Raw genomic sequence first — 72,089 nt, 5'->3', positions numbered from 1 at the left:
AGCTCCAGCTTAACTAGTGTTCAAAGTGTTGATAAAATAACTAAAATTACACCAGACTGCACGTTTTTTAAGCTCTTGAGCCCACAATAGATACTGATGCATGAGCAGTGGCACTGCACAAAAGTCTGAAAATCATTTTGCATTGATCCTTAATAATTGTAGTAATGCTCTTCTGTAAAACATTCCTTCTTTGCAAGTAAAAGTCCTCCTTAAGTAAGGTGACAAAAGTATTAGAATCAAAATATTCTAAAACTACATAAAGTAAAATGATTTATTTTGCAGAATGGCCCTTTTCAGATCAAAGACCATAACAACATTACTTGGTTTTAGGTCTTCAGATGTTTCATTTTGTCCTCTCATTTGACGAAAAAGAACCAGAGAAGTTGATCAGTTTAAACAATTTCATAATTTTGGCTCTATTTCTTTGTTTTTCATTTCATATCTAAGGAAACGGCTTTTCTTTATATCCTCTCATGTGCAGGTGAGGTTTGAGTACGCCTTTCAGACAGTGGCAGGATTCATTATTCCTTATGCAATCATTATAACCAGCTACGTTCTCATCCTGAAACGCCTGAGGGAGACCAAGTTTCAACGAAATATCCGCAGTGAGAAACTCATCCTGGCTATCGTCATCATGTTTGGCCTGTTCTGGTTGCCGTACCACGTCGTCAACCTGGTACAGGTATGCAAGGGCATCTTCTTTACCAATAACCTAATAACCACATCAAATCTGTTTGTAAATCGATTATCTGAGCATTCGATTGAATACTGAGTGGGGTTTTTATTTTTCACCCAAGGTGGCAGCTGAGTGGTACCCAAAAAACTCAGAAACAAGAAAACGGTGAGTAACTGAAGATTTTCATAAACATGGTGCTAAAGTTAGTGAAGTACAATATTGTCATTTTATGCATTATGTCCAGTAATAACAATACTCTGTAATTCAAAGCTGATATATGTAGTCTGTCTCTGTGCATGCAGTGACATACACCTAGATTTAATTTTTACCATCCAGTAAACTGAATATACTTTAATTGTAAAGAGTTTGAATGTGTCGCCATCTTCAGTAATAATATTATCAAAATATTCCAAAATCTGGAGAAATCTCAATATTCGGGCTTCATGTGACACTGCATTAAAAGCAGGCAGGATTCTGTTGTGGAAAATCACTGCAGGGGTTCAGGACCACTTCCAGAAATCTCTCTGTGAATACCATGTTCACCTTACCATCCAAAAGGTTGACGCTCTAACAAACAAGAGACAGAGATGGGTATCGTCACTGATTTCTAGAATCGATTCGATTCCGATTCAATTTTGACCCAGACAGTCAGAGATATTATAATTCTGATCATTTATCAGTACTGGCACTTGTGAGACTTCATCAGAGGTGTAAGCAACACAGCAGATGCCTTTGTGTCAAAGCAACTGAGGGTAAAACACAGAAAAAGAATAAGGAGAGTTTCCTGGCCTGGCTTTTTATAGCAGATAACCTTAAAAATATTCTGCAGTAAATCAAAAATGGAAGAAAATCACAAATCAGTATATGGACATTACTGATGCTGCTGAAGTGAAGCAGTGTAAAGATACAGAGGGTTTATTAAAGACAACGCGGCCGACAACGCTGTAAACAATGGTAGACTGGTGGGTAATGGGAAACAATTCTTGAAGTACACTGAGAGAGAGCAAGAGAGAGAGAGAGAGAGAGAGAGAGAGAGCTGTGCAGGAATTGTGATTTTATTGTGGTGGAAGCAAAACAGCAAAAGTCAGAGCGAATTAATGGCGATGTTTATGAAACGTGAAGCATAGTTTTGATCTTCTTTTGCTGCCATTCAATTTAGTTTGGAGATGGTTGTTGTTTGGTGGTTGTTGGAATAGTTTTGTGAGGTTTAACCTGAGATTCTGGCGTTTATAATATCAAAATACATTTATATTTAAAAGTCGATTCAGGATTTAATGAATCAGTATCACTTTATTCAAGCTAAAATCGATTTTAATCGGAAATTCAATTATCGAAACCCACCCCTAGTTGAGTAGTAGGTAAACTGGATAACAGATGTGTAATAAGGAGCTGCCAGGAAGGAGGAAAAGACTGCAGAGAAAATTCAGAATCAGAATACTTTAATTATCCCTGGGGATTATGTGGTTGCAGACCCCTGAAGGAGAAGCCAAAGAATAATAATAAAAGACTCAGAAAGCATCTTTTAAGGAAGGTCTCAATATGTCTTGATATTGCAGGTGATGATTAAGGGGTACTTGAGTCAGTCAGACGAGGCTATAATGGCGCTCTGTACAAAAACAATCACCATCAATGTGAAAAATCCAACTTTAACTTTCTTCCCTGCAGATTGCATGATATCGCCGAGTTAACCCGAGCGGTGGCCGCAGCTTTGTCCTTCATCAGCAGCTGTGCTAACCCGGTCCTCTACACCTTTGCTGGGAAATCCTATATCAAGAATAATGGCTTTGCCTTTATGGCTAAGCTGTTTGAGGGAACATCATCGGAAACAGAAACCAAAGCCACGCGGTTCACAGCAAAAGACGATCTGGGAAAGAATAATGTTGATTCCGAAAATCATACACTGGCTTCTACTCTACAAAATCGATGTTGAATGAACTTAATGCACTTAACAGACTGTATATAAATGAGAACACTTAAAATTGTGTAAATCTTTAAATGGAACATGGAGCTTGAGCATTTGAGGCCACAGACGATAAGCACCAGCACAGTATATTTAGAATCTGATAACAGAGTTTAAGTGGAAGTCAGAGGCACAGGAACAGCCAGGCTACCTTTGCCTGCATGCACCTGAATATCTGTAAAGTGTATAGGACTGTACATACTTTTTTTGTGTGTAACATTATGTGTATGTGAGAATGCTACTTAACATAGAAAGCAGACTCAGGTGAGGGATTTCATGCTTAGTGTGTTCATTTATAGTCAGGTGAATGAATGAAGATGGGATGGTTGGGGAAGTTTGGCCTTACACAGAGACACAGATTGAATGGTTTATATGACACTGTGTGTGTGTGTTTTTTAAATGCAACTGTTAAGAATTGTAAATGACTGTACCCAAAAGGCAGATTCACAAAATTGCCATTAAGCTCAGTAGGTTGATTTATAATGATATAACTATATAAAATGAGCTGACAAAGAGTGATGTAGCCTAGGTGGGCCTAGGACGTAGTCTAGGAGGGTCATGAGAGAGAGAAAACAAGTGTAAGTGATGACTTGCAGGGAGGAGAAATAAGTAGTTCAGCTCAGAGGAGACATTGTGAAGTATTCCTCAAGGCAGGCCTAAGCAAAATTAGGTTTTTGGGGCCTTCTATTACTGTCAGTAGTACTGCTTAGTGATCATTCACACACCTACTGTTATCTTATTTCATTTTCTAATGTTCCATTATAAATATGCTTGTGAAACTAGATGTGAGAACTCTTTGTTGCTGTTAGATTGAGCTTTAGCACTGTAGATTACAAAGAATCAGAAAACAATTTGCACACTTGCAGAAAAATAATTCAAATAATATATAGCAAAGTCAGCATCTCCCCCTAATGGCCACACAGAGAAGCAATATACAAAACCTCAAAGAGCCTCCCCCCCCCAGGGACTCTAAGAAGGCTGGGTACTCTGAACTGCCACTCGGCGCATAAGCGCAGATGACAGTCAGGACCCGTTCCCCAACCCTGAGGCGCAGGGAACAAACCCTCTCATCCACTGGGAAAAAACCCAACATACCAGCAGCAAGCCGAGGGGATATTAGAATACCCACCCCAGCCCACCGCCTCTCACCAGGGGCAACTCCAGACTGAGACAGAGTCCAGCCCCCCTCCAGGAGACTGGTTCCAGAGCCCAAGCCATGCATAGAGGTGAGACCGACTATATCTAGCCAGTACCTCTCAACCTCACGCACTAACTCAGGCTCCTTCCCCACCAGAGAGGTGACATTCCATGTTCCTATTGCCAGTCTTGGCAGCCAGGGATCAGTCCGCCAGGGCCTCCGCTCCTGGCCGCCGCCCGGCACTGTGTGCACTGTTGTTGTTTCTTTAAGAGACATGTTTGGTTGTGCTGCAGGAAAAGTCAGTGAGTGTGTGCAGGAAGGGAAAGGGGGTTCTCGTTGTTCGGAGCTGGAGAGGAGTTGTACCGGAGGTCTCGGGGTTAACAGCCCGTGTCCTATACAATAATACCGTGGTAAGATGAAAACGTTAGAGCATATGTGAACATCACAATGTTAACTAGGATACTGAATGTCATAGGCCAACTAAAATTAACAAAATAGAACAACAAAATTGTATTTACTATAAATACATCAGCTGCCTTAGTATTTTTGGTTTTAAAAACACTGTAACAGCTTTCTGCAACAACAATTTGAAGTGCAACAACACAGCACTACAAAAATTAGACCAATGATTAAAAGCAATTCAATGAACCTATGTACTTAAAACATGGAGCTTGCCTTCTCAAGCACTTGCCTTGCTTGTCCAGAGGGAAATGCCTCTGTGGGATCCACAGGCCGACTTTGGGCTTTTTCTAAATGTTACGTACTTTCTGAAAACGTGTTGCTAATGTTTTGTTGACAGTTGGTACATGATTTAATGTAATTCATTTAATTCACGTACTGTGATGTTAAGAGGGCTAGAGCAATTCAGTTCAGTTCAGTTCAGTTCATGTATGTAGCACCAAATCACAACTTCTGGCTTGGAGCATAACCGGTCAGTATCATCCTTCTGTCAGTTTAAGTACACATTTAAAACCTGAGATATTTTGATATTAAAAAAAGAATCACAATTTCATCTGTACATCTCAGTTTTTCTACATGATAAATGACGAATCTATTTTGTAGGGGCAAATTCAGTAAAAGAGAACTTTAAAAAATAACTACTGTCTGTTGTCTGCATTGCAGCGGGCGACTTTGCCTCCACAACTAAACAGTAAAATGAGTACAGTCATGGGTTACAGCGGGATTCAGCAGGTGTGGGAAAGATCTGTGTAGTGTTTCAGCATAGGGAAAAGAATCACAAGTCACAATATAGTTTTATAATATAGCTTCAATAGGTTTTCATGTACTTACTCACTCAGTTGACATGGCATTTAGCTCCACAAAAAGCCAAGACATGGTTTGTGACATATATGCCAAGACCACAAAACTTGTCAAACACAAATAAAAGTAAATCACAAAACAGAGCATGATAATGAGTTTATGAGGTGAACTGAAGGAGTTGGAGAGGGACAGGTGCTGCTAGAGAGAGACAGATGTTGCTCGAGGAGTCCTTGGGTGCTGCAGCCAGCCGCTATCCAGGTACAGAGGCAGAAAATGTGGATCTGTTTGTGACGTGTTGCGCTGTTGGTGAATTTTGAGAATTGACCTTAGGTTTTTGCATTGATATATAAACAACGGGAATTCACTACATTCTTAAACTCTACATTGTACATTTCCAAAATAAATGAATATGGTTGTGAATAATTAGCCTAATGTCCTATAAAATACAGATACCAGAAATTCTACTGAAGTACAGTAACAAGTACAGTAAAACCATGGTAACAGAGTGAGAAGAAGAGTTATCAACCTCAGCAATACTGCTCCAGCAAACTCCCATTTGGCCACAAAACAACACTTTTGAGCTCCAAAAGTTGAATCTGTTCATCTGGACGTAGCGTTTTGTGGGAGAAACGTTTCGTCACTCATCCAAGTGACTTCTTCAGTCTCAGCTGACTGCAGGTTTCCCCAAACCTTATAAACAGGACATTTGCATAATGACTGAAACCAGCCCACTGAAGGAACAATGGGCTGTGAGGTCAGTTCCTTAATCATAATTATGCAAATTCCCATGACCATTGATCAACAATCACTGACCAAAACCCACTGATCAAAGAACACTGATCAATGGTCATGAGTACCATTCACAGAGAGTTGGGGAATAGCTGCAATCACAGCATTGTAAGATGGCGAAAGATGTACCCTTAGGCCCCTCCTCGATTCAGAGATGGTCTTTCCCTTTTCACGTAAATGGCCTCCTTGACTCAGCGCTCAAACCAGCGTTCTTCCCTGTCCAAGATGTGTACATCCTCATCCTTGAAAGAGTGTCCACTGGCCTGTAGGTGTAAATAGACTGCAGAGTCCTGGCCTGACGAGGTAGCTCTTCTGTGTTGTGCCATCCGCTTCGCCAGAGGTTGTTTGGTTTCCCGATGTATAAATCCTGGCAATCCTCCTGGCACTTAACAGCGTACACTATGTTACTCTGTTTGTGTCGGGGGACCCGATACTTGGGGTGGACCAGTTTTTGGCGCAGGGTATTTTGGGGTTTAAAAGCCACAGAGACCTGGTGTTTAGAAAAAATGCGTCTCAACTGCTCCGATACTCCTGACACATATGGGATCACTACAGGTTTTCGCCTGGGCAGCGGTTGTCCTTCTCTCCTGGATCGGCTGGAGCTTTCTTTGGGTGTCTTTCCAGCTTTGACAAAAGTCCAGCAGGGATAGCCACATTTACTCAGGGCCTTCTTGATGTGCTGTTCTTCTGCCTCCCTGGCCGCTGTGTCAGTGGGGATGGTGTTCGCTCTGTGTTGTAGCGTCCTGATGACACCCAGTTTGTGCTCCAGTGGATGATGAGAGTCAAACCTTAGATACTGATCCGTATGTGTAGGTTTACGGTACACGTCAGCTTTTAGATGTCCCCCATTACTGATGGAAATCTCACAGTCTAAGAAGGCTAACCTGACACTTTTCATATCCTCCCTGGTGAATTTGATGTGTTGGTCCACCGAGTTAATGTGATCCATGAAGTGTAGTACGTCCTGAGATTTGATTTTCACCCAGGTGTCATCCACATATCTGAACCAATGGCTTGGTGGTGTTCCAGGATAGGATAGCAAAGCCCTCTTTTCCACTTCTTCCATGTACAAATTGGCCACGATGGGTGAAACTGGGGAGCCCATGGCACACCCATGTTTCTGCCTGTAGAACTGACCCTTGTATGTGAAGTAGGTGGAATGAAGACACAGTTCCAAAAGCAAACACACTTGGTCGATGCTGAGAGTGGTCCTGTTGCTGAGGTTGGTGTCATCCTGTAATCTCTTCTGAACTACCTCCAACGCTTCCATGACTGGGATGCAAGTGAAGAGAGATGTAACGTCAGACGAGACCATGGTTTCATCTGCCTCCATAATGACATCTCTCACCTTCTCAACAAAATCCAGGGTGTTTTGGATGTGGTGTTCAGAGCTGCCCACCAGCGGGTTGAGGATCGAAGCCAGAAACTTGGAGATGTTATAGGTGACCGAGTTGATCATGCAGACAATAGGTCTTAAAGGTGCACCCTGCTTATGTATTTTCGGTAAACCATACAGACTTGGTGTAGACTCCCCTGGGTACAGCCTGTGGTATGAGGTCCGGTCAGTAGCCTTGTCTTGTTCTAACTGCTTCAGACAGTCTATCACCCTCTTCCTGTAACCACTTCCTGGGTCTCGTTTCAGGGGCTCATAAGTATTTTCATCACTGAGTAGTGACAAAATCTTCTCATGATAGTCTTTCTGGTTAAGCAATACTGTGCACCTACCTACCCTTGTCTGCCGGAAGGATGATAATGTTGCTGTCATCACTAAGTGATGTGAGCGCCTTCCTCTCCTCCATGGAGATGTTGGATGCTGGGGCTTTGCATTGCTGAGACAGGCGAAACTTTCGTCCGTGGTTGCTCTGCTTCCACTTCTGAAATATTGTTGTTACGAATTGCTGATTCTGTGGCTGTGATCAGCTCCACTAGCGGGATTTTTCTCGGTGTGACAGCAAAATTCAACCCAGCAAGGATGTTTTTCTCTGTTTGGGTGAGCTGTCTGTCAGACAAATTCTTCACCCACTTGTCCACATCCTCCGTGCCGTATCCTTGTCTCTTCTGGCCACTGAGGACACTCTCCGTATTTTGCAGTGGTTTCCGACGTACAACAAGTAAGTCGAACTTCCTTTGTTGCCTGGTCTTAGACTTCTTGTGCTGTGCTAGATGAGCCTTCTCAGTGAAGTCAAAGACCTTTTGAAGAGTATTCTCATCTAAAAGCGTTGTCAGTCTCCGTCGGATCCGCTCCTCTTGAGATTTTAGCATGTCGATGGTAAAATTTGTCTGCCTCACCCGTTCATTAAGCAACTGATGCTGTGCCTTCTGGAGGATTTTTGTTGCCCGGAAGCCTTTAACTGAAGAGCTCATTTGCAGACTTTGAGGAGTAATCCTGTTTTGTCGGCATCTGAGGCTGAATCTCAGGTGGTTCCTGTAGTCCGCCATCTTACGTGCTGTTTGCTCATACTGACGTACAAGCTTTAGGCAGTCCTTGCCAAAGTGGGTTAAAACGTCTTGATGCATTCTCAATCATCCAGGAAAGTAAATCTCCAAAAGTTGAATCTGTTCATCTGGACGTAGCGTTTTGTGGGAGAAACGTTTCGTCACTCATAGGGATGGGTATCGAAAACCGGTTCTTGTTGAGAACCGGTTCCCACTTTTTCAATTCCTTGGAATCGTTTGCCATTTTGCAAACGATTCCTTTATCATTCCAGTCGCCCGAATGACGCCACCACGTTGCGGGCGCCGGAGCGTACCTGGCAGGAAACACGGCGCCTAAGCGGCTCAAACGCTCAAAAGTTTGTTTATACTTTACCAGAACGGATGACAACAGGGCAACTTGCAATACTTGCAAAGTAGATATTTCATTTAAGGGAGGAAACACTACGAATATGCAAAAGCATTTGCTCACAAAACACGCGATAACCTTAAATGAATGTCGTGTTTTTAATTCCGCTCCGGACTCGTGAATCTCAACCCAGCAGCAGCGGTAACGTTTGCACGTCCTCTCCGTTAATGCGGCAGGTAAATAATCAACTAACAGTGCATATTATGTTAGCGCGATCTGCTTTATTACAAAACCTGCCATTACTGTGCATTTAGGTGACCGTGATGAGAGAGACAGACAGAGTCTGGCTGGCGCCGCTGGCAGTTGTCGCTGCAGTCCACCGGTAGCGTCTCTTTTCAGGCCCCGAATGTCACCGAGCAGTGACTAAGTTTGTGGTAAAAACCTTGCAGCCATTTGCCACAGCAGATGGTAAGTGAATGTGTTTAATTGTAGGCAGGGACATTACTGGATATTCTTGTGTAATTGCTACAGAATAATTTATGTTATACTTTGTTATTGCTACAGAAGAATATTTATTTTATTATTTTACATTTACAATTTTCCCCGGGGACCCTGTGACACCCCATTGAAGAGCCGTAGGGATCTCTTAAGATCTCACTGTTGGGTTTATAAGGCCATGTTACTCCTAAATTTCTATCTTGTTCAAAGAGAAGATATAAAACAAAATTCTAAGCTAATCGACCTTAGTGTTCTCCTTTTTAAAAATAAGAATCGATAAGAGAATCGATAAAGAATCGAATCGTTAAACAGAATCGAAAATGGAATCGGAATCGTTAAAATCTTATCAATACCCATCCCTAGTCACTCATCCAAGTGACTTCCTCAGTCTCAGCTGACTGCAGGTTTCCCCAAACCTTATAAACAGGACATTTGCATAATGACTGAAACCAGCCCACTGAAGGAACAATGGGCTGTGAGGTCAGTTCCTTAATCATAATTATGCAAATTCCCATGACCATTGATCAACAATCACTGACCAAAACCCACTGATCAAAGAACACTGATCAATGGCCATGAGTACCATTCACAGAGAGTTGGGGAATGGCTGCAATCACAGCATTGTAAGATGGCGAAAGATGTACAGGACATTATGCAAATGTCCTGTTTATAAGGTTTGGGGAAACCTGCAGTCAGCTGAGACTGAAGAAGTCACTTGGATGAGTGATGAAACGTTTCTCCCACAAAACGCTACGTCCAGATGAACAGATTCAACTTTTGGAGATTTACTTTCCTGGATGATTGAGAATGCATCAAAACACTTTTGAGCCTTTTTATAATTATTTCCTCCAGCTTTTCAGTACAATAACAATAACACATGTTTTTATTACATAGTAATCTCCTTGCAATGTGCATTTGTATGTATCTGGGTCAATCCAGTGCCGGAGCTGTCAGATGACCCTGAATCCTCCCTTAGTTATGCTGCAATAGACGTAGGCTCCCGGGGATTCCCATGATGCATTGAGTTTTTCCTTTCCAGTCACCTTTCTCACTCACTATGTGTTAATAGACCTCTCTGCATTGAATCATACCTGTTATTAATCTCTGTCTCTCTTCCACAGCATGTCTTTATCCTGTCTTCCTTAACCGGTCGCAGCAGATGGCCGCCCCTCCCTGAGCCTGGTTCTGCGGGAGGTTTCTTCCTGTTAAAAGGGAGTTTTTCTTTCCCACTGTCGCCAAAGTGTTTGCTCATAGGGGGTCATATGATTATTGTGATCTACTGTACAATATAAAGTGCCTTGTGGCAACTGTTGTTGTGATTTGGCGCTATATAAATAAAATTGAATTGAAATGAATTGAATTGAATAGGACTGCTGTCACGGCTGAGGAGCAGTCGTGTGGTGTATTGAGAAAAGGATCCAAAATGCAGGCACTGGCTGGGGTGCGAGTGAGTGTTTATTTACAGAAGTGACAAAGTGACAAAAACAGGAAGAGCAGAGCGGGGAGTTAACAAACCTAAACTGGGGAAAACTAAAGAACTAACCAGAAACCAAACACTCACGGGAGGAGGAGCAAAATGCACGAAGAGAGATGGCAGAGAGACGCAGAATGACTACCGGGTAACATAGAATAATGCAGACTGACATGGAATTAAACAGACGACGCGACAGAGAGCACAGGAAAACACAGGGCTTAAATACACAGGGGAGTAATCAGGGAACGGGCAACAGGAGGGAGACACAGCTGGGAGAAATTAGGCTAACGAGACAGGGAGAGGTAAAACTGAACACACTGACATGAGACATGAACTTTCAGAATAAAACAGGAAACAAACAGACACAGAGAACCAGACAGGACACAGAACTTGACAGGCAGACTCATGAGCAGACACAGTAACACCATGGACAGACAGAGGGAACACAGGCAGGCATGAAACAAAAACACTAACACATAGCAAACCTAAACAAAAGACAAAACAGAATAAACAAGAACATAGAATAATATAAAGAAACACAAAACAGAGTCCCTAGACTCAGGACCATGACAGTACCCCCCAAGGGCTGGCTCCAGACAGCCCAACAGAAACACAAACTGTCCAAAAAAACCCCCAAGAACCAAAAAACAGAAAACGACCCGACCAGGGCAGGCGGTGGGGGTCCAGGACGGAGGGACAGAGTCCAAAAAGGCCCAGATGGCCAAGTTCAGGGGGCTGACCCGGAGGCCGACAGCGCCGGAGGCCAAAACAGTTCAGTTCCAGAGGCCGACCATGCGAAAGGCAGCAGCAGCAGCGGGGCAGGTCCGGAGGCCGACCACGCAGTAGGCAGTGGCGCGGAAACAGTTCTGGGGGCCGACCGTGTGGACGGCAACGGCGGTGGCAATGCAAGTCCAGAGGCCAGCCACGCGGAAGGCAGTGGCGGCATTCAGAAGGTCGCCCACAGTGGCAAAGATGCCCAACCAACGGCCTGGCAGATGACTGACGACGTGGAGGTGGTAGTAGGGGAGCTGCAGGTGGCGTGGCCCCCCGATGCACCAGGCGAGGCTGAAGTTGAAGTGGAGGCTGAGGCTGAAGCTGATGAGGAGGCTGGACCAGGCGAGGCTGAAGCCGAGGCGGAGGCTGGACCAGACGAGGCTGAAGCCGAGGCGGAGGCTGGACCAGACGGAGCTGACGAGGATGAAGAGGCAGAGGCTGGACCAGACGAGGATGAAGACGCGGAGGCTGGACCAGACGAGGATGAAGACGCGGAGGCTGCAGCTGGAGAGGACGATGACGCGGAGGCTGCAGCTGGCGAGGACGATGACGCGGAGGCTGCAGCTGGCGAGGACGATGAGGCTGCTGCAGGCGACCCTGAAGCTGATGAAGGCGACCCTGAAGCTGATGAAGGCGACCCTGCAGCTGAGGCGGAGGCCGGACCAGGCGACGGCGAGGGTGAAGCAGAGGCAGAGGCTGGGCCAGGCGACGGCGAGGGTGAAGCAGAGGCAGAGGCCGGGCCAGCTGATGGGGCAGAAGGCTGGACGGGCTCCTCAGGCCCTGAAGCTGACGAGGCAGGAAGCTGGCTAGGTTCCCCTGAACCTCCAGCTGACGAGTCTTGGGGCTGGACGGGCTCCTCGGGCCCTCCAGCTGACGAGGCAGGAGGCTGGCTAGGTTCTCCTGAACCTCCAGCTGACGATTCTTGGGGCTGGACGGGCTCCTCGGGCCCTCCAGCTGACGAGGCAGGAGGCTGGACGGGCTCCTCAGGCCCCCCCACAAGACGAGGCAGGAGGCTCTGGCAGTGACAGAACAGGACCAGCAGGCACACGGGCCTCTGGCAGTGACACCGGTAACTGAAACTGCGCAGGGCACTGGCTTTGCCCAGGCAGCGCTGGCACGGTGCAGTTCTTAGCTGGCGTCTTGGCCTCCAGGGGTCCAGAGTCGGCTGAAGGCAGAAACTCAGCCTCTGGGGAGGCCCTGGGGCGAGTAACAGTCTCTAAATTAGCCAGTTTCTGAGAAACTAGAGTGGTTTTAACGTGTTTGTCTCTCTGCTTAAAATGGGTGCTAGGAACAGAATTCAAAATGGGTGGCACAGACACCGCCTCCAGTATGGAAAGGGCAGGTGACTGGGCTAATGGAATAGATGCAGGCTGGGCTAATGAGCTGGCTAAAGGCTGATGTACTGGTTGAAATGAAACTGGAGTTGGTGGTGGAGTGGATGAAACGCAGTCAGTTACTGTTATGGATGTTTTGAAAATGCCAACTTGTGAGAGGTCAGTTACCACGAAGGTAAGGTAAGCTCCGTGTACTTTCTCTACTCCCACCACAAACAGCCCCAGAAAACACAGTCTCAGAAGCACCAGTGTCCTTTGAACTCACCACAGCTGGTCGCACAGTAGTTCCCGAAACCGGCTGTGGGGTGAAGCGCCGGCGGCGCGATCGTTGCTTCCTCACCACTGACGGCTCCGACGGGCAGGGCAAAACCTCCGGCGGGTCGGGCCGTGAAACCTCCGGTGGGTGAAGCTGAGACGGCTGCTTCGGGACGGTCGTAGTCCGCTGTTGCTGAGCAGAATCCACTACTTCCCGAGCTTGCACCGCCTCCCGGGCTTTATGCAACTCAGAGATTAAGTCCGTAAATCCCCTGACCTGGTGGAGATAGGGAATTCCGGCCAGGATAGCCTCAATGGCATTTATCCCCACAACCTTCGCTCGTGCGTTGGAGGTGTGGGTTACCCAGTCCACCAGGAGTAGGGCGCATGTGAGGTCGCTCTCCCCTGGCAAGTCCGCTGGATCCATCTTGTGGTCGCGTCGTACTGTCACGGCTGAGGAGCAGTCGTGTGGTGTATTGAGAAAAATATCCAAAATGCAGGCACTGGCTGGGGTGCGAGTGAGTGTTTATTTACAGAAGTGACAAAGTGATAGTGATGGGTCCTGCAACACTGACGCACCGACGCATGTATCAAGCTCACCTAGCGAACCCTGTATCGGTGCGTGCGTCGCTTTAAGAAAAAGTCACGTGATCGATACAGCTGCTGTATCGCTCATTGCCAACGCGCCAAACTGTGTTTAAAAAGTACCGCATCTGTCAACGGAATGAGTCATCACCAAAAAAAAACACGAAATTACTCTCGCAAAGATTAAAAAAAGAAAAATACACATCTCTCCATAACAAAATGGAGCCCGAAAGAAAAAGAAATGTTTCTGCTGTGTGGGATCATTTTGATCTTTTAACTGCAAATACGGTAATAGTTTGTCTGTCTTTGTTTCAGTGTAATCTATCAGAATAGGAAAAACAGCAATGTGAGTTGAAGTGTAAATTATTGATTTCATTTTATGCAGGTTAAATGTCGCATCTGTTCTGCGGCGCTTTCTTACACAAACAAAAGCACCTCCTCAATGTTTAGGCATTACAGAGCCAAACATGAAAATGAGGAGACAAACACACCGAGAATGAACACAGGTCAGCCTATATTGACACTGAACAGCTTTATCATCTTTTTTTTTAATTAATATGTGTTTTATTATTTTGAAATCAAGCATCTAGGAAGACTGTTCTGGACCAGGCAGTCCTAAATTTTATTATGAGGGACTGCCAACCCTTAGTATTGTAGAGAGTGTCGGAGAGAAACATTCCAAGATCAGAGGATCCTTTAACGTACTGGGGGAATAGGAAGACATCTTATCAGAACCTTTTCCACCTGGCTTTACAGTTTTTGTGTACCCCAGCTTCATCTGTCCCTGTGAGTTTTCCAAAGCTGGGGAAATGGTGTCAAAAAAATGCAATAGACTGAATGCAAAAACACTGGATAAACTTATTTTTCTGAATAGAATTTTATAATAAACTCTGAGTCAAATGGGTAATATTACATTCACAATACTTTCATTTTAATTTTCACTTAGTGTCATTCACAATATATTTTATAGATGTCTACAATATTTGAAATGTAAAAGATATAAAATGATTCCATGGAAAGTACAATACCTTACAGTGTACAACAGGGCTGGACTGGGACAAAAAATCGGCCTGGGCATTTTGACTAGAGACCGGCCCACCAGGATAGAGATGGAAAATGTAACGTCATTCAGGGGTAAAACCGCAAAGGATTCTGGGAACTTGAGGCAAGAGGTACTAGCGCACGCAGGCTTTCAATTGAACTCAGTTACACAGTGATAAAAAGAAACCCAAAAAATGGCAAGAAGCTGTTGTATTATTAACTGCAATAGCCGGTCGCATGACAGCCACGGGAAGCCGACAAGTAAAGAGATCGTTTTTTTTTTTTATCGGATTACCTGGTTGAAGAGAAATTGTTTAAGCCATGTTTCTGAAGTAAAAGCCGGATGGTCTGAATATACCAAATATAACATCTCAGAACACTCCAGCTCACATGTTAGTCTGCTCCAAGCATTCCCACAAAGGTCAGTGTTTTGTAGCAGTTAATACGTCACTTTTCTTAACATAATTGGTGATATAGGTTACAAGCAAGTCTGGCGCTGAACAGAAATGGTCGCGCTATGCTCCTTTGTTTATTGTGCATAAATAGTGAATTGTCCTGACACAATATTGCGTTTCGCTTCTGTTATTACCACGGTACATTGACAAAAACATATTCTTTTATTCACAGGATGAAACAGTTGTTTTGTATCACTAATTGTCCAGTGCGATTACAGCATACAATATTATTGTCACTGCTACATTTCTGTAATGCGTACCAGAAATTATTTCCACTACTAATTAATTACCGTTGAGCTCAAAGGTTATATTAATAAACGGTTAACGATTGTGTATTCATGAAGACGATTTGTGAGACTGGTAAACTTACCTTTGTTTGTACGATGGTCTTTCGTTCTACACGGTGCATTTCAAGGTCCTGTACCCATCCGTCGGTAAACTGTACCTGGGCTTGTTGCAGTGACCTCAAGTTACTAAAAACTTCATGAGTGTATGCACTCACTCCAAGAACTGTATAATTATAAATCTGAGCGTGGTGAAAGTTGGGCAGCACGCTAACGTCTTTTGTCCACTCTGTGTGCTCGTAAGGGTCTGACCCTTTCACTCCTTTGATTTTTTTTCCTCGTATCTTTTCTTTGCCTTTTTCGTCGAGTCTGTCTTTGTACGGTCCGGCATTATTCTCCTTAGTTTTGTACATTCCTTTTTGTGAGGCAAAGAAAACCAAGAAGGTATTGGAACCGGAGAATGAACGTTTTATGGTGCTGCAAATGCTTGCATTTGATGCGGTACTTGGATTGTTTTGCCTCGAGTTCCCGGCATGCAGTGCGCGAAAGTCACGTGATCTGTCAATCACTATAGGAAAAACCTTAAATTAAGACCAAGAACACTAGAGGTGAGACATGATCATTAATTAATATTAAAATTAATAAATGGCAGATTTAGTGATATTTTCATAAACACCTCCTTTCCCTTTTTTTGTTCTCCATTTTCTTTAGTTCGTCTATAAGATTGCTAAACAAGGGGGAGGGTGCATCCGCCTCCTCGGCTGTAATTGGTCCAGCCCAGAGTCAATCATGACCAATTGGCCAATCCAGCACCTCTCATTATATATACCCTTCGTAAAAAAAAAAAAAAAAAAAAAAAAACCATCGGCCCATAAAAACAAAAAATCGCCAGCGGCCCACCGGTATGCCCGATGGCCAGTCCAGCTATGGTGTACAAGTATGACTAGGTCATTGAATCAATGTCTGTTGTGAGTCTCAAGTAAGTTGCCTGCAATGATATTTAAGGTCCAGCAGGTGTCAGTATGGATCAAAACAGCAACACTGTGTCGACACAGTATCAATACAGTTTGGGGAATGTGCTGAAACGCTTCACGAGGCCTCATCGTGATCTCATCGAGGGGCGATCGTGGCTCAAGAGTTGGGAGTTCGCCTTGTAATCGGAAGGTTGCCGGTTCGAGCCCCGGCTTGGACAGTCTCGGTCGCTGTGTCCTTGGGCAAGACACTTCACCCGTTGCCTACTGGTGGTGGTCAGAGGGCCTGGTGGCGCCAGTGTTCGGCAGCCTCGCCTCTGTCAGCACGCCCCAGGGTGGCTGTGGCTACAATGTAGCTTGCCATCACCAGTGTGTGAATGTGTGTGTGAATGGGTGGATGACTGGATATGTAAAGCGCTTTGGGGTCCTTAGGGACTGTTAAAGCGCTATATAAATACAGGCCATTTACCATTTACCATCTACCCATCACTAATGAGCACACATTCATCTTGAAGACTGACAGCGTCATGTGAACGCTGTGTGCAGGCAGGAAAAGGACCCAAAATGCAGACTCACGGAAACAAAAGGTGAACTTAAATACAGCTTTAATGCTAGACGGCAAAACAGAAAACTGGCTGAACTAGAATACCAAAAAAACTAACTTGGCAGGCTGGCAGACAGAACACACATTACAAGATGATGGTACATCGTGACACGAACACAGAGAAACACAGGGCTTTAAAAACACAGAGGGGGCAATCAGGGGATGAGAAACAGGAGGGAAACACAGCTGGGACAAATCAGGGCTGACGAGACAAAGGAAGCAAAACCAGACGCATTAACATGAGACACGGACTTTCAAAGTAAAACAAGAAACACAGACTGAACTTAGGCTACGTCCACACGTACACGGGTATTTTTGAAAACGGAGACTTTCCGTTTAAAAAAATAATCCCGTCCACACGTAAACGCAGAAATGAAGGAAAACGCTGCTAGGAACATGCCAAAACAACAGGTGGCGATATATGCCTAACCGTGTAGAAATGTTGGCCAATCAGAAGTCTAGAAGCCTCGGTAGGAAATAGTAAACAAAGATGGGGCATAGAAGCAGAACCGAGTCGTATGTGTGGAGGGACAGTAACTGTGTGTGTATACAGGGAGTGCAGAATTATTAGGCAAATGAGTATTTTGTCCACATCATCCTCTTCATGCATGTTGTCTCACTCCAAGCTGTATAGGCTCGAAAGCCTACTACCAATTAAGCATATTAGGTGATGTGCATCTCTGTAATGAGAAGGGGTGTGGTCTAATGCAGGGGTCTGCAACCTTTTACACCCAAAGAGCCACTTGGACCCGGTTTCCACGCAAAAGAAAACACTGGGAGCCGCAAATACTTTTTGACATCTAAAATGAAGATAACACTGTATATATTGTTTTCTACCTTTGTGTGAACAACTAAGGTGTGCTGCTTATGAAATCCATGAAGTGCTACAGAGAAAATTACATTTTATTTATGTAATCAACACATTTTGAACTCTTAAAGAAAGCAAAGACACCAACCTGAACTAAAATGATCCATGTAGCAAACAAAAACTGTTGTGAGCCGCCTCCCTTATATCTCCTTTGGGCTTTTGGAGCCTTGACCTGACTTTTAAAAAATAATTGGTAAAAAGCTCTATGCTGCTGAAAAATGAAAAATAGATATTTGCAAAATTCTGCCTAAATATGTATTTTACCTGGTTACACGCGCGGCGGCGGGGCATGGTCTGCAGCGCCGCTGCAGGGGAGGCGGACGCACCTGAGCGGCACCCGCAATCACGCCCGCCTTAAAGTCTCGCGCTCTCTGCTGTTGTTGTTGGTGGTGTGTGTCGGGCTGTGAGCTGCGGCTACAGCCGGCTGTGGGCGCGCACAGCAACCGTGTGTGAAAAGTGGTCAATAAAGAGATGCTGAAAAGCGCCGCTCATGCAAACATCGTCGGGTCTGCCGTGGTATGTTTACAATGGGACTTCTGATCCTGAACCTCTGCGCACAGTGTCTGCTAATCGGTGCTGTGCTTAGTCAGTTTACGCAGAACTGTAAGCTGTCATCTGTCGTCTGTGAGGCGTGAGCAGTGTTTGTCTTTAACATAGTTCACGGTGGAGAACAGCTGCTGACATAATGTGGATCCGAAGATCCATAATTGGCCTACCTGGGGTTGAAAGTTTCGATAAATGCACGGTTTTCGGCGGGAATACCGGCTTCCGCGAGTGTGACGCTTATATTGAGCGAGGAAAAAATAATAGAATATAATTTTATATTTATATTTCAATATCACAATAATCTTCCAATTTAGAACTACAAGTTTAAAAGAACTAACATAAATAAAATACACTTCAGCGAAATACTTCTAATTTATTTTCCCAAACCACGCGGAGCTGCACTATAAGGACTAAAGAGCCGCATGCGGCTCCGGAGCCGCGGGTTGCCGACCCCTGGTCTAATGACATCAACACCCTATATCAGGTGTGCATAATTATTAGGCAACTTCCTTTCCTTTGGCAAAATGGGTCAAAAGAAGGACTTGACAGGCTCAGAAAAGTCAAAAATAGTGAGATATCTTGCAGAGGGATGCAGCAGTCTTAAAATTGCAAAGCTTCTGAAGCGTGATCATCGAACAATCAAGCGTTTCATTCAAAATAGTCAACAGGGTCGCAAGAAGCGTGTGGAAAAACCAAGGCGCAAAATAACTGCCCATGAACTGAGAAAAGTCAAGCATGCAGCTGCCAAGATGCCACTGCCACCAGTTTGGCCATATTTCAGAGCTGCAACATCACTGGAGTGCCCAAAAGCACAAGGTGTGCAATACTCAGAGACATGGCCAAGGTAAGAAAGGCTGAAAGACGACCACCACTGAACAAGACACACAAGCTGAAACGTCAAGACTGGGCCAAGAAATATCTCAAGACTGATTTTTCTAAGGTTTTATGGACTGATGAAATGAGAGTGAGTCTTGATGGGCCAGATGGATGGGCCCGTGGCTGGATTGGTAAAGGGCAGAGAGCTCCAGTCCGACTCAGACGCCAGCAAGGTGGAGGTGGAGTACTGGTTTGGGCTGGTATCATCAAAGATGAGCTTGTGGGGCTTTTTCAGGTTGAGGATGGAGTCAAGCTCAACTCCCAATCCTACTGCCAGTTTCTGGAAGACACCTTCTTCAAGCAATGGTACAGGAAGAAGTCTGCATCCTTCAAGAAAAACATGATTTTCATGCAGGACAATGCTCCATCACACGCGTCCAAGTACTCCACAGCGTGGCTGGCAAGAAAGGGTATAAAAGAAGAAAAACTAATGACATGGCCTCCTTGTTCACCTGATCTGAACCCCATTGAGAACCTGTGGTCCATCATCAAATGTGAGATTTACAAGGAGGGAAAACAGTACACCTCTCTGAACAGTGTCTGGGAGGCTGTGGTTGCTGCTGCACGCAATGTTGATGGTGAACAGATCAAAACACTGACAGAATCCATGGATGGCAGGCTTTTGAGTGTCCTTGCAAAGAAAGGTGGCTATATTGGTCGCTGATTTGTTTTTGTTTTGTTTTTGAATGTCACAAATGTATATTTGTGAATGTGGAGATGTTATATTGGTTTCACTGGTAAAAATAAATAATTGAAATGGGTATATATTTGGTTTTTGTTAAGTTGCCTAATAATTATGCACAGTGATAGTCACCTGCACACACAGATATCCCCCTAAAATAGCTAAAACTGAAAACAAACTAAAAACTACTTCCAAAAACATTCAGCTTTGATATTAATGAGTTTTTTGGGTTCATTGAGAACATGGTTGTTGTTCAATAATAAAGTTGTTCCTCAAAAATACAACTTGCCTAATAATTCTGCACTCCCTGTTTGTAAGCATTTGAACACCGCAGAGAGTACAATTAACAGTAACAGTATTGTAGAAATTCATTTCACCGAAACAATAACGTGGCGCACAGTGTGACGTCAAAAAAGGCGCACACCTTTGATGCTGCGTTTTCTCCGTTTTTCTCGTCTACACATAAATGCAAAAACAGAGTTTTCGAAAATATCTACCCTGGCAGGCGTTTTTAGAAATCTCCGTTTTCAGTGACTGAAAACGCCGTTTACATGTGGACGAAAGGTGCTAACGCATAGAAAAATCTGCGTTTTCAAAAATACCCGGGTACATGTGGACATAGCCTTAGAGACACAGACTCACAAGCAGGCACTGCAAGAGAGACGTGGGAACAGGGCAGACAGACACTGACTGGACACAGAATAGAGGGAGTATTGAAACCAAAACCTGAAAACTACATAATCAAACACCAAGAAGAACTAGGGAAAAAATAGAAATCCAAAACAGAAACCAAAACCTTCACAAAAATAAACTAAGAAGAGAACACAAATAAAGGGTACAAAACAGAAACCACTGGGTCAACGACCCAGGAACCCTAACAGACAGATTGTTCTGGGAAACTAAATTACCTCCTTATTTTACTTTTTTTCTAATTTACACCTTTAGTTTAGCTAAAAACTACAAACTAAAAATATTATACACAAATTTCCAAGTAATTATTGTTTGGACTGGCACGTTTCCACTCTTACTGACCACTCAAAGCACTGCACACATTTATATCCAAATCAAAATGATTTGTTTTTATTTTATAATTCTTCAGACATTCTTTTGCAAGCATGTCCTAGGTCATGATAGGCAGGATTAACCTAGCTTTTTTTGAAGCAGTGGGAATAACTGGACCAGAAAAAAACAGCAGAAGCAGGATAAACTCAACATTGAGCTGTGCGTGAGTTCAGATGTAAGTACGTCGTGGTATGATGAAACACTGAATCATCATGCTGCTGGTGGTTACCACATCTATGCCCATGATAAAAGTGTGAAAAGTCTGATAGTTGAGATGAGGTGAGAATTCCTTAGAATTATTACATATGGCTTGTTTTAAACATGTTGAAAGCTTTTAAACATGGACAGAGATGTTGATAAATACATCTGCGCTATAAATGTCCACTGGTTATGGACATTTAGGCTGCTGCCCCCGCGACCCGGCCTCGGATAAAGCGGGTGAAGATGGATGGATGGATGGATGGTTATGAAATGTACCTTAATTTATTGTTGACATGAACGCATGACACACGCACATTTAAAAGACACAAAGTATCCTACTGTCAGACTGACTGTCAGGTAGGCAACTGCAGGCCTCGAGTACCGGTGTCCTGCAGGTTTTAGATCTCACCCTGTATCAACCAGTGTTGGGTAAGTTACTTTAAATTAGTAACTTAGTTACATTACTAGTTACTTCTATCAAAAGTAACTCAGTTACTTCAAGTTACTCGTTACTTTCAGAGTAACTAGTTACTAGGGAAAGTAACTTTGGTTTTACTCAGACTTCTCCTGTTAATGTGTTGCTTCCGTAACTGGATACCCAGCAAGAGTGCCAGTCTACTAGCTTGCTTACTTGCCACAACTGCACTGTGCCACCTACCAATAGAAAGGGAAAAATAATGTGCATATTTCCACGGGAGAAATCCCACGCCTGGACCATTGTTGACCGCCGCCATGATTCTAGCCTGCTTTTTACATCCAACACAAAAACTGCAGTCGTGGTGCTTTCGATTGTACTCAGAACTCGGAAATTCTGCCTTCTGAATAGGAAGATGTAGGTAACACCAGACTGCAGATGAGCTGCATACAGGGCTGGACTGGGATTTTGACTAGAGACCGGCCCACCATTATAGGAAAAATCATAAAGCCTTTGAATGAAAATAAACGCTGTTGTGACAGTGATGCACACTGTTCTGATGGTATATATGTATCAATCCATCAATTGTTTGTTGTAAGACTCAGATAATTATTTTTTTAAAAGCTAGACATTTTAAATGAGAATAAGAAAAAAAGGTATTTCCTTGTGCCACACTTTCCCGGTTAATGCCCTACATCAGGGGTGGGCAATTCCAGGCCCCGAGGGCCGGTGACCCTGCAGGTTTTACGTGTCCTTGAACCAACACAGCTGATTTAAATGGCTAAATTAGCTCTTCAACATGTCCTGATGTTCTCCAGAGGCCTGGTAATGAACTAATCATGTGATTTAGGTGTGTTGACCCAAGGTGAGATCTAAAACCTGCAGGGACACCGCCCTCGGGCCTGGAATTGCCCACCCCTGCCCTACATGAACCCCTGGCAACACTTTCCCGCCCCTGCACAGTTATGGTAAATGGCCTGTATTTATATAGCGCTTTAATAGTCCCTAAGGACCCCAAAGCGCTTTACATATCCAGTCATTCACCCATTCACACACACATTCACACACTGGTGATGGCAAGCTACATTGTAGCCACAGCCACCCTGGGGCGCACTGACACATATTAAATAAATTCTAACAACAGCTGATCAAGCTTAAACGTGCTGCTCTTGTTTAACGCGACATCCGCTGGCTTCCTCTTTCTGGCGCAAAGTGAGCGATAAATAAACAAGAGAGAAAAGCCGATCAGCTGATCATTTATCAGTTTTGTAGCTGAAGTACGGGACAAACTGTGTTCCTTTTCACCTCAATACAAAAAGCGAGACGATTCTGTTTTTTACAGGAGGTTGGCAACTCTAATAATTAGCCGTAAGAACGAAATAAAGTTCAACATCAGTAACATAGCACCCACCCAGCTGTATGTAAACTCCGTCATGCTAGCTAGTACCCAGTACGAAAAAGTCAGCATAACGAAAATAAACTCCACCTAAACTTGGTTTATATCTGACCCAGATAGACTGCAGGTCATAACTTCTTACCTGAAGTTCAGTTCACCTGACACTTGGACCGGCGGCCGCTTCGGGTCTCTCCTCCTGCCTCCACTTTTTCTCATCCACCTGCTGGCCTCCACCACTTGCTAATGTTACTGAATCTGTGGAAGCTCCGCGATAGCCAGCACACGAAGTAACTAATAACGAGCCTATCTAAATCCCAGTAACGAGTAACGCGTTCCTGGTTTTGGCATAATAACTAGTTACCGTGCTCGTTACCACAATAATAACGTAGTTTCTGTAACGCGTTACTTAAAAACGCGTTAGTCCCAACACTGGTATCAACACACCTGAATCAAATGATTAGTTCATTACCAGGCCTCTGGAGAACTTCAAGACATGTCGGCTGTGTCCCAATTAAGAGACCGCACGCTTGAAGTACGCTTGTACGAGAAGTGCGGAAGTGAGAGGCTTGTAAAATGGGATGGTCTAGCCTTCCTCGCGCTGTTCGGGTTGCCTAGCAACCATGATACTAACTGCGAGAAACGTTACATACAGCGACAGAAATGAAGAAGAAAAATGTTTTTTTGGTCATTCATTTTTGTCATGACATCACTTTGATTAGTTGAGTATCTGAGGCTGAGACCACGGGACTGTAAAACATGTTAGTTGGGCTTCATTTCTGTACTGAACAGTCATTTCAAGATTAGTAAATAACAATTAGCTAATGTTGTTCATGAGACTAAAATCATAGATAGATAGATAGATAGATAGATAGATAGATAGATAGATAGATATCATCCATAGTGCTGCATTAACATCATCTAGCAGACCTTCTGAGGGTACTTCACCTACGCCCTGCCCGTGATCAGGTACCCTGCTGGGGTAATAGGCTGGCCAAAGGAGGAGACAGAAGCCACTGACATAAAGACAAGAAAGCTCCTTACCATGCATGGAGGGTTTCACCCCAAGTCCAGCACCCTGAGGCTGTACGCTAAGCGGAAGGAAGGGGGCTGGGGACTGGTGAGTGTCGGCACCACAGTCCAGGATGAGACAACGAACATCCAAGAATACATCACGAAGATGGCCCCAACTGACAGAGTGCTCAGTGAATACCTCAGGCAGCAGAAACCCAAGAAAGAGGAGGGAGACGAGGAACCATCATGGAAGGACAGGCCCCTGCACGGTATGTACCACCGGCAGATAGAGGAGGTGGCTGATATCCAGAAATCCTACCAGTGGCTGGACAAAGCTGGACTGAAAGACAGCACAGAGGCACTAATCATGGCAGCACAAGAACAAGCTCTGAGTACAAGATCCATAGAGGCTGGGGTCTATCACACCAGGCAAACCCCAGGTGCAGGCTGTGTAAAGATGCCCCTGAGACAATCCAGCACATAACAGCCGGGTGCAAGATGCTAGCAGGCAGGGCATACATGGAGTGCCATAAACAAGTGGCCGGCTTAGTATACAGAAACATGTGTGCCGAATATGGCCTAGACGTGCCGAGGTCAAAATGGGAGACGGCCCCAAGGGTGGTGGAGAATGACCGAGCTAAGATCCTGTGGGACTTCCAGATACAGACGGACAAAATGGTGGTGGCTAACCAACCGGACATAGTGGTGGTAGACAAACATGAGAAGACGGCTGTAGTGATCAATGTAGCGGTTCCGAATGACAGCAACATCAGGAAGAAGGAACACGAGAAGCTTGAGAAATACCAAGGGCTCAGAGAAGAGCTCGAGAAGATGTGGAGGGTGAAGGTGACGTTGGTCCCAGTGGTAATCGGAGCACTAGGTGCAGTGACTCCCAAGCTAGGCGAGTGGCCCCAGCAGATCCCGGGAACAACATCGGAGATCTCTGTCCAGAAGAGCGCAGTCCTGGGAACAGCTAAGATACTGCGCAGGACCCTCAAGCTCGCAGGCCTCTGGTAGAGGACCCGAGCTTGAAGGATTGACCGGGCGAGTGGGGAATTTTTTTTTAATATATTACAGGATATATTACAGCAGTGAGCTTGAACTCTGGATCAAAGATTCAAGTTGCAGTTATTTATATGTCCTATCACCTTAAATCTTCACTCAAAGACAAGTACCTTTGACAGTGTATATACAGATACATAAGAGACAAATACTGTTCGTTTAATATGTTGGTATTACATTACATTTGGCTCAGTGCTTACATATATGTGTAAAAACACAATGTACGAGCTGTGAAAACTGTTTCTGATAGAATGAAGAGTAGACTGATATATTAAATATTCCTTTATTATGTGATAAAATCAGACCATGTCATAACTGCTTTAAGTCATACAGAACAGATATCAGAGCCTTAAACAGGCTGACTTCTGCTAAATGGGTCAAACCGGGCAGAAAGTATACAAACACATAACATCCTTATAGAATATGATGTAACACTATAGATCAACTTACCTCAGAATATATAAAGCATATAAACAATTACAGCAATATGATGCAACAAACACAGCAGTACTACTAATCCAAAATACTCAAAGCTTCATAGAACTGAAACAAACATTTATTTTTAGGTCCATTCTGCTGCTGATACATACTTTAGGTTTCTGAACATTAAACTTGTTGCTGCCTTTCATAGTGTGTAACTTGAAGGCCCTGAGTACTTTCTCCCACACTGAAAACACTGGGATGATAACATTATTTGAACATTACCTAATAAGACTGATTCAGGACAGACAATTAGTTATTTACAGATGATGTGCAGCAGTGGGTCCCTCAGTCTGTCCTCACTCTGGACACTTGCAGTTGTCACACATGGAAATCAAATGTGTGATAAGCTGCAGGATTCAAACACAAGTGTAACTTATAAATACATGTTCATACTTTTATTCCACAATCAGAGAGAAAGAAACAGAGAGAGAGTGCAGGACAGACAGACAGGTGACAGTCTCAGGTGTATACACTGCTACAAAACAGCACAAGAGAAGGAGGATTTAGTGTTTGTGTTATTACGAGTGCTAAACAAGAAGAGTTCCCAGATGGTACAGTGGACACATGTGTGACTACTGTGATTAAAGCATCCTTTCTTTCAGCTTAACGAGTGAACCGTCAGCTCGTTCAAACACACGTTAAAGTCCGTTTGGCTCGACACCACCGAACAGAGACAGCAATATAACATAGCTAACATTAACAGTGTAGTGAATCCTGCTTGTGCCATCATATTCAGGACTGCAAACCGAGCAGCATCACTGACTTTCAGCCTGTGTTTGTGGATATATGACTGACTTTAATTGTCCATAAAATCATCACATTCTCTGTAAGATTAAGGTCGACTATATATATATTTAGAAGTAGAGGCTTTAAAACCAAGTTAACGCTGAAAGTACAAACATCACTAATGTCATTGTGGGATATATGGGACCACGAAGCGTGCACGGCGCATTTGGTGTATGCATTTGAAGTACACTTCACTTTAATGTTGTATAAAAACACTGACAGCTCAATATCTACCTCAGTCACTCTCCCTGATCCAGCTGAGTCACCAATAGGAAAAATCTGCTTTTCACAAGAACTTGGTAACAGCAATAAGAGAATACATAGTTTATTCCAAGAAGATATTGTCTCTCTCCCATATATAATATCTTATTGGAACCGATATGTTCCAGATATCAAGTGGAAGACAGTCTGGATGATCCCCCATAAATATTTGATTGTAAATAAGGTGAAGGAAGTCTCATTTAAAATTCTACATAAATGTTATCCAGCCAGTCACTACATGGTAAAATTTAAAAGAGACATAAATACTAATTGTACTTTCTGTGGGGATCATCCAGAAACTGTGACACATCTTTTTTGGTACTGTTTTTTGGTACTGAATTTAGCAGGTTTGTTATTGTCCACATTTTAAGGGAGTTTTCTTTACGATGGGAAAATGTTTTATTCTGTTTCTTTAAGTTCCCCAAGAAGAATGATAAATGTTTTTTATGATAAATTTGTTAATACTTTTAGCTAAATGTTTTATCCATAAATGTAAGTTTACTAACAAAACACCATATTTCTGTCATTTTTTTAAGGATGTAGAAATGTACATACAATCAATATCAGACTCTACCAACCAAAAGGCTCTCAAAACAATATATTTATGTGAATTTTTACATGTATTCTTATAACTTTTTACCCCTGGCTTTGTGTGTTCATGTTCTGTTGTTTTGTACACTTCATCTGTTCGTATGTTGTATACTCATTGTTTGTTTAATAAAGTTTAAAAAAAAAATTGAAGTACACTTCGAATTGGGACAGCCGTCGTCACGTGGTGGTGACATAATCGCACTCAAAATTCGTACTTCAAGCATGCGAGACACAGCCGAAGAGGAGGTAATTTAGCCATTTGAATCAGCTGTGTTGGATCAAGGACATCTAAAACTTGCAGGACACCAGCACTCGAGGACTGGAGATGCCTACCCCTGAACTAGAGCATCAAACTCAACAGACTGCAGGAAATGAATGTCTGATGCTAAAGTTTTTTTGGCTTGTTTCTGCTACGGAAATAAAGAAAAAGAAATAATTACAAGGCACTGCTGTTAAAATTCTCAAGTTATTATCAAAATTTGGATTGATTCACTCAAACACTCATTTTATTCAGTTGTGCAAACAAACCTGAATAAGGAAGCCATCACACACTAAATACACACTGTCTATAATGAATGAACTAATTTCATGTCGAAGAAATGCATGCTGGGAAACTGAACCACTTCTTCACTTTTCTCTTAAAATTAACTATCAAGCATATTTACCATTTCATCCATCCATCCATTCACTTTCGCTTATGCTTTTCAGGGTCGCGGGGGGCGCTGGAGCCTATCCCAGCTGTCATAGGGCGAGAGGCAGGGTACACCCTGGACAGGTAGCCACACTGTAAACTCTAATTAGTTCCCAGAACTCAAAAAAATTGAGAAAACTCGTTGCCTCAAAAAAATTGAGTAAAGCTTAGCTATAAATGACTAAGTTAGGACAACTTATTTATTTTGAGTACTCTGTACAAGCTCATTTGTTCCCAGAACTCAAAAAGATTGGATCAAGTTTACGTAAGATGACCAAGTTAGGGCAACTTACTCATTTTGAGTACACTGTACAGCCGTGTTAGTTCCCAGAACTCAAAAAATTGAGGAAAGCAGCGTTGCTCAAAAAAAAACTAAGTAAAGCTTACTTAAGATGACTGTTAGGGCAATTTATACATTGCAAGTCTGCAGTATTAAGAATAACTTGATATTTCTGACTGTACAATACTAATTGTTTACCTACTGACAAACATTTCAAGTTCAACTAAATGAAAAAACAATTTGTGGTAACCTGAATATGACTAAAAATAATTAACAACACTTTTTGTAATGATGTTAAAATCAGCCCAACTTTTATTTTCAAACACAACAAAGTATAACAGCCAACATATTGGACACTAGGGATGGGTACCGGTGTCCGGTGCCAAGATGGCACCGGTTCTGACATAAACGGTAGTAACCAGACCAAAAAGCAGCGCACATTTCGGTGCTTTATTTCTGTGCTTTATTTTCCTGAGCCAATTCTCGCCAATCATTTTACGTTTCCGAGGATAATAGGCGGGTCCAGGTACGTATGTTCTTTTAGAGCAGAGCTACAGATTAAAAATGCCCAAGGCGAAGCGGTCAAAAGTCTGGCTGTACTTCGCAGCAAAAGATGCAAACTCAGCAGCCTGCAACAAGTGCTTTAAGCTGATACTGTGACACTGTCAAAGGAGGTAACACCTCAAATCTGATGAAACACCTGGCGACGCATAGCGGGGTTTTTTAAAGCCGAGAAATGCGCCGTGTTTGATAGCTTGCTGCGAGACCTCACACCGTGCAGATCTACTGCGGGTGTGGTGCCTGTTATCGGACCCGGAGTTAGCAACATCCCCCAAAAACCCGAAGAGGAGAGTCCTGGCCCCTAGCCCTGTCAGCGTAGCAGAAATGATGACGGATGATGATGACGGCAGCAGCAGCCGTTCTCCTCTGCGTGAGTAGCTTCATGTTGTTCGTGTGTAATTAACGTTGAGTACGCTAACCACATTATTACATTAATGCATGTAAGATGAACTAGCAAACACCGTCGTAGTTACATGCGGCTGTCTTCTTGTTTGATGGCAGATACTCCCTTCACCCTGGCCAAAAAGGCTAAAATGACCAAAGAAAAAGTGGAAAACAGTTAAACATGAGAGGTTTTTGGACAAAGTTTGTGTTTTTTCCATTGTTTAAGCACTGCTTCCAGCCAAGAGTGATACCATATATGCCCTATAGCTGCAGAAAAAGGCTAACATTGTTATCTTTTTACAAAAACCAGCTGAACATGAGAGGTTTTGGACCAATTTTGTGTTCTCCATTCTTTAAGCACCGGTTTGAGCACCGTTTAAGCACCGGCACAGTTTCAAAAGTACCGGTTTGGCACCGGTATCGGATAAAACCTAAACGATACCCATCCCTACTGGACACTGTTCTGCTGAACAACAAACAATTATATTGCCATCACTGTTATAAAATCAGCCCTTTTTCTGATCTCTGGGGACTTTAATCACATCTCCCTGTCCTCCACTCTCCCCACCTTCACCCAGTATGTTACCTGCCACACCAGAGACAAAACATTGGACTTATTGTATGCCAACACCAAGGAGGCATACAGCTCATCACCTCTTCCTCCCCTGGAGGGCTCAGATCACAATCTGGTTCATCTCCAGCCTGTGTATAAACCTCTAGTACACAGAGAACCAGTAGTGAAACGCACAGTAAGGAAATGGTCGGCAGAGACTGAAGAGGCCCTGATGGACTATTTCCGTTCTACTGTGTGGGACAACCTCTGCAGCCCCTGGAGGATGACCTCAACAGCATCACAGACTGCATTACGGATTACATGAACTGTGTGGACAACACCGCATCCATCAAAAAGGTACGGTGTTTTTCTAACAACAAGCCATGGATAAATCCTGAAATTAAGGCTCTCCTCAAGGAGAAGAAGAGAGTCTTTAGATCTGGAGACAAACAGGAGCTGAGAGTTGTTCAGAAGAAGCTGAAATGGAAGATAAGGCAAGGAAAGGAAAACTACAGGAGGAAGATGGAAGAGCAGCTGCAACAGGACAACATCAGAGGGGTTTGGAACAGCCTGAAGACAATCTCAGGACAAAACCAACCCCCAGGCTGCAGGAGACTTGGGGTGGGTGAATGACCTAAATAAATATTTTAATAGGTTTGATCAACCACCCACCCCTCCCACAGCATCGTCCCCTTGCTGCAATCTCCTTCATCTTCAGGGACTGCCTGTCCTTCATCTCAGGACTTCACACCTCTCAGCTTCACACCTCCCAGCTCCCAGTCATTACACCCACCCCGGCTTCTGTGGACTCCAACCTACACACCCCTCCCCAAAATCCACTCTTTCTATCTCAGCACTTCAAGTGAGGAATGAGCATCGCAAGATCAAGGTGCGGAAGGCTGCAGGTCCAGATGGCGTCAGCTCCAGACTCCTGAGATGCTGCGCAGATGAACTGTGTGGCATCCTAGGTTATCTGTTCAACCTGAGCCTGTCACTGGGGAAAGTACCACAGCTGTGGAAGACCTCCTGTGTGGTACCGGTACCAAAGACCTCCATCCCAAGGACCTCAGCAGCTACAGGCCGGTAGCCCTGACATCACATCTGATGAAGACCCTCGAGAGGTTGGTTCTAAACCATCTGCGCCCCCTGGTGAGGTCTTCATTGGATCCGCTGCAGTTTGCTTACCAGCCTGGCATCGGGGTGGAGGACGCCATCATCTACCTCCTGCACCGAGCTCTGACTCACCTGGAGAAACCTGGAAGCACTGTGAGGATCATGTTCTTTGATTTCTCCAGTGCTTTCAACACCATCCAGCCACGACTTCTGAGAGACAAGCTGGAGTTATCGGGAGTGGACCACCACATGTCCCAGTGGATACTGCACTACCTCACAGAACGCCCACAGTATGTGAGGTCACGGGGCTGTGTCTCTGATACACTGGTCTGCAGTACAGGGGCCCCACAGGGAACTGTGCTGGCAACGTTCCTCTTCACCCTCTACACTGCAGACTTCTCCATCAACTCCCCATGCTGCCACCTACAGAAGTTCTCTGACGACTCTGCCATAGTCGGCCTCATCACAGGTGAGGACGACTCAGAGTACAGACAGTGGACTCTGGACTTTGTGGACTGGTGTCAGCAGAACCACCTGCTAATCAACGCCGGGAAAACCAAGGAGTTGGTGGTGGACTTCGGAGACGCAGACCCACCACACTGACACCGGTGAACATCCAGGAGTGGACATTGAGATAGTGGACTCTTATAGGTACCTGGGTGTTCACCTGAATAATAAACTGGACTGGAGCCACAACACTGATGCTCTTTACAGGAAGGGTCAGAGCAGACTCTACCTGCTGAGGCGGCTGAGGTCATTTGGAGTACAGGGAGCGCTTTTAAAGACCTTCTATGACTCTGTGGTGGCATCTGTCATTTTTACAGTGTGGTATGTTGGAGCAGCGGTTTATCGGCAGCTGAGAGGAAGAGGTTGGATAAACTCATCAGGAAGGCCAGCTCTGTTCTGGGATGCACCCTGGACCCAGTGCAGGTGGTGGGAGACAGAAGAACTCTGGCCAAAATAACATCTCTGATGGACAGAGTCTCCCACCCCATGCATGGAAATGTTGCTGAACTGCAGAGCTCCTTCAGTGACAGACTGCTGCATCCTAGATGCATGAAGGAGCGTTTCCGCAGGTCCTTCCTCCCTGCAGCTGTCAGACTGTACAATCAGAACTGCTCCCAACAATCATAGATGTTTACATCAGCACTGTAACTGCAATAAGTTAATCGATTCGCACTACAATATGGGCAGAAATTTGTGCCATAAGAAACTGAATTTGAATAAGTTAAATCTGAATTTGAATTATTCGGATTGAATCTGAATTGTAACTTGAATGAAAGCTTTTGAAAACTGAATTTGAATTAGTCTAATTTGCAAATTGAATTTATGGTTTGAAAATGAATTGATTTGCTTTCAAACTGCATTTTATCCTTTAAAAATTCAGCTCTCGAATAATTTCAGATTCTCACCATTCAGTTTCAGTTCTACAATTCAATTTCAGTTCCAAAATTCAGTTTTTTGGGACTTACATCCAGTTCCGGTTCAAGCGCAGATTAATAGAACTACAGACTGATAGCGTTACTGACGGGAATCTACAGCGTCTTGAGCTGAATTAAGACTTCAGAAGTCATTCCTCATGTCGAATGACCAGCGGATAAACTCTCAGGTTGGTAATAAATGTATTACATGTATAAGAACAAGCGTCATGTTAACAAATGATAGCCGTACAGTAACCTTTATGCTTATTGTAGCTGCTAGCTAAAAACGCTAATTTAGCGTAGTTTGCCCTGAATTCAGCTTTGACAAACAAATATGATCGACTGTTTCTAGTAGAATTCCAAAGTTGTCATCTTGTACCCTGTCAGAGCCCTGTATGCTTGCAGAGACCCCTACAGTAGGGAAACATGCAAAACGCTATCCAAACCTTTGTATTTTAGCTTGATTTATGTCTTACACAGCATCCCAACTCTTTAGCGAACTTAATAACTTTAGCTAAAGTGAATAGTTCGTCTAATTCATTAGTGCAGCATTACTGGATCACCTCTGTTTGAAGTGATATGATATACAACTATCACTGTGTTTAACTATCATAATAATTCTTAGGGTATTGAGTGCATGCTTAATTAGATTTTTTTTTTTTTTTTTTTTTTTTAAACATACTGCTCCATTGCTATGTTTGACAGGCTGAAGTTGTCGGGTCACCTCCTAAATCGACCATCTTTTACAGGTGTTTTGTGCCAGAAATGGAGTGTCCACTGAAGACTGAAGATACTGAATCTCTACGCTGTGCCATTGATCCCTCCTGTGCCTTCATCTAGACAAGAGACATTAACTTAACCACTCTCACATGCTCTGTACCTACATCACCTTCCCTGACAGTCGTAGCTTGGCTCATCTGAGGGTGAAATTATAAGAATGTGTTATTTTGCAAAGTGCTCTCTAGGGTTCCTAAATAAAATATGGCATTGAGGTCATTTCTTTTGAATTAATCCCTTCTTCTGAAATATAAGAACCTCTCCTGGTTTAATTCTGTAGAGGGCACTTTCTGTTCCTTACTTCCTGTTCCACTCCCAACCCCAAATAGATGCTGACAAGCTGACACAGTAATATGGAAGAGGAAAGAAGCTGGAAAGGACTACTACAAATAAACCCAATGCCTAACAATGAAAAATGTAAAATAAGAACAATAATAATAATAATAATAATAATAATAATAATAATAATAATAAAGGTAAAAGATGAAGTAACAAGTTTTTTGTTTTTTTGTTTATTCCAAATGATCATCCAGATGTCTGTGACATGTGATGACAAACACCATAATGGAAGGCCTTTGTCATCACATGCTTAAACTCATCATATGCTTAAACTCATCATATAGTTTTGCATATGCTGAACAGGCAGTCAGACATGCTGTAACTGTGGGGTAGAAAACTGCATGAACACCATACGGCAGGGGTCTCAAACTCCAGTCCTCGAGGGCATGGAAAAGTTGCATGACACCGGTCCTTGAGGACTGGAGTTTGAGACCCCTGTCATATTCCATATGACGAGTGTGGTTGAACTTCATGAAGACTCTGAAGTTTCTCTTCTCTTCTGGCAGGACAGGAATGTAGCCTTGTCCTGTGAGCCACCGTAAGGATGTACTTAGAGTAGAACTGGAGTGTCACCGGCTTCAGGCTCTTCACCTTTTCAAAGACAAAGCAGTCATTTAGATAAAATATTAGATATTGTTTACCTGTAAATGCACAAAGAGAATTTAGAAATGTAATTATTGTCAAGAGTGAACAAGCACTGATAGTGTAATTTACAGCTGATGTCAAACGTTTAGAGAATGAGAAGTGTTGTTTGTTTATTTACAAAGTTTGCTGTTTCAGTGATAGTTGTATATCATATTATATCACTTCAAACGGAGGTGATCCAGTAATGCTGCACTAATGAATAAGACTAACTATTCACTTTAGCTAAAGTTTTTAAGTTCGCTAAAGAGCTGGGATGCTGTGTAAGACATAAATAAAGCTGAAATACAAAGGTTTGGACACTGTTTTGCATGTTTCCCTACTGTAGGGGTCTCTGCAAGCATACAGGGCTCTGACAGGGTACAAGATGACAACTTTGGAATTCTACTAGAAACAGTCGATCATATTTGTTTGTCAAAGCTGAATTCAGGGCAAACTAGGCTAAGTTAGCGTTTTTAGCTAACAGCTACAATAAGTATAAAGGTTACTGTACGGCTATCATTTGTTAACATGACGCTTGTTCTTATACATGTAATACATTTATTACCAACCTGAGAGTTTATCCGCTGGTCATTCGACATGAGGAATGACTTCTGAAGTCTTAATTCAGCTCAAGACGCTGTAGATTCCCGTCAGTAACGCTATCAGTCTGTAGTTCTATTAATCTGCGCTTGAACTGGAACTGGATGCAAGTCCCAAAAAACTGAATTTTGGAACTGAAATTGAATTGTAGAACTGAAACTGAATGGTGAGAAGTGAATCTGAAATTATTCAAGAGCTGAATTTTTAAAGGATAAAATGCAGTTTGAAAGCAAATCAATTCATTTTCAAACCATAAATTCAATTTGCAAATTAGACTAATTCAAATTCAGTTTTCAAAAGCTTTCATTCAAGTTACAATTCAGATTCAATCCAAGTAATTCAAATTTAACTTATTCAAATTCAGTTTCTGATGGCACAGATTTCTGCCCATACTACAACCTGGTTTGCCTCTTACTTGTAGTTATTTTTATTTAATTTAATAACTGTACAGTACTCTGTATATAGTAACCATTGTCCTTAATGTAAATATTTAAGAAAAATTGTGTATGTTTCTGTTCTGTGTCCTGTGTACTGTTTGTTTGTATATGTGTCTTTTTGGCTGCTGTTACAACCAAATTTCCCCTTGTGGGACAATTAAAGGATTATTCTATTCTATTCTATAATCTTACAATGAAACAAAGTCTCAGATGTAATTATTCTGAAAATAAGTTTAGGCCTACCACAAGTTTGTTTTGTACTTACATTACTTATATAATCAAAATAAAATATTTGTTGTTCTGTCACAAGTGCAGTCTCTAATTTAAACAACACATTTGTTCCAACACATGAGCTGGAATGTTGTATTATTTTAAGGATGTCTTGTTTCCAGTCCAGGCATTACTGCCTGAATGACTGTCATGGATCGAGGTGATCCAAATGTAGGTGCAGAAGAAAGTCTTTAACTTCCCTTAAGTACAGTGGCAGTGGATGTGGGTTGGCGATGCAATGAGCTTGAACCTGCAGGCGACCATCTTCACTGACCACACCATCTGTGACGGAGGACTCATCTCTCCTGGTGTCCTGCAAGCAAACAATCATATTTTTTGGAACATGAACTTAATTGCTTTCTTAAAACATTTTTTTCTGCATTTGGTATAAAACAGACTCCAATTTAGACAATCTCAGGCTCCCTCCCCACCGGAGAGGTGACATTCAATGTCCCAATTGTCAGTCTGGATAACCCTGACCACCACCCAACACACAATAATGTCATGAAAGCATCATTTTAAAAAGGGCTATGCAAACATGGCCAGTAACTTACATTCTAATGATGTGCAAAATGATTTGGGCACAAAAAAAATTTTGCTGTTAGAAAACTTGCAGACTTCACTATATACCAGAGGTGGGACCAAGTCAATGTTTTGCAAGTCTCAAGTAAGTCTCAAGTCTTTATCCTCAAGTCACAAGTCAAGTCTCAAGTCTCAAGTAATGTCAGGCAAGTCAGAGTCGAGTCTCAAGTCACTGGTGTAAAAGTCAGAGTAAAGTCACAAGTCTGAAACTTTGAATTTCAAGTCTTTTCGAGTCTTTAAAAAAAAAAAAAAAAAAACGAAAAAAAAGAATGTTGCAGTTATATGCCAAATGTAAATATTAGACCATGTTATTTTTAAATCTGTTTGTCTCAACGCATGACGAAATAGTGAACTTAGAAAATATACACAAATTGTGAAATTGCACCTCTATAAAATGCAGCTCAATTAAACTTAGCTCCAAGAATAATTTTCACCGACAATTCTGAGATAAGCTGCATGTTATTCTATAGTCTGCTGTTGTGAGGTCTAGTTTTAATTAGCTGCGCCTTATTTCTAAGGCTAAGCGCTATATTCCGCACAATGACCTGGAAAAACTCATTCACGCATTTGTGACTTCAAGGTTGGACCATTGCAACTCTCTTTACATTGGCCTTTCCTCCTCCCTTCTCGTTAGATTGCAGACTGTCCAGAATGCGGCGGCACGCCTTTTGACAGGTAGCAAGATAAGATAAGATAGGATAGAACTTTATTAATCCCTCGGGAGGGTTCCTCTGGGAAATTCGGTTTCCAAAAAAAGCACAACACCGACAGAAGTTACAGAGCGTGAGGAGAATATTTTTTTTATATATATATATATATATATATCTCTATCTCTATCTATCTCTATCTATCTATATATATATATATATAAGTTTTAAAGTCTATTGCACTGTTGACTATTTAACAAAAGTATTGCACAGAAGGTATTGCACAGTGAAGTGAAGAGGCACTACAGCTTCGTTGTTCCCCCTCCTTTGTCCTCCTGTTTCTCCTCCTCTCCCTCTAGAGAGGAGTTAAACAGTCTGATGGCGTGTGGGACAAAGGAGTTTTTAAGTCTGTTGGTTCTTGTCTTTGGGAGAAGCAACCTGTCACTGAACTGACTCTTCTGTTCGTTTATGGCCGTGTGCAGAGGATGCCCAGCATTGTCCATAATGTCCAGCAGCTTTTTTAGTGTCCTTTTCTCTGCCACTGACACCAGAGTGTCCAGCTTCATGCCGACCACAGAGCTAGCCTTCCTGATCAGTTTCTCCAGCCTGGATGAGTCCTTCTTTGCTGTGCTGCTCCCCAGCACACTACAGCATAGAACAGTACTCCAGCAACCACTGACTGGTAAAACATCCTCAGGAGCTTCCTGCAGATGTTAAAGACCTCAGCCTCCTGAGGAAGTACAGTCGGCTTTGGGCTTTTTATACAGGTGCTCTGTGTTGCATGACCAGTCCAGTTTATTGTCCACCCACAGCCCGAGGTACTTGTACTTGTTGACCACCTCCACCTCCTCCCCCTCCATCTGAACCGGCACTGGACCTTCTCTGGACCTCCAGGAAGTTTTCTTCGACAACTCCTGTTCTTGCTGGCTTGCACTGGCTTCCAATTAAATACCGTATTCAATTTAAAATATTACTTTTCACCTACAAAACCATTAATAATTTGGTGCCGAGCTACCTCAATGAGCTTCTCAGGTTACACACTCCTGTCAGAGCACTTAGATCTGCTACCCAAGTTTTCCTATTTTATTTTTGTCAAGCACCTTGGTATACCCTTGGTTTTTTAGTGTGCTTTATAAATAAAGTTTATTATTATTATTATTATTCTTGGATGCGTTTGTAGGACCGGCTTTAAAATAGCATGACAAAAATATCATACACATTAAAACCAAACAGTATCATCAACGTAGCCTGGACAACATTTGCTAATTAGATGAAGTCAGCTATCGCATCGTAGCAAAAGAGAAGCACCACCTACCGTTCTTTATGCAACTTCAACTGTCGGAAAAAGTTGGAAGTTGTTCCATCTCTGTCTGTGATTCTCTTCTTGCATGTTTTGCATATTGCATTTCGTTTTTTTGTTGACTACTTCATAGTTTATGTACCTGAAAAAAATAACTCCTTGCAGCATTTTTGAGCGTTTTTTTTTCTTCTTAAAATAAATCTGGTTAATTTGATTGGCTGTGCTACAGCTCACGCACTTTTATACGTATGGAGTGTGGTTTGAATAAATGAATGAATGAATTGAATTAATGGTGCACACTTTCTATATAATATGCGTGTTAAATTTTAGATTTGGGGTGAAATATCAAGTCTTTTCAAGAAACCGGTTCAAGTCCAATTCAAGTCCCAGGTCATTGGTGTAAAAGTCCAAGTCAAGTCACAAGTCTTAAAACATTTTTTCAAGTCAAGTCTAAAGTCATAAAATTAATGACTCGAGTCTGACTCGAGTCCAAGTCATGTGACTCGAGTCCACACCTCTGCTATATACAGTGTAGACACTCTAAACTAAGTTTGGGGGATGTGATCTTTCAAGAAATGCAGACCAAACTGTTGTTGTTTGTTTACTTACACAGCATGTCTTGTAGAATTAACTGTGGTCACCAGCAACAGCATAGTGCAGTCATATCTCAAGTCTAATAACAGAAGACAGGAAAAGATCAGAAAAGAAACAACTTCCCCAAACCAAAGCACAAATAAAACAACAAGTAAAACAGGCTGATCTAAAGTATGATTAAAGTTCAGCCTGATTAATATAAATGTCACTGACAGTTGCTAATATATTGGAAAACCAAAATACTTACCACTGAGTTGATGTCTTTCTGCCCAACAACAGGAGTGCTGGTCCCGAGCCTCAAAGACAGTAAGAAGCAAGCAGAGGGAGAAAAAACAGAACATTTTTCAGAAACTGATTTGATCCTTAATGGGTGTGCAATCATTGTAACATAGAGTTTGCTTATGTTGTTAAATAAAGGCTAGATTTGACATTAATAGATGCCACAGATGTTCAAAAGCTGCCACAAAGCATGAACAACAAATGGACGTCTCCGAAAACGTCGGAGCATTTTTGCAAATATGTGATGTCTTGATAAATCGAGCTTGAACTTTACACAGCTACATTCTCTTCTGAAAATATCTTAAAAGTTTATTTTGTGACCCAGAAAAAGTAATAAGTTTTTCAGCGGCGCTCCTCCGCCATTGTCGCGCTTACAAGTACGCACAGGCTCCGACAACCGTGGCCGACAATTGCGATCCTCCTTTTCCCCAGACTACCCTTTCTGGGTCACAAAATAACCTTTTAAGATATTTTCAGGCGAGAATGTAGCTGTGTAATGCTCAAATATCTACTTAATTTATCAAAATATCACATATTTGCAAAAGTGCTTCCACGTTTTAGGAGAGCTCTGTTATCCACCAGCGCGATAGCTGACCGGGAGGTCAAGGCTTGATAGAGTCCGCGAGCACAGCCAACTCCTGGCATATTGTTTTCAACCCCCCTGCGGTCTTTTACTACTCAGGTTAAACATGATATATATTTAGTTAGTTAGTTAGTTATGGCTATGGATTGAAAATATCCCCCACCCCACCCCTAAAGGCTGCACCTCCCGAAGAATTTTGTCTGGGCTCTTCTCTCACTTTTTTTATTTCAAACAATCAACAGAAAATTTCACAGACAGTTTTATATAAGGTTTTTAAGGCTGTGGTGTTAATTTTTAAGTAACATGAGCCCAGCGGCAGCAGCAACGCTAGGCTAACACTAACTAGCTAGCAAGATTATAAACCTGGTGCTAAACTAAGAGAAGCCACAAAATCAATTTGAATTAGAGCTGGGCGATATATCGAGGTTTTTTTAAAAAAAAAAATATCGATATATTTGTATACGAGATATAAGATGTGACAATATCCTTTATATCGATATAGTCTATGTTACGTTATAATTATAGTTACGGAGCCGCAAGTTTGCCTCTCTTCCGTCCACTTTTGTCTTTACGCAACGTTACTCGACCTCGCCTCCTTCACTGAACACAACTCCCCTCCTCCCCATCGCTTCACCTGCAGGCAGCGACAAGATGGACACGGCAAATCTCTGTTAACGAGTTACTGCGCATCGCCCCGTGCGTGGGGCTGGACGGTGTCAACGTGTTAACGAGCTAACGCCATGCACGGCCTGAAATCCTTTCATTTTCTCAAAAGTTGACTGCGTGCCTTTTGTATGAATTCTGGTTGTGCTTGATGACCGCGAACCGATTTTATGCGATACACAGCGCTCAGCAATCTCTCAAAAAATGTTTTAGTACGACTCTGGTAAGCTACGGAGCTGCACCGCTTGATGGATTGTCGGAGCATTACGGCTACCGAGGAGCCTCGTGGAGTAATACATACTGTGCTTCAACGTAATATTACCGTATTGTGTGTGTATAAGGACCATAAATGGCACCTGTTCAGAGACATGGTTACGAAGCGGATTTCAAACTCCAGGCTGTCAGTCACGCAGTAGAAGTTGGGAACAGAGCAGCTGTGAAATCTGTCTATGTTATTATGCTCAGCGTCTTTTAGTTTACATTTTGACTGCACAATTGTGAGCTCTTTGTTATGCACAAAACAACAGTTTTCTTTTATTTATAGAGCATTATTATTTAATAAATGCTCATAATTTATTTTTGAGTAGTTTTTTTCATGTACATCTATGCTGTATGTTAATAAAAGTCCCTGTGTGACATCTGGGACACAGCTTTGACTAAGAACTCTCTTTTTGTTCTTACTTTATGGCTTTAAAAAAAAAATATTGAGATATATCTTATACTGTATCGCCATCCAGCTAAAAAATATCGAGATATGAATTTTGGGTCATATCGCCCAGCTCTAGTTTGAATAAGAGTAAACATTTACCAAGTCAGTAAAGATCCACAGCAATGACAACAATAATATCTCCAGGTTTGCTCAATATATTCCATAACAAATGCTGGCACCATGAACATGGACTGATCCGGGAGGGAGGAGGACGGTAGTCACGTGGCATTTTCAAAACACATCTTTCATCCTTCCGCACTGAGAAGCAAAACTTCCAGCTTACTTAGTTTTTTTAAGTTAAGACAACTAAATGGAGTTTCAGTGTTTTTGCATAAAAAGTACTGGTAACATATTTAAATCGAGTTCTGATAACAAATTGAGTTCAGCCTATTTAATATTTTTAATTAAACACAATATTACATTTTACAGTGCAGTCTGTCGCAGGGCCAACAACCATTCACACTCACATTCACTCGCACAGTCACACCTGTGACAATTTCGATTAATTTACCATTTCAATAGCTATAAGACATTTTAGCTATTTTCTCAGTTATTTTAAGACCTCCTTTTACTGCTGCAATGACCTTTAATCAATATACCCTCCAAATATTATTGACATGTTGACAAATAATCAATTGTTTGGTCTTTCTTGGACTTTTTGGACTGGAACTTTTCTAGTCTTTCGGAACACTTAAAGTGTTTTACCCATTTAAATAGACAATTTACACCAAAATGATGTAATGCCATTTCAAGTCCAGGTTATTTTGGTGTTATTTACCCAGTTTTTGATATTTAGACTGTTTGCTGAGATAATGTAACAATCATGTTTCAAAGTGCAAAAAATACAAAAAAAAAAAAAATCTATTGAATCACTCCCAATTCATATTTCAGTAATTTAACTTTTTTTTTAAGCCAAGACAGGCAGGATCACACCACCTTTTTTCAGTGGTGGGACTAACTCGACCAGAAAAAGCCGGCACAAGCAGGATAAACTCGGTAATTGAGCCCTGTGTGACATCTCAGTGTGACAAAGATTGAATCACCACAGTGGTTACGGTTGATACATCGATACTCATGATGAGAGCTCAGTAGATGTGACAACACTGATGGGTCATGATTTTTGAAAAGGAAAACCAGAATTTTATCTGTTTCTTAGTTGCATGGGGTTATGTGATTGGTTGTGTTTGTCTGTGGTTTCTTCATTTCAACAGCTCAGTGCTGATAATTATGAGAATCATGACGTCACTAAAGGTGGACATACATAACCTGGAATTCTTGGAAGTATACATGTAGAGAAAAAAAGTGAAACTCAGTCCAAGAGTTTCACATTTGGGTTGGGCTTCTCCGAATATTCCTCTTCACAGTTTCATGGAAAGCAGCATTCCTGTCAGTGACAGAGACTTGTATGAACAAGAATGTTTTGCTGATGTGTGTCTATTCTCTCAAATGCAAGCTTTTGAATTCTATCTAGGCCTCGGGTCCTTTTCACCCTGACTCAGAGTGAAAAGCGCCTCAGGAAACAGAAATGCATTAAGGTACATCACACTGTGACATCTTTTCGTAAAGAACGCGTGCTTTTTTTTCATAAATAATGACAGAGTGAAAGAGAAAAATCCCCAGGAGCATCATACATCGAGATAAATAAAGGTTTCCACAGAAAAGAGGAGCGAGAGTTTTAAGGAAGGACACGCCTCTCTGAATCGCTCCCTTAACCCACAGCATGTTACAACCTGTGAGGCGAGATATTATGGTTTAGAGCTCACAGGAACACTGTCAAGGCTGGTGATCAGCGGCTGTTTGGATATTTGAACGCGATACACATCACAGAGAGAAAACAAATCGTGAAAAGGTGAGTGATATTATAAACAAGAACATTTAGCACCTGTTTTGGGGGGGGGGGGCTTGTTAATATTTTTGAAAAGCGAATTTATTTCAAAGCTTAAAAAAAAATCTTTAAATTCTTTTTCGGAAGTCAGTTATTTAGACAATAACTTTATTTTTTAAAACCTATTACATTACGAGGGTCCTTAGATATAAATTGGCTTTTCCACAGTTCTTTGATGCTTTTCAGACTTTTTAAAGTGCATGACAGTTCAAATACATGCTTGAATATAAATCACACCATATATTTTCTTCGTCAGTTTAACTTGTGACATTTACAGACATGTCCTTATTTAGCGATTTAAATATTATGACATCGTATTTTTTTTCCTCCTACTGCATGCAAATATCCGACAGTTTTTTGAAGACTAAAGATCTAATTTCCGTTGCATTTCTTACTGGTGATTTAAATCTGGAAATAATTCATTGTCTTTTGCTTGTTCACTCTCATAAAAAGCCATAAGGGGAACATTAAAAAAGTTGGCTTTAGTGGCACCAGACAAAAGAAACCCGGATTTGATGTCTTCTCATCACGTCATGATACGATGAGCAGCTTCTGAACCCATAAACTTCCCACTATATCACGCACATTTGTTTTTTGTGGTCAGTTTTACTACAGTGTGCCAACTGTCTGTAGCTTGATGTACCTGTCTCACTGGAAGTGCAGTAGAATGGTGAGACAAGGAAAGAAAACATACGTGAACTAAATGTCTGTGAAGGTTCTCAGTCATCCAGGTCATCGTAGTCAAAGGAGTTTGCAAAGAAAAGCGTCTGGACTTCTTTAAGTTGCTTGAAGACGTTTCACCTCTCATCCGAGAAGCTTCTTCAGTTCTAAGGTCAAATGGCCGAGAGTCCCAGATTTTTTTTTTTTTTTTTCCCAGATTTAAACCCAGTGGGAGTATCCCCCCAAGGAGGGACAAAGGACCCCCTGGTGATCCTCTAATCACATGCGCCAAGGTGTGAAAGCGGGTGTGGGACCTAATCAGCCAGGGTTTCGGGTGAGCCCATTGTGAAACCTGGCCCCACCTTGTCATGTGAATTCCTGAGGTCAGATGGCCCAGGATGCGAGTGGGCGTTAAGGCGTCTGGGGAGGGAACTCAAAACTGGATTATAGATGGCAGACAGTTGGTGTCGTAAACCACCGCCTCTGTTCAAAGATGGTCGCTCACAGTGGACATAGATGGCCTCTTTCACTCCTCTTTCAAACCATCTGTCCTCTGTCCAAAATGTGAACATTGGCATCCTCGAAAGAGTGACCTTTATCCTTAAGATGCAGATGGACTGCTGAGTCTTGTCCTGTGGAGGTGGCTCTTCTATGTTGATGTCGTGCTTGGAGAAAACTCTCCTGAGTTTCTCTGATACACCGGCTACATAGGGGATGACAATGTTGTTGCGTCTGTCTTTCTTATCCTCCCTCGCTGGTGTCTGATCTTCTTTTCTGTGCCTCTTAGCTGACTTTATGAACACCCAGTTCGGATAACCGCATGTTTTCAGTGCTTCCTTTACATGTGTGTGTTCCTTCTTTTTCCCTTCAGGCTTGGAGGGAACATGTTCTGCCCGGTGGTGTAGGGTCCTAATTACTCCAAGTTTGTGTTCCAGAGGGTGATGGGAGTCAAAGAGGAGGTACTGGTCCGTGTGTGTGGGCTTCCGGTAAACTTCAATGTTGAGGTTGCTATTCTCTTCAATGTGCACCGCGCAGTCCAGGAAAGGCAAACAGTTATCCTTTGTGTCTTCCCTGGTGAACTTGATGTTTTTATCCACAGCGTTAATGTGCGCAGTGAAGGACGCAACAACATTGTCATCCCCTATGTAGCCGGTGTATCAGAGAAACTCAGGAGAGTTTTCTCCAAGCACGACATCCCAGTGTACTTCAGACCCAGCAACACACTCAGACATAAACTGGTTCACCCGAAAGACAAAACTCTAAAACACAGACTGAACAACGTGGTGTATGCTGTACAGTGCAGCGAGGAATGCCCGGACCTCTACATTGGAGAGACCAAACAGCCACTTCACAAGCGCATGGTGTAGCTGTTGCTGTTCTGTGAGTCTATCGTGCAAGTGGTGTGTATGCCCATGTAGGAAGGACGGCACTGCAACGCTGGACTTGCCCTTACTCTGGGCTCCCTCTTTATTCTGGCAACTGGTACAGAGAAAACAGCACACAGTCGTCATTAACAGTGTGCAAAGCAACTGCAACATTCAGTTCACCAGCTTGGGAGTATTTTCTTTTTTTTTCTCTTTTCAAACATAACACTTAACAAATGACTAAGATATATTTATACAACACAACATCAACAAAGTCTTTCTTTTAAAAGTTCTAGCTGAAACCAAACCTGTGATCGTATAGTAGCAGTATTATTTATTTATTTTTCTCCTTTTTCCTAACCAACAACAACATATAAAACAGCTTTTCTATTACAAAACAATCATCATTGTTCATCATTTTTTTTCCTATACAACAGCATCGATTAAAACTTATACTTAACAGCGCCTACCTGGTACAGAGAAAACAGCACACAGTCGTCATTAACAGTGTGCAAAGCAACTGCAACATTCAGTTCTGTTAACAAGAATTAGAACAATTACAATCACACAGAGAAATGTTAGAGCTGAGTGCAAGTCAAAAAGCACCCAACTAGCTAACAAGTATTAGCTTAGCATGCTAACTAAAAATGCTACTCGTGAATAAAGTTATTACCCATGCATCAAAATGCCTGTAATTTTCAGGATACATGCTAGTACTACTTACAATCAAAATACATGTTGACAATTACCACTATAAGAATGTTTTAATTAATACACATACACAATTGACAACAGTGTCGCTCACAAGCACCTACCACCAGCTTGGGAGTATTTTCCTTTGCTGAGGCATGCGCTGTGCAGCGATTTGGAACCTTAACAGTTGCAGTTGCGGTATTTGTCCACCAGGTGGCTCCAACTATTCACAAAGCACATCAATTTTGAGGAAATTCATTAAGCTATTTTCTAACTCTGTTACAATGGCACAACATAGAAGAGCCACCTCCACAGGACAAGACTCAGCAGTCCACCTGCATCTTAAGGATAAAGGTCACTCTTTCGAGGATGCCAATGTTCACATTTTGGACAGAGGACAGATGGTTTGAAAGAGGAGTGAAAGAGGCCATCTATGTCCACTGTGAGCGACCATCTTTGAACAGAGGCGGTGGTTTACGACACCAACTGTCTGCCATCTATAATCCAGTTTTGAGTTCCCTCCCCAGACGCCTTAACGCCCACTCGCATCCTGGGCCATCTGACCTCAGGAATTCACATGACAAGGTGGGGCCAGGTTTCACAATGGGCTCACCCGAAACCCTGGCTGATTAGGTCCCACACCCGCTTTCACACCTTGGCGCATGTGATTAGAGGATCACCAGGGGTCCTTTGTCCTCCTTGGGGATACTCCCACTGGGTTTAAATCTGGGACTCTCGCCATTTGACCTTAGAACTGAAGAAGCTTCTCGGATGAGAGGTGAAACGTCTTCAAGCAACTTAAAGAAGTCCAGACGCTTTTCTTTGCAAACTCCTTTGACTACGTGAACTAAAGACTGCTGAAATATTGCTCTTCGATGGCGTGTTTGGTGCATTTTAGGATTCACATGATTTAGAGGCTGCATCACAGTATTTTTTTCCACAGTTACCTCTGTAAAACTCACATGACAGACTTTAACACTGTTTAGTGAAAGATCCAAACTATAGCACACTGTCGTAATTACTTCCTGTGAGCTTCTGCCTCTTTAGAAACCATTTCCTTTATGTTGAATTTCTATTATAATGCAGAAGGGTGATGCAATACTTTTGACCTTATGTGGATTAGAGAAAATATAAGCCTTATACAACCCCAAATCAGAAAAAGTTGGGATGGTATGTTAAATTGAAATCAAACTGAAAACAGTACTTTGTTAAATTATCTTTGACCTGTATTACATTGAAAACAATAAAACAGCACATAAATAAAATTCATGAGAAATGCATTATTCTTCAAAATAAAAACGCATTTCAATTTAGGTTCTTGTAACACATTTCAAAAAGGTTGGAACAGTAAAGCATTGACCACTTTGTAATGTTGCCCTTCCTTTTCACAAAAATTAAGACATTTGGGGACTGAAGACACCAAGTGATGAAACATGCACAATAATCCAGGTAAGTAAATCCCCAAAAGGTGATTCTGTTCATCTGGATGTGGCGTTTTCAGTGGGAGAAACATTTCGTCACTCATCCAAGTGACTTCTTCAGTCTCAGCTGACTGCAGGTTTCCCCGATTTTATAAACAGTACATTTCCATAATGACTGAAACTAGCACCACTGAAGGAACACTCAACAGAAACAGAAAAGATGTCTTCTTGGAGGCAACATAATGTGCTCCAAAATCTCTGTACTTTTCAGCATTAATAGTACATTCACAAAAGTGCAAGTTACCTTTGCCAAGGGCACTGACAATCCCATACCATGACACACCCTGGATTTTGGACTTGTTGCTGGTAACAGTCTGGATGATCCTTTTCTTCTTTGGTCCGGAGCATACGGTGTACATTTCTCCCTGAAATACTCTCGTCCTTTTTCTTTACGCAAAGAAGTTCCTCCAGATTCCTTGAATCTTTTAATTATGTTATGCACTGTTAAAGGTGAAATATCCAACTCTCTTCCAATCTTTCTTTGAGGAACATTGTTTTTAAACATAATGATAACTCACTCACATTATTGTTGTTGTTGTTATTTTATATATATCTATATAAATTTTATTTATTTATTTATTTTATTTATTTATTTTATTTTTTTATTTTTTTTTTTATTTTTTTTTTTTTGGGCAAACTAGCAATCCTCAGACCATCTTTGCTCCTACTTGACCTTTCTTGGATGCTGCTTTTGTACTAACTCATAATTACAATCACCTGTTGACATCACCTGTTTCAAATCACATCATTATTAAACCAATTTACCTGATTACTAGCCCTAAATTGCTCCTGTCCCAACCATTTTTTGGAATGTGTTGCAGGTATGAGAGACAGGAAGGGATGTATATTTAAAAGTGAATTGAAGTTGACCAGAAAAAACTTTTTCTGATTTGGGTTTGTAAGTGCAGGATGGAAGATGTCTGCTAAGATGTATGTAGTATGTATGTTGAATCTGTTTCTTTTTTTTTCTTTTTTTTTAACCTGTCCCGTTTGGCTCTTTTGCCATCAGAATTATTGTCTAAAGGCGAAGAAAGATGCCCAACGGATTTTTTTTACCAAATGGACCATCCCAGCCTTGCCGTAATGGTCCATTTGATTCACCTTTTATTGTTTATTTTATTTTCACTTGCTGAATACGGGACAGACTTAACTGGGGAAAGAAAGGGAGAAAGAAAGAGGGAAAGAAAAACAGCTGAGAAGAGGGACGGGAAAAACGGCAAAAAACAAAACCAACAGAATAAGCAGACAAAAAATACATATATCGATCACCTGGATCACCTGTTGAGAAAGAAAAAAAGAAAGCAAGCAGAAGAAAACAAGAGTAATAAACAACATCACAATGATATTTGGGAATATGACAGTAAATACTAAATATTAAACATTATTGTGCAGCACGAAGATCGACAGCGCACAGTGTGCTTTGAGGTAGGAGCCAAAAAGGGTGTAGTTTGTGTGTGATCACCCGTGTGTACACCTGTGAGCATGGACGCCGCTTGTTTTATTAAAAGGTTCCTTCATGTAATGATCTGCTAGAGGGTGTGGGGGCCACTGCCCCGTCCTCCAGGGCATGAAGCAGGTATGGAGGAGATCAAAACTCCAGACATCCAGAGGCCCCAGAACACAAGAGACCAAGGAAGACCAACAGAGGGGCAGCCGCCACTATCCTAGAAAGAGCTGAGGAGAGTCCCAGATGAGGGGTCACTCAGCAGCCGCGGAGCAGAAGCCAGGGGGTTGCAGTGGCGTGCCCGTGAACTCGCGGCAGCCAGCTGTGCCTGAGTGACCGAGCCCCGGGCCGAGAGGCTGAGGGCACCCGCCTCCAGTGGCCCGAGCGAGCCCCAGGGCTCCAGGCCCCGATAAGCAGCCGCCAAGGAGTGAGCCGGTGTGTACCTGGGCGACCATCGCCGGACACAAAGAACCACCAACGCACCGATGTCTGAGGGCGCCCGCCACCGGCAGGGGGAAGTGGTGGGGAGATAGGCCTCCAAACCTTGGAGGGCCTGAGATGTCCCCAGAGCGGTGCGCGTCTGATACCCGACCTGACATATAGACACAGACATACAGGCACACACAGATACAAACATCCATTCCCACCCTCATGCTCTCATAAGCAATTACTCCACACTCAACCAACGTGGAGACAGACATAAAGAGACGCTGTACACACAATCACACTCCCCAAGCGTACTCTAAGAACCGGGTCTAGGTACCTTGCCCCTGGAGGGGAAAACTGCACCCAGACCCAGGTGGTGTTACCCTTTTCCCTGCGGTGGGAGAAGCAGACCGCCCCAACTCCGCAGCAGCAGGAGGCCCCACATTCCAGACCCCAGTCGGACGGCCAACTCCTCCTCCTAGCCCCCGCTCCAGCAGGCCGCAGAGAACGGGGGTGAGAAGACTCCAAACCTCCCTCCACCCGCTCATATGTAGTGTTGATGTATGTGTGTTCTAAGGTGCATTTAAAACCCAGGAGGGCATGGAGCTACCTGCCAGAGCAGCAGGTAAGCGTATAGCCCCTCCTGCTAGCCCTCAATGTCTACGTGTATTTAAAATTGAGAGGTGGGCAACGACGCCAGGGGTGAGGTGTACACCCTGATGGTAATTTGGAATCCGTGTAGCGTGCCCACCCCCAAGGTCCTATATGTATGTGTAATGAGAGTGTGAGTAATGTGAATGTCTAAGTTGTGGGATAAAATTGAGGCAGAGGCAGCCAGAAGGGGACAGAGGGGGTATGCCTCCTCTGCACCCTGGTGACACACCCCTACCCCAAGGCCCTGCATGTGTGGGTGATTGTGGTGGAGCGGGAAGAGAGAGGCAGCTGGAGATGGGAGGGATGGAAGGGAGGGGCAGTGACCCCTCCTGGGGCCAGCTCCCCCGCTGACCCCAGTAGGCACCCCATACTCTGCAACCCACCAGGAAAGGGGGCCCAGGCCCATCCGGACCGGGGCCCAGTGCAGCAGCGCCGCCCAGTCCCACAGAGCCCGGGACAGTCCACCCGACCCCACCACAGAGAAAACTGCACCCACCCCATCATCCACTCATCTTCCAGACTACACAAGACAATAGACGTCCAGGCTGAGATCTTCCTCCACCTCTCCTGTATCTCCCCTCCTGCAGAGTGAGTTCCTGAAGAGAGGAGAGCTCCTGCAAGATGTGACAACCTCCCCACCAGTTGAAGCGCCCCCAAGGGGGCTCGATGCACCGGCGGCACCCTGCGCCAGGGCTGGGCCCCCATACACCCACCTGCCCACAACCCCAGCAACACACCAACCGGGACCCAAGAGCCTGAGGCCCGGCCAGGGCCCCAGCCCAGAGATGGAGCGCCCCCAGAACCTCACGCCCGTCCCGGACCCACCCAGGGGAAGCCAGGCTACCAGGTCAGTAACCCACGTCCGTCAGCACAGACCCTCCCCTAGCCCCGCTGCACGCAGCCACGAGGAAACCGTCACCTAAGAGCCAACAGAGCCCCTAATTGGCCATGACCGCTACCCCGGTTGAGCCCCCAAGGAAGATGCTCCTGGGAACCCCCGACGCCCTAAGCCTGTCCCTACCCCCACACCAATCACAACAGTGAAGGTGGGACCAAACTATGACCCCCCACCCCACTAGGTGTTGGAGCTGATCAAAGGAGCCCAGAGCAATTGATCTGATGTGGTGGCAGAGGCTGTAACAAGATTAATGATAATTTCTATATTGGTTAGAATTAAGATTATTTTTATTTTTCTAGTTCATGAGGACTGTTTTCTTGGCTATCCATAGGGCAGTGAAAACCATATGGGCTATATTCTTTTCTGTAGTGACATTATCTACGCTGCCCAACAAACACACTAAAGGGGAAGTTGGAATGTTACATTTCAGACACTTTGATAAGTCTTCACATATCTCGCGCCAAAACTTCTGAACTGGTGGACAGAACCAAAGTGCGTGGATATAATTGTCCGGTGAATTGGTTTGGCAGTGTGAGCAGTTGTTGGTAGACGTAAAGCCCATCTTGAACATCCGATGACCTGTATAGTGCACTCTATGTAGTATTTTGTATTGAATTAATTGAAGACTGGGATTTCTAATTAGATGAAAGGTTTTTAAGCAAATCTGAGACCAGAAGTTTTGGTCTAAGTTAACTGATAAATCCGCTTCCCATTTTGCAATAGGAAGTGATATTGATTCATCTGTTTTAGAAAGCATTCTGTATATTTTGGATAGTAATTTGGGGGTTTTAAGAGTAAGAAATTGAACCACACTTGGTGGTGTTTGTAGTTCAACTTGACCCGGTTTAAATTTCTTTTTTACTATGGATTTAATTTGTTGATATTCTAAAAATCTTTTCTTGTTGATCCCATATTGTGTAACTAGTCTGTCAAATGAAATAAATTCTGTTCCTTCTAATATATGTTCTAAATATTTGATTCCTTTACTACTCCAATCTGAAAAGTTTATCATATTATTGTTTTGTAATATGTCAGGGTTGTTCCAGATAGGTGTACGTTTGCATGGGGTTAATGAAGACTCTGTTAACCACAGAAACTCCCACCACGCTGTCAGAGAAGAGCTGATGTTGACGCTTTTAAAGCATTCATGTCGTTGGATGTTTGAGCTGATAAATGGTAGGTCTGAAATCTCTAGATTATTGCAAAGTGTTTGTTCTACATCTAGCCAAGGTTCATCTAAGAGGGTATGTTTTAGCCATCCTGAGATAAACTGAAGCCTGTTGGCTAAGAAGTAGTGCTGAAAGTTAGGTAGTTCTAATCCTCCTTTATCCTTGGTCTTTTGTAGTGTTTTTAAGCTTATACGTGGGGGCTTATTTTTCCAAAGGAATTTGGACATATATGAATCTAGAGATCTGAATCAATCTTGCGGCGGTTTAGTCGGGATCATTGAGAATAAATAATTAATAATAAAAATTAATATCTAAATATTTTATATTTCCCAATTGCAGTGGAGTAGAAGAGGAATTATGGAAGGAGCAATCAATCGGAAGGACTGTAGATTTTGACCAGTTAATTGAGTAATCTGATATTCTTGCAAAAGAGTTTATCAGTTCAATCACCCCAGAGATATTGGTTTGTGAATTTTGGAGAAAGAGTAACACATCATCCGCATAAAGGCTGATTTTATGTTCCACGTTCTTGCATTTTATGCCCTTAATTACTGAATCTGTTTCTTGGCTAGTTAGATGTTTCAATTGGAGAGTAAAAAAAAGCTGATTGTCTTACAATGGATTTTTCTTTCAGAATCAAAAATTCTTCTACAATGAGCAATATAAGTATCTCATTCCTGACTGGCCCCAAAACTACTCCTGACCCTGATGATGAAAACCTTGTGGAAAATGACTATTCTACAGCCATTGGTGCCCTGATCCTCAGCTTGGTCTTCCTCCTGGGTGTCCCTGGAAATCTCTTCATTGTCTGGAGCATCCTGGCCCGCATCCGGCAACGCTCAGTCACCACCCTCCTCATCCTTAACCTAGCATGTGCTGATGGGTTCCTCATGGCTCTCACAATCTTTTTCATCATCTACCTGGCCATGCAGACGTGGGTCTTTGGTAACGCCATGTGCAAAATCGTCTTCTACCTGTGCAACTCCAACATGTATGCGTCAGTATTTCTGATAACGCTGATGAGCGTGCACAGACTGTTGGCTGTGGTCTTTCCACACACACTGTATCACCTGATCACCAGGAAGGTTGTGAGGAGGGTGATCCTAGGCACATGGGTGCTAGTGATGGTCATGTCTATCCCCTCGCTGGTGTTTCGAGACCTGAAAGAAGAAACTGATGATATGAATCAAACAACATATGTGTGTGCACCCAATCACACTCTGCGTAGACACGTAAGTACACTTGTGTTGGTTATCTGTCTGCCACTGATCAGATTAGTTTCATAGCTATATTTATTTCAATCCATAAAATGACTTTGAAAATCCTTCTGCACATGAAAGCCTGTAGCGAGTGAGTTACTGAACATGATCACATGCTTTGAGCAAACGGTCCAGACACCTAGGTGAAAATTGGGGGTAATACAATTCCATCAATAACTTCAGCATCTGCGCTGGATGATATCAGCCTTCCTAATTCACATCAGTTTATTTCATGATGGAATGCTTAATTTGCTTGAAAACCTTAAAAACAGTCTTTTCTTTAAAAAATAATTCTGTGTTTTAATGGCACAAAACCACTGAATCAAAAAATAATAATAAAAGAAAAAACGGTAATGTCATTGTGTAATAATTTTTATAGATGTGATTTGATGAACAAGTAGACAGCTAAAAAAAACTTGATGACAGAAATGTTGTCAATGTATTTGTTACATTTCTTTTACTGTGTTTAAAGCCTTGAAAGCTACAGCTTATCTAGTGTTCATAGAAATTTGTGTAGATTACTTTTTAAGAAAACTAAAATTACACCACTCTTGTGCCCAGTCTGTAAATACTGATGCATGAATAGTGGCATTGCACAAAAGTCTGAAAATCATTTTGCGTTGATCCTTCATAAACGTAGTAATGCTCTTCTATAAAATGTTCCTTCTTTACAAGTAAAAATCTTCCTTAAGTAAGGTGGCAAAAGTATTAGAATGAAAATATTAGTGAGGTACATAAAACAAAACAATTTATTTTGCAGAATGGCCCTTTTCAGATCAAAGTCCTCATAGACATGACTTGGTTTTCGGTCTTCAGATGTTTCATTTTGTCCTTTCGTTTGATTAAAAAAAAAAATCCAGAGAAGTTGAATCAGTTTAAACAGTTGAATAATTTTTTCACTACTTCTTTATTTGTTTTTCTATGTTTGGAGAAATCATTTAATCTCTAAGGAAACTGTTTTTCTTTATATCCTCTCATGTGCAGGTGAGGTTTCAGTACGCCTTTGAGACAGTGGCAGGATTCATTATTCCTTATGCAATCATTATAACCAGTTACGTTCTCATCCTGAAACGCCTGAGGGAGACCAAGTTCCAACGAAATGTCCGCAACGAGAAACTCATCCTGGCTATCGTCATCATCTTTGGCCTGTTCTGGCTGCCGTACCACGTCATCAACCTGGTACAGGTGTGCAAAGGGCGTTTTCTCTACGAATAACCCAATAACCACATCAAATATGTTTGCAAATAAATTATCTGAGAATTCCAGTGAATACTGAGTGGGGTTTTTTTCTTCACCCAAGGTGGCAGCTGAGTGGTACCCAAAGAACTCAGAAACTAAAAAAGTGTGAGTAACCAGAGATTTTTACCATTATTTTATTCATTTTCATAAATATACTGCTAAAGTTACCAAAGTACGATATTATCATTTTATGCATTACGTCCAGTAATAACCATACTCTGAAATTCAAAGCTGATATATGTAGTCTGTCTCTGTGTATGCAGTGACACACACCTAGATTCAATTTTTACCATCCAGTAAACTGAATATACTATCATTGTAAAGACATTCAATATGCCATCATTTTCAGTATATAATATTATCAAAAGATTCAAAATCTGGACAAATCTCAGTATTTGGCTTCATGTGGCACTGCATTAAAAGCAGGCATGATTCTGTTGTGGAAAATCACTGCAGGGGCTCAGGACCACTTCCAGAAATCTCTCTGTGAATACCATGTTCACCTTACCATCCAAACCTGCAGGTTCAAGTTCTGAGAAATAAGAAGTCATATGTGACTAGGATGTACAAGACTAGACATGAGTACATCAAGGGATCAGCTCAGGTTAAGTCAATAGAGACAAACTTAAAGAGGCAATGTTGGGATGGTTTGCACATGTGCAGAGGAAGGATAGTAGATAGATTGGATAAAAGATGTGGAATAAGGAGCTGCCAGGCAGGAGTAAAAGGGGAAGACTGCAGAGAAGATTCAGAATCGGAATACTACAATACAAACAATACAATACAAATTGTAAAACTCTGTTATTTTCTCTGTAGATGATGAGCAAATATTAAGGGTTCAGCTATTGCAGTGTATACTTGTTAGATGGAGTTGTACAGAGAAATAACCACAGGCAGGAATGATTTCCTGTGTCGTTCAGTGATGCATTTAGGGTAACATCAGTCTCTCAGTGAACGTGCTCCTGTGACTGGCCAGCACGTCATGGATTGGGTAGGCGGTATTGTCCAGCATGTTGTTCAAGATAAGGATATCTTGTTGTTCAAGATAAGGATATCTTGAACAACACCAGCCTCTCTGACATCACCTTTAAAGAGTCCAGGGGTCCGTTCTTCGTACCTCGCTAAGTAAGTTAGCTGGATTTGATTGTTGACGATTTCGCGTGATCTTGGATCGTTTGGTTCTCCGAAGCTCATCCGGGACTTGCTGTCATAGCAACAGATCTGTAAGCGTAAACCTGCTTGGGAGCAGGTTTACTTTATGTAAACAGGATTAGATCGCGGCCACTCAGGTATGTCCGCTTCATTTATATGAAAGCAAGAGCGATATTTCTCCACTGTTTTTCCATAAATAAATATTATCAGTGTAACTAAAGATAATGCAGTATTTGATTCTTTTATTGATTTCATACTGATACATACAGGTCATTTCCTAAAAAAAAAGGGAAATGTACTAGTAATCATTCTATTTCATGTATTTGATTGTTTCAGATGTAATTCATATTCTAGAGTAGTAATAGTAAATTACCTCGTGTAATCAAGATGAGAGACCACGGCTATAAAAGCGAAGGTGGATTTGGGAAGTCTGTCGCAGCCATGTCCTGTCCGTTTGTACGCGAGCAACCCATTGCTCAAGGTGCAAGATTGATAAGGAGAGTTTTCAGAATTCAGCGTATATTGCGGGATAGACGGGATAGACAGGATCCTTCCTTATATAAAAAAAAACACCCAGCACGCCCCTGTGGGCGGTTTATCCTTCAAGCTCGGGTCCTCTACCAGAGGCCTGGGAGCTTGAGGGTCCTGCGCAGTATCTTAGCTGTTCCCAGGACTGCGCTCTTCTGGACAGAGATCTCCGATGTTGTTCCCGGGATCTGCTGGAGCCACTCGCCTAGCTTGGGAGTCACCGCACCTAGTGCTCCGATTACCACGGGGACCACCGTTACCTTCACCCTCCACATCCTCTCGAGCTCTTCTCTGAGCCCTTGGTATTTCTCCAGCTTCTCGTGTTCCTTCTTCCTGATATTGCTGTCATTCGGAACCGCTACATTGATCACTACAGCCGTCTTCTCATGTTTGTCTACCACCACTATGTCCGGTTGGTTGGCCACCACCATTTTGTCCGTCTGCATCTGGAAGTCCCACAGGATCTTAGCTCGGTCATTCTCCATCAACTTTGGGGGCATCTCCCATTTTGACCTCGGGACTTCCAGGTTATACTCGGCACAGATGTTCCTGTACACTATGCCGGCCACTTGGTTATGGCGTTCCATGTATGCCTTCCTGCTAGCATCTTGCACCCTGCTGTTATGTGCTGGATTGTCTCTGGGGCATCTTTACACAGCCTGCACCTGGGGTCTTGCCTGGTGTGATAGACCCCAGCCTCTATGGATCTTGTACTCAGAGCTTGTTCTTGTGCTGCCATGATTAGTGCCTCTGTGCTGTCTTTCAGTCCAGCTTTGTCCAGCCACTGGTAGGATTTCTGGATATCAGCCACCTCCTCTATCTGCCGGTGGTACATACCGTGCAGGGGCCTGTCCTTCCATGATGTTTCCTCGCCTTCCTCCTCTTTCTTGGGTTTCTGCTGCCTGAGGTATTCACTGAGCACGCTGTCAGTTGGGGCCATCTTCGTGATGTATTCGTGGATGTTTCTTGTCTCATCCTGGACTGTGGTACTGACACTCACCCCTTCCTTCCGCTTAGCATACAGCCTCAGGGTGCTGGACTTGGGGTGAAACCCTCCATGCATGGTTAGGAGCTTTCTTGTCTTTATGTCAGTGGCTTCTATCTCCTCCTTTGGCCAGCCTATTACCCCAGCAGGGTACCTGATCACGGGAAGGGCATAGGTGTTGATGGCCCGGATCTTGTTCTTACCGTTCAGCTGACTCCTCAGGACTTGCCTGACCCTCTGCAGGTACTTGGTGGTTGCAGCTTTCCTAGCGGCCTCTTCATGGTTCCCATTCGCTTGCGGGATCCCCAGGTACTTGTAACTGTCCTCTATGTCTGCAATGTTGCCTTCTGGTAGTTCAATCCCCTCAGTTCTGACTACCTTCCCTCTCTTTGTTACCATCCGACTACACTTCTCCAGTCCGAATGACATTCCAATGTCATTGCTGTATATCCTGGTAGTGTGTATCAGAGAATCGATGTCTCGTTCACTCTTGGCATACAGCTTGATGTCATCCATGTACAGGAGGTGGCTGACAACCGCTCCGTTCCGTAATCGGTATCCGTAGCCAGTCTTGTTAATGATCTCACTGAGGGGGTTCAGGCCTATGCAGAACAGCAGTGGGGACAGAGCATCTCCTTGGTAGATCACTTGATGGTGACTTGTGCTATGGGCTTGGAGTTGGCCTCTAGTGTTGTATGCCACATCCCCATTGAGTTCCTGATGAAGGCTCTTAGGGTCCTGTTGATCTTGTACAATTCTAGGCATTCCAGTATCCAGCTGTGGGGCATTGAGTCATAGGCCTTCTTGTAATCAATCCACGCTGTGCACAGGTTGGTCAGTCTGGTCTTGCAGTCTCGGCTGACTGTTCTGTCTACCAGTAGCTGGTGTTTTGCGCCTCTGGTATTCTTGCCAATCCCTTTCTGTGCCCCGCTCATGTATTGACCCATGTGCCTGTTCATCTTAGCTGATATGATGCCTGACAGGAGCTTCCATGTAGTACTGAGGCAGGTTATTGGTCGGTAGTTGGATGGGACCGGTCCCTTCTTGGGGTCCTTGGGGATCAGGACCGTCCGTCAGGACCGTATATATATATATATATATATATATACATATATAGCAGCTGGATAGCGTAGTGGTTAAACTACACGCCTTTGGAGCAGAAGGCTCCATATATATATATATATCAACTTACTGTGCATGCTTCAGTCACCCCTTGCATGGGAACAGGTAGAAGTGATGGAGTGTTATGTAAAACTACACACAAAAAAACCCACAATGTCAATAAATGTCACAGTACAAAAAGCATTATAATTAAGGCAACAACCAAATATTTTACATTGTACAAATAGAATTATGAGCTCATTTACCAGTTATGAAGGTGCTGCTGCTACTGCACCCCAGCTGCTGGTCTAAGGAAGAGCTGCCCCCAGGGATGCCCTCAACAATGGGTCTGGTAGCATTCAACCCTAGGGCCAGCTCCTCTGCCGGGGTGTGACGAGGGGGTGCAGGACCACCACCTGTCTTTATTTGCTCTTCCCTTTTCTTGGTTGCTGTTATAAACAAACAAAGAGATTATTTCAGGGTCTCTTTTCAACAGACTAAAAGCAATATAAGTAATAACTATTACCATTCCGTAGAATATTCTTATATTTCACTTTTACTTGTCCCCATGTTCTAGTGGGTCCTGTTGTGGCTCTAATGTGAAAGAGGATATAATGTAATATAATATAATAAATTACTTACGAGTTTAATTTGTCAGCAACTTTCTGCCAGCCCTCTCTCCTTGCTTTTGCAGCCTTTGCAGTGTTCCCTTGCGTTTTAATTAAACTCTGAAACTCCTGAAATCCCTCAATCAAGAGTTCTTGTTCTGCTGCCGAAAAATACTGAGCGCACTCCTTCGACATTTTTGCCGACCAATCAAAGGGTTGCCGATCAATGTTTCTACTATCGATGCGTAGCCCCTTTTAAGCCACCCAGTGATCTCACATTACTTCATCCAGCTGTACTAATCATCAACAACAGGTGTGTTCAGAGAACCGGAATAGCGAGCTCAAAGTTGGCACGATGAATTGATCTTGGATGTGTCATTTGATCTTGGATGTAGTAAGCGAGGTACGAAGAACGGACCCCTGGTCCATCTCCACAATGTTATTGGCTTTGTGGATCAGTTTATTGAGTCAGCTGCCATCCCCGACCCTCAACCTGCTGCCCAACATACAGCATGTCATATTGAGCTGCAGATGATTCTGCTTACACCACATAACAAAGGAGTTCACCAGAGCCCAGTACTCCATCTCATCAGAAAACCTCTGAAGATGGCAGGTCTCTGTGCAATGGCTAAAATCTGTGGTGTAGAGGGTTAACAGGGAAGGGGAGAGGATGATCCCTTGTTGTGCCCCTGTGTTGCTGATCACCTTGTCAGACACAATGTTGAAGACGGACATATTGTGGTCTTCCCGTTAGGTAATCAACAATCCAGGAAACAAGAGAGGCATCCACCTGCCTTGCTGTCAGCTTATCACTCAGGAGAGTTAGCCTAATGGTATTGAATTCACTAGAAAAGTCAAAAAATATGATCCTCACAGTGGTTGCTGGCTGATCCAGACACAGCTGAGCATGGCTTTCTCAACTCTGAGGCGGTGTGGGCAAGCAAACTGAATGGGATCCTGATGTGGCCTGACCATAGGTCAGAGCTGAAGATGAGTCTTTCCAAGGTCTTCGTGACTTGGAAAGATAGTGCCACAGATAGTGTTAATGCCAGGGGCCACTGGGACATGACATCTTCCACAGCACTGGGACCTTCTGCAGACTCATCCCGTCTGGACCAGCAGACTTGCCTCATTGGAGTCTTCTCATTTCCCTCTGAATTAATGGATGTAGAGAAGGAGGACATGCAGAGGGCTGATTTGACCAAGGAGGATGCTGTTGATAGGGTGAGATAGAAGCAGATGGGGCATTGTGGTGACTCCTGAAGGGAGAAGCCAAAAGAAGAAAAATAAAAAGACTCTGCCAGAAAGCATCTCTTCAGCGAAGGTCTTAATACTACCTTGATACGGTCTTGATACTGCAGATGATGAAGGATTACTTAAGTCCGTCCAACAAGGCTATAATGGAACTCTATGTAAAAACAATCACCATCAATGTGAAAAATCCAACTTTAACTTCTTCCTTGCAGATTGCACCATATCGCTGAGTCGACCCGGGCAGTGACCTCAGCTTTGGCCTTCATCAGCAGCTGTGCCAACCCGGTCCTCTACACCTTTGCTGGGAAATCCTATATCAAGAATAATGGCTTCACCTTTATGGCTAAGCTGTTTGAAGGAACCTCTTCAGAGCAAACAGGAACCAAAAACACCCAGTTCACAACAAAAGGCAATCTAGAAAAGAATAACGTTGATTTTGAAAATCATACACTGACTTCTACTCAACAAAATCAGTGTTGAATGAACTTAATGCACTGAGCAGACTCTATATAAATGAGAGCACTTGTGTAAAGCTTTAAATGGAGCATGTAGATTTAGCAATTGAGGCTACAGACAAACATCAGCATCATTTGACAACAGAGTTTAAGTCAAAGTCAGCGGCATGGCAAGAAAACATATATTAATCATCCATAAGATCAGTATGCTGCGCTAAAGAAATTGCACACACATAATTATTCAAAAAACATTAAAAAGTACATTTTTTTAGGTAAGGCTACCTTTGCCTGCATGCACCTGAATACCTGTACAGGCTATCAGGATTGTAATACTTTTTCAAACAATGAAATAAAATTGTGATAACATTGTGCATATATTATAGAACCACATAACACAGAAAGCAGACTCAGGTGAGTGATTTCATGCTCAGTGTGTTAATTTTATAGTCAGGTGAATGAATGGAGATGGGATGGTTGAGGAAGTGAGACTGAGCGGCTCTCGTGGCATGCTGGCAGGTATGCTATAGAGTAGAGTAGACACAGTCAGGAAACAATGCTTTCTAGAGCAAATTATTTGAAATGCAACAGTCATACTTGGAGTTGAAGGGCGTATAAATCTGGGAAGCTTCTTGAGTTCTGGAGGGTTCTTGGAGATGATGAAGAGTTGGCAGGCAGGGGAACAGGCAGGCGAATGTGGTGATCCTTCCGAAAACATATACTTAAGTTTCAGAGGCTGGAGGTTCTTAGTAGTGCGGGGTACAGGGAATTTCAGAGATTGCCGTTACTAAAAAGAACATACTCTGGTTTAAACAGAGAAATTAGAGGACTCGTCATAGGAGACTGAGTGGGCCTGAGCTTCACCACTGTGGTAAGGACAATGTGACAAAGAACTGATGCAACCTGCAGCCCTTGAAATATCCTGCACATAGTCAATCAGATGCAGTTGTGGAAGGAAGGAGACAAACTGGAGAGTCCACCTTGTGGTTAGCCAAACACCTGGAGTCAACAGCAGAGTCATTAAATTATACACTTAACTCTTCTGTCACACTTTGGCAGCATAATAGCTGCAAAAAGTTTTCATTCCTCAATGCAGTGTTAGAGCCATTTTATGTTTTTGGTGCTATTGCAACCTGTCAGCATAAGAAGAAGCAGTAACGCTACTTGCCACTGTCTCCACACCCATTTGATTTAGGTTCAGTAGTGCTTAGGTGTGATGAAACAGTACATTGGCAATCAGTTTTTTGACTGTGTATCAGTGTGAATGAGTATGTATCATTATGTATGGTTGTGTTAGATACTTTTGGATCAAGTTTTGTATGGACATTGTTGAAATCAGAAGAATAAATGATACATTGTTTTTTTAGGAAGTGGTTAATGGACACTTATTTTGCACCCTTAATAAGAGACATTGTTTGGAAACTGTTTTGTTATTTTGTGATTTTCTTTTTTAATTTGTAACTGTCAAGATTTGTAAATGACTGGACCCCAAACATAGACTCACAAAACCATCGTGAAACTCATTCGGTTGATGGATTTATAATGACATAGCTATTTACAATGAGCTGGCAAAGAACAATGTAGCATAGAGGTGGCAATCTAGGAGGTTCATGAGAGAGAGAAAAGTGTAAGTGATGACGGTTACAAAGGCAAAGGCTCAGAGAAGACATGGAGAAGCATTCCTACTGGGTTTACGAGGATCAGGGCAGGCCCAAACCACCATGATGCCCAAAGCAAAACTGATTGTAATTCACAGTGCTAAAGCTCAAAGAATCAGAAAACTATTTGCACACTTGCGGAAAAATCATTCAAATAACATTTTGCAAAGTCAGCAACTCCCCCTAATGGCCACACAGAGAAGCAATATATAAAACCTCAAAGAGCTGCGTAATTGCAGCAGTGTTGTTTACATCATTTCAAGCTCACTTGTGTTCTGCAGCAGGACAGTGATGCAAAACACATCAGCAAGTCACCCTCTGGGTGGCTTAAGAAAAACAAAATGAAGACTTTGGAGTGGCCTTGTCAAAGTCCTTACCTGGATCCGATTGACACACTGTGGCATGACCTTAAAAAGGCCATTCATACTCGAAAACCCTCCAATGTGGCTGACTTACAAGTATTAATTACCCCTTTACACACAGGGACATATAGGTTTGGCTTTTTTTCGGTAACAATAAACACATATATAAACTGCATTTTCTGTTTGCTTTTGTTTTCTTTTTCTAATATTTAAAATTGTTTGATGATCTGAAACATTTAAGTGTGACAAACATGGTTGAGACATTCTTTAGAATGACCACAGGTGCAGTACCTCACAAAAGTGAGTACACCCCTCACATTTTTGTAGATATTTTATTATATCTTTTCATGGGACAACATTGGTGAAAATGTCCAAACTGTGCCCAAAGATGTCAATATTTTGTGTGGCAACCATTGTTTTCCAACACTGCCTTAACTCTGTTGGGCATGGAGTTCACTACTTCACAGGGTACCACTGGAATCCTATTCCACTCCTCATGGAGCTCAATAGGGTTAAGTACCTTTGCCCTCAGTTTATTTAGCAAGGCACTGGTCTTTTTGGAGGATTGTTATCATGTTGGAATACTCTCCTGTGGCCCAGTTTTTGAAGGGAGGGGATCATGCAATTCCTCATTTAACTGCAGCTCCTCAGTGCCAGCAGCACTCATGCAGCCCCAAACAATGACATCCTTGTCTATACTTGTCTTTGTACTCCTCACCTGGGTGCCACCAAACACCCTTGACACCATCTGAACCAAATAAGTTTATCTTGGTCTCATCAGGTCACAGGTGTCCATGTCCTTAGTCTGCTTGTCTTCAGCAAACTGTTTGTGGGCTTTCTTGTGGATTATCTTTAGAAGAGGCTTCTTTCTGGGACAATCGCCATTTGATGCAGTGTGTGGCATATAGTCTGAGCACTGACAGCCTTCAACCTCTGCAGCCATGCTGGCAAGGTTCAAGGTTCTTTATTTGTCACATGCATAGTTATACAAGTAGTGAAATGTAACCTGACACGCTCCTCGACATGTGCAAAAAAATGGGGGGGGGGGGAAGGAAGAACATTATATACAGTGTTGGGGAGTAACGGAATACATGTACCGCATGTTACGTATTCAGAATACAAAAATATGAGTAACTGTATTCCGTTACAGTTACCGTTTAAAAGGTGGTATTCAGAATACAGTTACTTTGTTGAAATAAATGGAATACACGGCGGTACTTCCCTGTTTCATATTGTCGCGGGTCAGGACTGTTTGGGTTTGTTTGACAGCTACGTTCTGTTGTTCCAGGCGGCAGCGTTACGGTTGCCATGGTTACAGGGTGACGCGCTCTCTCTCTGCGTGTTTCCTGGGTGAGAGAGCGCTTTTTTGTTGTTGTTGTTGTGCTAAGCTAAAGGCAGAATGCTACAGGCATAGCTCTAAAGCATGTAGCCTGATGGGCAGTGTAGTCCGTGCTGCAGGGAGAATGGACTGCCATACCCGTTATGTGTCTGTGAGCGAGGGAGGGAGAGAAAGGGAAAGTCCGAGCTGTCACGGAGCAAAAACGGGAGCTGGAAGCATGTAAATATAATAATAACCACTGCAGCCAAGAAGAGTGCCTGACGAGCCCAGCTGTAAGTAAGCTATTAAGACTTAACTGTACACTGTGTTCCACCGTATTAGCCAGAGGTCCCCTTACTACGTTTCGTACGACGTACCTTCAGTAACAGTAATAAATCACAGCAATAGGACATTCATGTAGCTGTAAACAGCATGATAATATATTAAGTATTCCAAAGTATTCAGAATACGTTACTCTCATTGAGTAACGTAACGGAATACGTTACAGAATACATTTTGGGGCATGTATTCAGTATTCTGTAGTGGAATACATTTTAAAAGTAACCTTCCCAACACTGATTATATATATATAGTATACTGTATACATTAGGTGAATGTGCAGTAGTAGCAGCAAGCAGGTGAATTCTGTACATTAAGTGAATTAAATAAGAAGAGAGTCCTGTCTCAGTCAATTATAGATGATGTGAGAGGGTGTGTGTGTGTGGGGGGGGTTAGGGCCCGGATGGCTTGGGGATAGAAGCTCCTCTCCAGTCTCTCTGTCCTTGCCCGGATGATGCGGAACCTTCTACCGGATTGCAGAAGTTGGAACAGTTTGTTGCCAGGATGGGACGGGTCCTTCAGTATCTGCGCTGCTCTAGTCCGACATCTCCTGGTGTAGGTGTCCTGAAGCAGGGGGAGACCAATCCTGCAGCAGCGTTCTGCTGTACGGATCACTCTCTGGAGAGCTTTCTGGTCCTTAACACAGCTGTTCCCAAACCACAATGTGATGTTCTGTGTGAGGATGCTCTCCACAGCGCCTGTATAGAAAATCCTGAGAATCTTTGGAGAGACCCTGAACTTCCTCAGTTGTCGTAGGTGGTACAGGCGCTGCCTAGCCTTTTTGGTCTGGACCTGAATGTGGGCAGACCATGTCAGGTCTGAGGAGTATTGGGATTAGAGAAATTATTTCACTGCTATTGTTCATAGTACCATGGCATTAATCACATGATCTCCAAGTAGGGATAGTGCATTTAGATGTTTAAACATATTGGCACCCAATTAAGCTTTTATTACAGGTCCAGTAAGAACCACTTTGAACTGTTGAGTTGAATCTATAATTCTAAATGCTTTTTAATGCTCCTATAATCTTAAATGTTTCTGTGCAGACTGCAGGGACAGGAAATATACTCTGTGTAAAAGGAGACAGGAAACGCCATGCTTTGCAGGAGTGAAACTGAAAGCAGAGTCAGATTGTAAGGTGTTTTGAGCAGGCTGTTTTATTATGCATTAATATCTCTGATTAAGCTTTGATTAAGTTTTAAGTAGTTGTATTAGATTGAAACATTTGTTTTATACATTTTACATATAAGTTAAGATCGGCACACACAGGATGGCCTTAGCCTGGTTGCCTAAGCTGAGGTCAATTAAGGTGCAGCGTGAGGATCACACATGTACAGACATACACACACATGCAGACACATATATTTTCAGCTGTGTACGTGTGGGCCTTTGTCTGAAGATGAGTAGAGGTGTGAGGTGAGCCAGGGTGCAGGAGAGGTCATGACACATACCCAGCACACACACACACACACACACATACACGCACACACACACACACACATTTGTAGACTCATTTAGTAGGTAAGAAGTTAAGATGTGTTTTGCTTAAGTTTGCAAAGTATGGGTGCGTACGTGTTAGTCTGTTCCAGGAAGTACACCAGATGTCCCAGAGATGAGCGACACCGAAGGCGAGCTGGCGGAAGCACCTGGGTTCGAGCCGGAGACAATGTTCTTTTTAAACTGTGTCAAAAGTTAGCTGAACATTTGTGGTTTAGATTGACGTATGCTGTATTGTGTCTGAGAGGAGGGGGCTGTACTATCTTTTCCCCTATAAAGCCTTTGTTCTGACAATTGTAAGACAGTTCAACACTGAATCTGCACAGTGTTGGACTCCACGCGTGTATTCATTAAAATGTCGTCTAATTGCACCCGGCCGGATCAGTGGTCATTATTTTGGTCTTCCTCCTCAATTTCTGAACCCCAACAGGAGATGTGGACACCAAGATACTTGAAGGACTGCACCCTCTCCACTGGAGCTCCATTGATGATAATGGGCTTGTAGTCTCTGTGCTGACTCCTTCTGAAGTCCACCACCAGCTCCTTGGTCTTGCTGATGTTCAGCTGGAGGTGGTTGTCCTGGCACCATGATGCCAGATTCTTCACTTCGTCCATGTAGGCCGCCTCATCGTTGTTGGAGATGGCACCCAACACCACTGTGTCATCAGCAAACTTCACACTGGTGTTGGAGCTGTGGGTGGCCACACAGTCTGAAGTGTAGAGGGAGTAGAGCAGTGGCGAGAGGACACATCCCTGTGGTGCTCCTGTGTTGATGGTGATGCTGTTAGAGACGCATCTACCCATCCTCACCACCTGAGTTCTGCCAGTGAGGAAGTCCAACACCCATGCACATAGACGGCTGTTCAGTCCCAGATCCCTGAGCTTTGTGAACAGCAGTGGCGTGTCTAGAAAATTTTTGTTGGGGGGCCAGGTAGGGGCACAGATTTGGAGAAGGGTGGCAGATGTAATTGGCAGATAATGTTAAAAAAAATTCTACCAACCGTTAACCATAATTCAATAACCCTATAAACCTAATAACTGAATTAGCTTCTAACTCTTATTAGAATGAGATTTTAACCACTACAGTGCAAAGTTTTTAGATACTGCGTTGATGAAGTACAAGAGATACAATCAGTGCTTTGTCAGTGTTTATTCAGCATTCAAGGACAGCAATATTTGCATAGTATTTTTACTGACATATAGTGCACATATGTTTTAGGCAAAAACATTTTTGAATATTAAAATACAAACATTTTTAACATACAATTGGCAAATTAGCCAATGCCAATGCAAAACTTTATCTGCCTATTAAAAAAAGAAGATAATCTTCTCACAAACTGCTGTTTGATTTTGAAACAGGAAGAAAGTGGGGAAACAAATGAAAAGACTAACATTTGAATGAAACCTGAAAGCAAGTAAATACTTTCTATGCTGCCTTATGGTAAACTTTGGCAATACTGATGTATAAAGAACAACACTGGCTGATGATGAAATATTCAATTCAATTCAATTCAATTCAATTTTATTTATATAGCGCCAAATCACAACAGAAGTCGCCTCAAGGCGCTTTATATTGTACAGGAGATCGCACAATAATACATACAGAGAAAAACCCAACAATCATATGACCCCCTATGAGCAAGCACTTTGGCGACAGTGGGAAGGAAAAACTCCCTTTTAACAGGAAGAAACCTCCGGCAGAACCAGGCTCAGGGAGGGGCGGCCATCTGCTCTGCGACGGTTGGGGTGAAAGAAGGAAAACAGGATGAAAGACATGCTGTGGAAGAGAGACAGAGATTAATAACAGATATGACTCGATGCAGAGGTCTATTAACACATAGTGAGTGAGAAAGGTGACTGGAAAGGAAAAACTCAATGCATCATGGGAATCCCCGGCAGCCTACGTCTATTGCAGCATAACTAAGGGAGGATTCAGGGTCACCTGGTCCAGCCCTAACTATATGCTTTAGCAAAAAGGAAAGTTTTAAGCCTAATCTTGAAAGTAGAGATGGTGTCTGTCTCCCGAATCCAAACTGGAAGCTGGTTCCACAGAAGAGGGGCCTGAAAACTGAAGGCTCTCCCTCCCATTCTACTTTTAAATACTCTAGGAACAGCAAGTAGGCCTGCAGAGCGAGAGCGAAGTGCTCTAATAGGGTGATATGGTACTACAAGGTCATTAAGATAAGATGGGGCCTGATTATTTAAGACCTTGTATGTGAGGAGCAGGATTTTGAATTTAATTCTGGATTTAACAGGAAGCCAATGAAGGAAGCCAAAACAGGAGAAATATGCTCTCTTTCTAGTCCCTGTCAGTACTCTTGCTGCAGCATTTTGGATTAGCTGAAGACTTTTCAGCGAGTTTTTAGGACTTCCTGATAATAAAGAATTACAGTAGTCCAGCCTTGAAGTCATGAATGCATGAACTAGTTTTTCAGCATCACTCTGAGACAGGATATTTCTAATTTTAGAGATGTTGCGCAAATGGAAGAAAGCAGTCTTACATATTTGTTTAATATGTGCGTTGAAGGACATGTCCTGGTCAAAATGACTCAAGGTTTCTCACAGCATTACTGGAGGCCAAGGTAATGCCATCCAGAGTAAGAATCTGGTTAGATACCATATTTCTAAGATTTTCAGGGCCGAGTACAATAACCTCAGTTTTATCTGAATTAAGAAGCAGAAAGTTAGCGGCCATCCAGGTCTTTATGTCTTTAAGGCATTCCTGCAGTTTAACTAATTGGTGTGTGTTACCTGGCTTCATGGATAGATAGAGCTGCGTGTCATCTGCATAGCAGTGAAAATTTATGCTATGTCTTCTAATGATGCTGCCTAAGGGAAGCATGTATAATGTAAATAGAATTGGTCCTAGCACTGAACCCTGTGGAACTCCATAATTGACCTTAGTGGGTGAAGAGGACTCTCCATTTACATGTACAAATTGGAGTCTATTAGATAGATATGATACAAACCACTGCAGTGCGGTACCTACAGCATCTTCTAATCGCTCTAATAGGATATTATGGTCGACAGTATCGAACGCAGCACTGAGGTCTAGCAGGACAAGCACAGAGATGAGTCCACTGTCAGAGGCCATAAGAAGATCATTTGTAACCTTCACTAAAGCTGTTTCTGTGCTGTGATGAGCTCTGAAACCTGACTGAAACTCTTCAAATAAGCCATTCCTCTGCAGATGATCTGTTAGATGTTTGACAACTACTCTTTCAAGGATTTTTGATATGAAAGGAAGGTTGAGATTGGCCTATAATTAGCTAAGACAGCTGGGTCTAGAGATGGCTTTTAAGTAAAGTGTAACTACAGCCACCTTGAAGGCCTGTGGTACATAGCCGATTATTAGAGATAGGTTGATCATATTTAAGATTGAAGAATTAATTAATGGCAGGACTTCTTTGAGCAGTTTTGTAGGAATGGGGTCTAAAAGACACGTTGATGGAGGGACCAGTGTCGGAGTGCTAAAAGAAACAGCTCGAAATTCTCATGAATTGTTGGAAGACAATCGCAATCATAATGTGACTACCCTCCGGCACCAGCTGCAGGCTCAAGGCTGGAGCCAATCAAAACAATCGCTGATAACGACTATGTTGAGACTGTTCCTTCCCATCCCATGCAAGGCCACCTGGGTTGGCTGGTAGACTGTTTACTTAGCCTGGCAGGGCGAAGGACACTGTCTCCGCTGAACTATGGACACGCACACACATACACTTACACTGATAAGCATACACTGATCCCCCTCCTTTCCAAACGCCTTCGATGCTTGTTTCCTGCGGGGAACACGGCGGGTCTATGTGCCGCGCTGGAATGATAGCGCTGTGCAGGGCGGCTGCTGTGTTCGCTTCGGATGACTCCTCACCCCCACCCATCCCCGTGGCTTGTCATGTCCTTCATAATGTTGTGCTGTGGACATTCATGTGCTTTTTGTGCAGAGGAGTTTTTTGTTTCCTGTTCTCATGCTGTCCTACCATGGAAGCACAGCATGAGTAGGGGTCTTTTTTCCTCTTGTACTTTCCCATTGTAATGTACATTTCAATGTTTTTTCTCTAATGCTACCAATCTCCGACCTGTATCCCCATGTAATGTCTGTGTGTGACAAAGTGGAGGAGCAGTTGTAAAGCTCTCCATTTGTCCCATATGTGTTTACTTTATTTTGCACATTGTACACATTATTCTGTTTCTATGTATTTGCTTCCATTTGCTATTTGTCAAGTAACATTGCTTCACTCACTATCCCGGGTTTGTTTGTGTAAGCGTTTTGTTGCCGGCAAATCAAACATTCTGCAAATTAAGACAAATACTAAGTTATGTTTCTTTATATTTTATTATGTTACAGATTAAGTCATTTGTTCATACTTACTTTGTTTGTCTTTTCAGTTTTCATGAGGGTCAGGTGTGGGAAACGCCCGCCTGGCATTTCCTCATTTTAAATCCTGATGATGTCACACATGACATCAGCGGGTCAAACCAAGTGGAGGGTTTCTTTTTCCATAGAGATGCTTCCTTTTGTTTGTGTTAAGGTTTAAAGGAATTTGTTGAATGTTTTTCCTTTTGTTAGTATTGCCATTTAGTTGTGTAAATGTGCATATTAGAAGTGTGTAGAGGTTTTGTGTTTTTAAATCATTTGTGTAGAGTTTTACATCCCTCAGTTGAGTGAGTGGTACTGGCTGGGCAATTGGAGGGAAATTGATGGCCCTATTTAAAGCCAGTCTCTACCAGATGCAAGCGAGAGGAGAGGTGAGCTGTGTCACCAGAGCCATGTTATGTTGAGTTTTGTTAATTGAATTGATTTGGGGGGAAGTTTTGTTAAGTTCTATTATATTAAGTTCACTGTAAATAAATTGCTCACCTTGGAAATCTGAAATGCCTGCCTAGTAGTGATGGGTAGATGAGGCCTCGTGAAGCGTTTCAGCACATTCCCCAAACTGTATCGATACTGTGTCGACACAGTGTTGCTGTTTTGCTCCATACTGACACCTGCTGGACCTTAAATATCATTGCAGGCAACTTACTTGAGACTCACAACAGACACTGATTCAATGACCTAGTCATACTTGTACACTGTAAGGTATTGTACTTTCCATGGAATCATTTTATATCTTTTACATTTCAAATATGGTAGACATCTATAAAATATATTGTGAATGACATTAAGTGAAAATATAAAATGAAAGTATTGTGAATGTAATATTACCCATTTGACTCAGAGTTTATTATAAAATTCTATTTAGAAAAATAAGTTTATCCAATGTCTTTGCATTCAGTCTATTGCGTTTTTCTGACACCATTTCCCCAGCTTTGGAAAACTCACAGGCACAGATGAAGCTGGGGTACACAAAAACTGTAAAGCCAGGTGGAAAAAGTTCTGATAAGATGTCTTCCTATTCCCCAGTACGTTAAAGGATCCTCTGATCTTGGAATGTTTCTCTCCGACACTCTCCACAATACTAAGGGGTTGGCAGTCCTTTATAATAAAATTCAGGACTGCCTGGTCCAGAGCAGTCTTCCTAGATGCTTGATTTCAAAATAATAAAACACATATTAATTTAAAAAAAATGATGATAAAGCTGTTCAGTGTCTATATAGGCCTACCAGTGTTCATTCTCGGTGAGTTTGTCTCCTCATTTTCATGTTTGGCTCTGTAATGCCTAAACATTGAGGAGGTGCTTTTGTTTGTGTAAGATATGCAGAACAGATGCGACATTTAACCTGCATAAAATGAAATAAATAATTTACACTTCAAGTCACATTGCTGTTTTTCTTATTCTGATAGATTACACTGAAACAAAGACAGACAAACTATTACCTTATTTGCAGTTAAAAGATCAAAATGATCCCACACAGCAGAAACATTTCTTTTTCTTTCGGGCTCCATTTTGTTATGGAGAGATGTGTATTTTTTTTTTTAATCTTTGCGAGAGTAATTTCGTGTTTTTTTTGTGGTGACTCATTCCGTTGGCAGATGCAGATGCGGTACCTTTTAAACACAGTTTGGCGCGTTGGCAATGAGCGATACAGCAGCTGTATCGATCACGTGACTTTTTCTTAAAGCGACGCGCGCACCGATACAGGCTTCGCTAGGTGAACTTGATACAAGCGTCGGTGCGTCAGTGTTGCTGGACCCATCACTACTGCCTAGTCTGCTTCCCTACCACCTTCCTTGACGTTCGTGTCCGACTACCTCACAAATGGTGGCAGCAGTGGCTCCAGGCCAGTAGGTAGCAGCAATGCAGAAAGGGCAAGACCAAAAAGCACCAAGCGCCAATGGACTCTGCAAGTGAGGAGCCTCCAGTGCTCAATCAGCTAGAAGAAGCAGAGCAAGAGCAAGGTACTGAACTGCATAACCTTGCTGAACTTTCTAATCTCCTGCGTGGTTTTATGAGGCAACAAAGCGACAGAGAGGCCCGATGGGAACTGGAGAAGCAGCGGCAGGAAGATCGCTGGCGGAAGATTCAGCACCAGTTCACTCAGCTCCAGCAGGAAGTGCAATCAGAACGTCGAGAGCACCAGCTGCTGTTGGAAGGTGCAACAGCTGACACAGAGACGCGTTTGAGGCCTACTGCGGAGCATCCAGCAATGCCTCAGCTACAATCTAACGTCATGGAGGTCACAACAGCAACTCAGTTTGCCTCCTTAACAAGATCACCAGCTTGGAAAGGGCCTAAAATGCAGCCTTTTAACGAGGACGAAGACATTGAGCATTACCTAACAACTTTTGAGAGGATCGCAAGCGGGTGCCAGTGGCCACACGAGGACTGGGCACTACATCTTGCTCCACTTCTCACTGGTAAGGCACGAGCTGCTTTTGTAGCCATGGACATTGATGAGATTATGGACTATGTAAAGGTGAAGAAAGCTGTTCTTGAAAAGTTTGAAATATGTGCAGAGACTTACAGACTGAGATTTCGCTCCACTACATTGGGCGACGGTGAGACACCTAAAGAGTTAAGGACACGCTTGAAAGAACTGTATGATAAGTGGATTGTTCCAAAAGAAAAGTCCAAAGATGAAATAGGCGATGTCATTGTTTTAGAGCAGTTCCTGAGAGTTCTCAATCCTGAACTGCGCACGTGGATAAAGGAGCATAACCCAACCACGTCTAAGCAAGCAGCAGAGCTGGCTGACGC

General features: G+C 42.8%; 2 protein-coding genes and 1 long non-coding RNA gene across 4 annotated transcripts in view; 2 read left to right on the top strand and 1 right to left on the bottom strand.

Annotated features, from left to right (window-relative positions):
• The window catches only part of LOC116326649 (leukotriene B4 receptor 1-like), a 7,992-nt gene extending 4,411 nt beyond the window's left edge, over positions 1–3,581 (top strand). The window contains exons 4-6 of the mRNA XM_039601825.1: positions 482–682; positions 798–841; positions 2,342–3,581. Of these exons, the coding sequence (XP_039457759.1) occupies positions 482–682; positions 798–841; positions 2,342–2,606 (510 nt within the window). The 3' untranslated portion in view covers positions 2,607–3,581. The remainder of the gene's footprint in view (positions 1–481; positions 683–797; positions 842–2,341) is intronic.
• A 38,702-nt stretch (positions 3,582–42,283) lies between these two features.
• LOC120434223 (leukotriene B4 receptor 1-like) lies at positions 42,284–61,963 on the top strand. 2 transcript variants are annotated; one of them, XM_039601887.1, is made up of 5 exons: positions 42,284–42,376; positions 51,836–52,433; positions 53,445–53,645; positions 53,761–53,804; positions 59,540–61,963. In XM_039601887.1, exons 2-5 carry the CDS (start codon positions 51,855–51,857, stop codon positions 59,805–59,807), a joined length of 1,092 nt encoding a protein of 363 aa, XP_039457821.1. In that variant the 5' UTR covers positions 42,284–42,376; positions 51,836–51,854; the 3' UTR covers positions 59,808–61,963. The 2 variants fall into 2 exon arrangements, with proteins under 2 accessions (XP_039457821.1, XP_039457822.1); XM_039601888.1 differs by lacking the exon at positions 42,284–42,376 and adding an exon at positions 51,180–51,208.
• Positions 44,488–45,402, bottom strand: LOC120434224. The gene is made up of 3 exons (XR_005609001.1): positions 45,252–45,402; positions 44,907–44,971; positions 44,488–44,551 (listed from the first exon to the last, which is right to left on the bottom strand). It is a non-coding gene; the product is annotated as an uncharacterized LOC120434224 (long non-coding RNA).
• Positions 61,964–72,089: the final 10,126 nt, after the last annotated feature.

The sequence above is a fragment of the Oreochromis aureus genome, linkage group 18 (assembly GCF_013358895.1).
Source record: "Oreochromis aureus strain Israel breed Guangdong linkage group 18, ZZ_aureus, whole genome shotgun sequence".
Taxonomy (NCBI): domain Eukaryota; kingdom Metazoa; phylum Chordata; class Actinopteri; order Cichliformes; family Cichlidae; genus Oreochromis; species Oreochromis aureus.
The sequence above is the reverse complement of the archived record's forward strand: the minus strand, read 5'-3'. Positions and strand labels throughout refer to the sequence as shown.

What these genes read in the sequence shown, in the direction of transcription:
- LOC120434223 (XM_039601887.1), top strand. Translation starts at nt 51,855, where the DNA reads ATGAGCAATATAAGTATCTCATTCCTGACTGGCCCCAAAACTACTCCT. An exon ending in ACGTCATCAACCTGGTACAG is followed by an intron (nt 53,646 to 53,760) that starts GTGTGCAAAGGG and finishes TCTTCACCCAAG; the next exon opens with GTGGCAGCTGAGTGGTACCC. An exon ending in AACTCAGAAACTAAAAAAGT is followed by an intron (nt 53,805 to 59,539) that starts GTGAGTAACCAG and finishes TCTTCCTTGCAG; the next exon opens with ATTGCACCATATCGCTGAGT.